General features: G+C 37.3%; 2 protein-coding genes and 3 pseudogenes across 2 annotated transcripts; 2 read left to right on the top strand and 3 right to left on the bottom strand.

Annotated features, from left to right (window-relative positions):
• Or1e29-ps1 (olfactory receptor family 1 subfamily E member 29, pseudogene 1) lies at positions 8,294-9,231 on the bottom strand (annotated as a pseudogene).
• Positions 12,920-13,246, bottom strand: LOC148002956 (large ribosomal subunit protein uL23 pseudogene; annotated as a pseudogene).
• Positions 13,247-40,492: 27,246 nt separating this feature from the next.
• Or1e31 (olfactory receptor family 1 subfamily E member 30) lies at positions 40,493-41,425 on the top strand. The gene is given in 1 exon segment (NM_001000716.1): positions 40,493-41,425. A coding segment is annotated over 1 exon segment (933 nt).
• Positions 41,426-47,460: 6,035 nt separating this feature from the next.
• Positions 47,461-48,097, bottom strand: Or1e30-ps1 (olfactory receptor family 1 subfamily E member 30, pseudogene 1; annotated as a pseudogene).
• Positions 59,938-60,876, top strand: LOC120095328 (olfactory receptor 1500-like). Its single transcript, XM_087575115.1, has one exon. It carries the CDS (start codon positions 59,938-59,940, stop codon positions 60,874-60,876), a length of 939 nt encoding a protein of 312 aa, XP_087431241.1.
• The last annotated feature ends 11,213 nt before the right edge of the window (positions 60,877-72,089 follow it).

The following is a 72,089-nucleotide window of genomic DNA, read 5'->3' as shown; positions in this document are numbered from 1 at the left end:
TGGAAAGATCTCCCATGCTCATGGATTGGCAGGATTAATATAGTAAAAATGGCCATTTTACCAAAAGCAATCTACAGACTCAATGCAATCCCCATCAAAATTCCAATCCAATTCTTCAAAGAGTTAGACAGAACAATTTGCAAATTCATCTGGAATAACAAAAAACCCAGGATAGCTAAAGCTATCCTCAACAATAAAAGGACTTCAGGGGGAATCACTATCCCTGAACTCAAGCAGTATTACAGAGCAATAGTGATAAAAACTGCATGGTATTGGTACAGAGACAGACAGATAGACCAATGGAATAGAATTGAAGACCCAGAAATGAACCCACACACCTATGATCACTTGATTTTTGACAAAGGAGCCAAAACCATCCAATGGAAAAAAGATAGCATTTTCAGCAAATGGTGCTGGTTCAACTGGAGGGCAACATGTAGAAGAATGCAGATCGATCCATGCTTATCACCCTGTACAAAGCTTAAGTCCAAGTGGATTAAGGACCTCCACATCAAACCAGACACACTCAAACTAATAGAAGAAAAACTAGGGAAGCATCTGGAACACATGGGCACTGGAAAAAATTTCCTGAACAAAACACCAATGGCTTATGCTCTAAGATCAAGAATCGACAAATGGGATCTCATAAAACTGCAAAGCTTCTGTAAGGCAAAGGACACGGTGGTTAGGACAAAACGGCAACCAACAGATTGGGAAAAGATCTTTACCAATCCTACAACAGATAGAGGCCTTATATCCAAAATATACAAAGAACTCAAGAAGTTAGACCGCAGGGAAACAAATAACCCTATTAAAAAATGGGGTTCAGAGCTAAACAATGAATTCACAGCTGAGGAATGCCGAATGGCTGAGAAACACCTAAAGAAATGTTCAACATCTTTAGTCATAAGGGAAATGCAAATCAAAACAACCCTGAGATTTCACCTCACACCAGTGAGAATGGCTAAGATCAAAAACTCAGGTGACAGCAGATGCTGGCGAGGATGTGGAGAAAGAGGAACACTCCTCCATTGTTGGTGGGATTGCAGACTGGTAAAACCATTCTGGAAATCAGTCTGGAGGTTCCTCAGAAAATTGGACATTGAACTGCCTGAGGATCCAGCTATACCTCTCTTGGGCATATACCCAAAAGATGCCTCAACATATAAAAGAGACACGTGCTCCACTATGTTCATCGCAGCCTTATTTATAATAGCCAGAAAATGGAAAGAACCCAGATGCCCTTCAACAGAGGAATGGATACAGAAAATGTGGTACATCTACACAATGGAATATTACTCAGCTATCAAAAACAACGAGTCTATGAAATTCGTAGGCAAATGGTTGGAACTGGAAAATATCATCCTGAGTGAGCTAATCCAATCACAGAAAGACATACATGGTATGCACTCATTGATAAGTGGCTATTAGCCCAAATGCTTGAATTACCCTAGATCCCTAGAACAAACGAAACTCAAGACGGATGATCAAAATGTGAATGCTTCACTCCTTCTTTAAATGAGGAAAAAGAATACCCTTGGCAGGGAAGGGAGAGGCAAAGATTAAAACAGAGACTGAAGGAACACCCATTCAGAGCCTGCCCCACAGGTGGCCCATACATATACAGCCACCCAATTGGACAAGATGGATGAAGCAAAGAAGTGCAGACCGACAGGAGCCGGATGTAGATCGCTCCTGAGAGACACAGCCAGAATACAGCAAATACAGAGGCGAATGCCAGCAGCAAACCACTGAACTGAGAATAGGTCCCCCGTTGAAGGAATCAGAGAAAGAACTGGAAGAGCTTGAAGGGGCTCGAGACCCCAAAAGTACAACAATGTCAAGCAACCAGAGCTTCCAGGGACTAAGCCACTACCTAAAGACTATATATGGACTGACCCTGGACTCTGACCCCATAGGTAGCAATGAATATCCTAGTAAGAGCACCAGTGGAAGGGGAAGCCCTGGGTCCTGCTAAGACTGAACCCCCAGTGAACTAGACTATGGGGGGAGGGTGGCAATGGGGGGAGGGTTGGGAGGGGAACACCCATAAGGAAGGGGAGGGGGGAGGGGGATTTGCCCGGAAACCGGGAAAGGGAATAACACTTGAAATGTATATAAGAAATACTCAAGTTAATAAAAAAAAAAAAAACAAACAAAAAAAAAAAGAAAAAAAGAAAAAAAAAGAAAAAGAAAAAGAACTAAGATACAGTACCACCGTCAGGGGGATGAGCCCCATTTTCAGTTTTCCTAATAATTTTTAGCTTTAGGGAGTTATCAGTGGCCTTAATTGTCCAATCTTGACTGCTGCCCTTCTCTTCTGCCTGAGAAGTCATCTTTATGTGGGATGCGTGGATCCAGGCAGCTATTCCATCTACCTTGACAGCTGTTGGGATGGTCAGCAGCACCAGGTATGGTCCTTTCCAGCAAGGCTCAAGTGTCTGGGCTTGGTGTCATTGTAGGTGTACTGAATCTCTGACCTGGACTGGATGGGATGTCTCGGGGTCCCTGGCTCGAAGGCAGTTGCCAGCTGTGACCACACTTCCTTTTGTACCAGCTGTAGTCCTTTCAACCTAGCATATAAGTCATTGTTACTATGACAAGTGGGTTTAAATACGTCTCCCAACACTGTCAGGGGTGCAGGGGTCCCAAACAGAATTTTGAAAGGAGTTAGGTTAAAGTGGAAAGGGGTGTTCCTAACTCAGAAAAGGGCCAAGGGGAGGACCACCACACAGTCTCCATGGTCAACTTGGTCAGGGTTTCTTTTAGAGTTCTATTCATTCTCTCTACCTGTCCTGAGCTCTTGAGTTCTGCAGATGCAATGTAATTTCCAATCATCCTCTAAATACCTGACCTTGGCAACAAAGGCAGGGCCGATGTCTGACCCGTTTACCTTGGGTATCCCAAACCTGGGAAAGATTTCTTCCAGTATCTTCTTGACAACTATTGAGGCCATTTCTTGCTTAGTGGGGAAGGCTTCTACCCATCCTGAAAAGGTATCTACAAACACTAGGACATACTTGTAGTCATATTTTCCTGGTTTTATTTCAGTGATGCCCACTTCCCAGTAGGTCTCAGACCGGTCCCCACAGAGCCTCCTTCCAGAGTCAAGTTTATTCCTGCAAATACTTACCTTTTGCCTTGGTAATATAGTTATGGACAATTTGCTCCACCAGGTGTTTTAGCCCTAGAACGTGGTACTTAGTCTTTAAGATGGTTTGAGTCAATTTGCTCACTCCCAAGTGGGTCCACTGATGCATTTGCTTATCATTGCTTTAGCTGATTCTTGAGTCAAGATGGCTGTGCCTGTTCAAAGAGTCTTTATTCAGCTTCTAGCTTAACAGTCAGGACCTGTAAGGGCTGGCCTCTCCGCCCTTTAACCACAGGCCCTTCGGGGAGGAAATGGATTTGGGCCCAAAATTTGGTGAGAAGGTCCCATCCTAGCAATGGGTAGAGGCATTCTGGTACAACAAAGAATGAGTGGGATACCTGGCCCATGACTAGGTCCACCGTTCTTCAGGTAGTTTATGAATACTGCTTACTCCCTGTAGCCCCTTGAAACCATGATTTCTTGTAAGACAGAGGCCCATTAGTTTGAAGTAAGACCGAATGTTGTGCTCCTGTGTCTACTAAAATATAGGTGAGCTTCTCCTCCATTTGAGAATTACCCTGGGTTTGGGGAGGGGTTCTGAACCCTGACCCCTCTATTCACTATCCTCTTCTTGCATTGCCAGCACTCTGGGGTGTGGGGCTCTCTTCTTCTTGGGCCTATTAGGGCATTCTCTTGCCCAGTGCCCTTTCTCCTTGCAGCACACACACTGGTCCCTATTCTAGGTCTCTCTTCTGTTGCCAGGTACTATCCTCTCAGACCCTCTCGGTCCTCTAGCCTCTTCTACTATGGTGGCCAGGATTCTGTGAAGATTTCTTTCCTGTCTCCTATCTCTCCTTAAGTCTCTAGCCTCCTCTTCTTTCTGTCTTTTGACTTCTCTAGCTTCTTGCTGTTTTTGCTTTCTTTCCTCCTTTTCTTCCTCTGTCTCTCTATTATAAAACACAGAGAGTGTTTTGTTTCATTTTATTTTTGATGTAAGGTGGAATAATATTTGTTGTCGAAGTCAAATGGTAAAGAGTGTTGATCCAATAATTACATGGAAGCTATTGAGTCTGGTAACTTGATAATCTGAAGCCATATGTAAATGTGAATTGTTCCCTATCTGACAATCTCTCTGTTAGTTATTCACCCTCATTGGATGTTTAGATGACAGGTTGATGGGGCTGTTGTCATGGCAATGTTATTAAACTGCAATTTGTCTACCAGGAACTGAACTCACTTTTTTTGGCAGAACACAAAATGTTATTAATTGTTGAACGATTTCTCCAGCCTTCTGATGTAACTTCAAAATTAAGTTAGTATGCCTATATGCTTCTAATTTACTTTGACAAGTTCTTAAATGGTACCTTTTTAACTTGTATAAGTTATTTATCAGTCTATGCTTTATGTTTGATGGTGAACAAGTGGTGATGTGTATATGTGCAAATGAAATAAAAGGTCATTCTGCCTTTGAATATAAAAAAAAAAAAGAATGCACCTGCTTTTTCTATAAGCTTAACTCTGAAATTCCATTGTCACTGTATAACAGATTTATAAGCGACATGACATACAATATATAAATCAAGTCTGTTTCCTTCTTATGTGAAAAATAATGTGTAAAAGACAGAAATAGATTCTATATTCAATATTGATGAAATTACAATCAATAGCTATAGAATGGGAACAAAAACTCTGCTGAACAATACAAAGAAATACCACAGTAAAAATTATAGCCTAGAATATATATATTTAAACATATTTACAAAATTTATCTGACACATAAAATTGTAAAATTGTATCAACATAATACAGTGTGATGAATACTACATGTAATATAGAAGATGGATTGTATGAGAGGATAAAGAGGTAAGGAAAATGAGATATTATCAAAAGAATAGAACAAAAAAGTAAGAAATCAAGCCAGGTGTGATTATAAGCCTGTGATCCCAGCACACATACAGCTTGGGCTGAAGCATCAATGTGAAGTCATCCTGGGCTACACAATGTTGCCCTATCTGATCAGCTTCAACGCAAAATGAGACCCTTGTGAGCTTATTCTAGCTTGCTGCAAAGAGTGATCCTATGAGATCTGCTTAGCAGCATAGTGAGATTCTGTTCTGTTGGCCTGTGGTGTATAGTGAATCCCTTTGGGAAATGGAACTCCCAAACATCTATGTTGGGCCTGTGGAATATTAAACATAAAAGTTTAATATATGAATGAAAAATTATTCAACTAGGCATATTGTTACAAGTTGTGCACGTCAAAAAATGGTTTTGTCTATGTTATGTATGCAAATAAATTTGTAACGGTCACAAGCAGAATGAGGGATTGAATGATGAGCAAATAAATAGTACATTGTATTCATAAAATGAAACTTTATTCAACAAGAAAAATAAATTATTGATGCATGCTCCAACAAGGCCACACTTACTGAATCAAGGCCACACCTCCTAACATTGCCATTCGCAATGGGCCAAGCCAATATGCATGAATATGCATAATATGTGTATATATGGGTATGTATAAGTGCACATGTAGATATACATGTATATGTTAGATATACAGAAAGAATTGACCAGACTCTTCTTCAGACACTACATGGGAGTTGACTAAAAATTAAAGAAACAATTAGCTTATGTGACTATCATATTATGAGTGTATAGTAGTAGTTCAAGTAATAGATTTCATAATCTATTTCATAATTTTATAACCATGAAATGCATTGGCTTTTTGTTCTTTTGTTTAAATTATTTTTCCTTTTTATTTATTTTTCCTTAGATATCACATCCTGACTGATGTTTACCTTCCTCCCTCCTTCCAGACTCTTCCTCCTAAAATCTGCTTTGCCCTGGATATACCCCTGCTTCACTTGCCCTCAGAAATGAGTAGACTTTTCAGGGACATCAATCAAATATGGCATAACAAGGCAATATCTTCATATCAAGGCTGGAGGAGGCAACCCAGTAGGAGGAAAAGGTTCCCAAATCAAGACAAAAAAAAAAAAAAAAAAAAAAAAAAACAGAGATAGGCCTCTCTCCCACTGTTAGTAATCCCACAAAAACACTTGCCTACATCTTTCTGAACAGAACATCAAAGTTCAGGTTCTAAGATCAACAATTGATAAATAGAACCTCATAAAACTAAAAAGCTTTTATAAGGCAGAGGATACTATTAATAGGACAAAATGGCAACCTACAGGTTTTAAAAAAAATCTTCATGAACCTTACATCCCGTAGAGGGCTAATATACAATATATACAAACAACTCAAGAAGTTAGACTCCCAAAAACCAAATAATCCATTAAAATGGAGTATGGAGCTGAAGAGGGGAATATTGAATTACTGAGAAGTATTTAAGGAAATCTTCAACATCTTTAGTCATAAGGGGAATGAACATCAAAACGACCCTGAAATTCCACCTTACATCAATCAGAATGGCTAAGATCAAAATCTCTAGCAATAGCACTGGCCTTCGAGAATGGAAAAATGGGAACAATTTTCTATTTCCAGTAAGATTACAAAATTGTACAATCACTCTGGAAATCTAATTGTATTTTAAATAGTTATGCTCTCACACCTCATTAAATGATACTTTGTCTTTCTTCATTCTTTTATTTTTTCTTTTTTGTGCAACACATAAACAATATTATAAAGATCTACAACTGGCAAAAACAGAGAGAACACACTGATTGTGGCATTTCTAGTCACAGTTGCTACATCTATAGTACAACCACTATGTCTAAAGATAAGATCAGACAGACATTAAAACAGCCAGAGAACCAACACCATGTTGTAGACATATCAGGAAAGCAGAACCAATGAATTCTAGACACCCTTTATCTTTTTGAAATACAACAGAAATTATGTTAACTTAGAAAATGGCAATAAATGGCTGCTGTGAGAGGGAGAATCGAGTTTTCCGGGGTCAAGGCCTCTGCAAGATTATACAATATTAACTGGTCACTCCTAAACACATGTACATATTAGGAACTCTTGATGTACTCCATATAGTTAGAAAGACACAGAGACAGAGAGCTTCTTCAGTCCTACCCTAACTCCTCCATTTGTGTCCCACTGCTCAAATCCAATGGTTTACAGTCCAATTGTTACTGAATCTGTATTGCTCAGGCTACAGCAGCACCTCTCAGGTGACAGCCATACATACTGTATATGTAGGTGAAGGTCCTGATAATTCTGTTACACTGTGCCAATGAGATTTCAGAGTTTAGCTATAAGAAGAGCAGGTACAATTTTAACTGCATAAGAACTACAATACTACATATTTTAAAACAATATTCAATAAAAGTACAAGTCAAAATTCTATGAGTGATTATCCACTTTTATAAGTGTGTGTGTGTGTGTGTGTGTGTGTGTGTGTGTGTGTACGTGGGAGTGATCACATAGATCACTGGATGGGAGACAACATCATACTTCACAAAACAGGATAAAGTATAAAGAGAAGACTGTGGGAAACAGAAAGATAAAGGTCTGCATATTTCTATTGATGATAACACAGAGGCTCAAGTGAGTATGTTCCCCAGGCAGTGAGAAGCCCATTAATGTGGGATTGGCTTCACATGGAGATGATGTGGCAGGGGGTAGTGATGAGCAGATTATGAACAATTGGATTTGTGTGTTATCATCTACCACGGAAAACTGAGGAAATTAATAGATGAAGGTTATTCTATGCTGTAGTTAAGCAAAGAATATGAAAAATTAAGAAAATCTTTCTACAGAAATCATACAAAAAAAGGCGAAGTAGTCTATGGTCTCAAATGTGTCCACACATTGTCCCTTTGTGGGAGATAGAAAATCAGTGAACCTCATATACTTCAGTCTATGAAACAGAACCTTCCCTATTACTCTTAGATTTCAACTGATGTATCCATGAACTCAGAAAACATGGTAACATGATAAATTTTTGCACTAACATAAGGGGAACATGGATTATATTAGACAGCCCCTCATCCACTATTGCATTTACAGGATTGTTTAGGCATGGTAAGGAGAAAGTTATAGGCAGGTATCAAAGACAACTTTTTGTCTTTTTACTATTACACCACACCTCTTCTCTTTCATGTATTGAACAATTATATAGCATGACCCTTCCTTGTAGGTTTTATGTGGAGGGACAATATCAAATTTAAAATGTTAATGTCAATACATGTATTACATGAGATTATGTATCAAGCATAGGAACTGCCATTACAGAGAGATTTTCTTACTGCAGATAAGTTTTATTAGGGCCCTCTTCATGTCTCTGTTCCTCAGGCTGTAGATGAAGGGGTTCAGCATGGGAGTCACTACTGTGTACATCATAGCCATGACAGTCTCCTTCACAGTAGTATTATCAGCTGATGGACATAAGTAGAGACCAATAATTGTCCCATAGAACAGAGACACAACAGACAGATGGGAACCACATGTGGAGAGGACTTTGTGGATGCCCTGAGTAGATGGAACCTTAAGGATGGAGGAGATGATCCTGGCATAGGATATCACAATGAGCAGGAATGGAATATAATGATGAGCCCTCCTATGATAAGTATCATCAACTCATTAACAAAAGTGTCTGAGCAGGACAACTTCAGAAGTGCAGAAATGTCACAGAAAAAGTGGAGAATCATATTCTTCTCACAAAAAGACAATCTAGCCATGAGCAAGGTGTGCATCATGGCATTAGATGTTGTCAGCATCCACAGTAATGCCAATAGAGAGGCACAGAACTGGATGCTCATGATGCTGGTGTAATGCAAAGGAAAGCAGATGGCAACATAGCGGTCATAGGCCATGATCACAAGAAGGAAGCTCTCCATGTCCCCAAAAACCATAAAGAAGTACAGCTGTGTCAGGCAGCCTGCATAGGATATAGACAGTACGTGGCTCTGCATGTTCTCCAACAACTTGGGCATTGTGACAGAGGAAAAGCAGAGGTCAGAGAAAGACAAGTTGCTGAGAAACAAGTACATGGGTGTGTGGAGCTTGGAATCCAGTCGAACAAGGACAATGATTAACAGGTTTCCCAGGATAGTGGTGAGGTACATGGCCAGGAACAGGGCATAGAACAGGAGATGATACTCTGATGGGATAGGCAGACCCAGGAGGAGGAGCTTTGATATCAAACTTTGGTTGTTTCCCGTCATGTTCTTCCTCTAATGACTTTAAGAAAACAATTATATTTTCTTAAAATTTCAGTCATTGTGCCTGCAGGATATCATAGGTCAATTCCACTCTTTTGCTTCATTTGTTTATTTATAAAGAAGTTTCCTTTATTTTTCATAGTCTTTAATTTTTATATTCTTTACCTCATTATGATATGGAATACTCTTGGTCTATTTATTTTCTCTAATGTTCTTGGTAGATGATTATGTACAAACCAATTCCTGTACAATCTGCTGATATCTTCCTCTAATACCCATATCCATATTTCATTGAAAAGGAACTTGACTTCTTACATACAGTGTGTGTTCTATACCCTACAGTAATTAATCTTACTATCATCAAAGTAACACGTAATTCCTGAATCCAAATATCTTCAGTCTTTAGAGCTATGTTGCCTTAGCATGTCATACTTCTCTAGTATTGCCTCATCACATTTAATTGCTTCTGATATGGAAAATGTATTGGCATTTATCTTTCCTTCATTTCTGTTAAACAACGGTGTTAGCTTCAGCCTACAGCATTTATAGTTTATTTCTATGAATTTTCTTGGAGAATTTTTGTATGCCTATTCCTATTAATAGAAAATGAATCCAAAGGAAAACCGATATACTTTAATGCATTAATTACCATTTAAATTCTGATGCAGTTTTCTTTGTAATCTACTGAATTAGCTACCTTGCTGCTGTCTAATCATCTTTAACAGGCATATGTGGTCTAATGCATCCTAAAGGAAATTCACTCTTTTCCCATAACATGTTCTTTCATCCATTTCTTTACTTTTTCATAATATGTAAACATTAATTCAATATCCTGAATGAAAATTCTACTGAATTTTTTTTTATTACCATGACATCCAACCCAGGACCTAATACAGTCCTCATCTTCATTCTCATCCTGTTATTCAAAGTTATCTAATTGCATTTCTAGAAATGGATGCCACCATTTCTTAAGTGAAATATTGGAATCAACATTCAATTCAAACTCCTGTGCAATGTCTCTATACTATTTTATTCAGTAGGTTTAGCCCACAAAGGCATTATGAAATTTAAATACAGTTTTCTATTTCCAAATCCATTCCTTAGATGGCCATCTTCTCCTTTCACAGTTCCTATAACACCCAAACATCAGTTGCTTACCCAACATCTATCAACCACTACAGTCAAATATGGCCTCACATGGCACATATGCACATATGCATTTTACTCCTCAGCAATGCTGTACTCCAAATTGAAGTTTGTGACTCCATCATTTCTAACTTGATATACTCCTTGCCTATCACATCTTCTCCTCTGTGGTATATCTTTTCCCTTTTGTATTTCCACAATATGACATGTTATATTTTAAGCTAAAACTTACTTTTATCGCTACATAGTAAGAACTGCTACCATGGTCTCATAACATCTCGAAGCTGCTCATTCAGTAACAGCTGTTGTTGACAGACTATAAAATTCATGCAGGAAAGACCATGCCTGCCCTCATAGCTACAGCAAGTTAAGGTCTGGCTGTCCAAGACCCATTAGTCATGGAGATTTCCTGGCTGTTCTGTAGCCTGAGACATAGGCTAAAAACTAAATAAGAAGGTTTCATTAAAGTTAAATAATTACATTTCATCCTCCTCAAAATATGAGATCACCAAACTTAATCTTTTAACATTAAATTCTTATATTCTCTGATTAGATTTACAAATATGACTGTATTTATGGAAAGTATTGGGGTGTGCAAAATTCAATGCTCTTTTTATTAATACTAATGACTAATATTATATGCTTCATATCATTCTACCATATTCATATGATATTCATTTCCAAATACATACAATATCACTGCTAATGCTGTAGAAAAGTAAATACAATTACCATTATATAAATTATCAGTTAATTTTAATCCCTCCCTTGAGTTCATGTTCAGACACCCATACCTAACATGAAAATTTTTATAGAAACTTGTGTAGGGCTTAAAAGCCATTTTAGTCAAGTTACACTTCAAGGTACTTCCATGAATGTGTTTTACTGTGTTTTTAACATTAATTTAGTTATTAATATTATATCAGATGGAAGTAATTCTTATCTTTCATAATGTGACAAGCTCCATGTGAACAGTTAAGAGAAATGAAGCAAAAACGTAGAGTAATGTACAGGAAATTATGCACCTGGTTTCCCAGAATTATGTGTATACTGTGGATGAATGCGGCCCATGTTTTATGTCGGCTTACATGAAGAGATTACAATGTAAAGATCAATTGTGATGGCTGCTGCTGCTAATGACCTAATGGACTTTACTTCTTCAGTAATAAAACTCACAATTTTTACCTGAAATTCTCTGAAAATACTGACACTGGTTTTCAAGATACTCAGTTTTATAAATGGAAACTCAGGTGATGTGAATACTCTGGAGCATGGTTTACAGTAATTGGCAAGTACCTGCACTATTTGAAGTTGTACATATCTGTGCCCTTTTGGGTAGAAGAACTCTTCAAAACCTCCTAATATTTAAAATTAAAGACTTACTAAAAGAACAATTAAGCACTGTAGTAATTCCCATACCCTAAAGAGTTGTTATTGTGTTGAAATGGGAAAAAAGCCCAATAAGCAATTGTAATAAATTGAATCATTATCAAAATAATTATTAATGTAACTGTGTTATAAGGTATTTCTAAAATATTCCAAATTGTTGCAAAATATCAAAATGGAAAAAAAATAGTATCATACCTGAAAACTGCCAGTCAGGCTATCTTAAAAATGGAAGTGCAAGACCTGTAGTTCAGAGGAGACTAAGTTTCCTCGTGGTAATTTATCTAGGATGACTGAAGGTGTATTACAGTTCCTGCTCCAGACCCTGTCACCTTTTTTCACTATCAGAACAGGAATGAACATCCTCTATAATCAACAACTTCTTACATGTCCCCTTCTAGCCATCTATGGACACAAGGGACCCAAGGGCCTCTGCATCCCTGAGGAATCCTTATCTTGTGCAATTACCCAGGACCCAAATAGGACCAATTTTTCAAAGCCCTGAGGTGAGAGCAGTTGGTAGTTACTGATCAGTCCTTAATATACTTAGTGATAAGGTATAAATGAAGAGAAAATCAGATGTATACGTATCCTTTGCCTTTTAAAGAAATTCATAGGATTTATGTGTAATCCAACTTAGATCTCAATAGACTAGACTCAAGCAATTTCAAAACCACTGAAGTAAATGTGAATGCTTTTTTGAGCTAGACTATCAATTTGTGGGAATGGAGTTGTTAAGAGAATTCTTTTCTTACTGTCTAAATTTTCTAAGTAGATACAGTATGAATCCTCTTTCTTTTCTTATTCTTATGACTTATACAGACTTTCTTCATTTTTAACATGACTAATGGTATATTACATTAAGTCATTCTTATAATGTTTCGAGTACAATTACCTTTAGATCTTGTTTCTTTTCAAATGTTTGTATTCTGTGACACTAAATTCACTCCTAATTCTGTTTGTAGTTTTCTCAAAATTTCATTAGATGCCATTTTTATGGTGAAAAAATATATATTTAGAATTAGCAATCTGGTCTCAGATCATCCCAATCTGGTTGGCAACATCTAGAGTATGATCGGGAGAGAAGCAAAGATAGCGTCTTCTCTTCATCAAGCATTATCAGGTTATTGACTTTGACCACATCAGTGTCATAGAGTTTTCATGTGGCCTGTTTGATCTGGTGGCTGTTGTCCTTGACATTCACAATGAACAGAAGTGTGTCTCTGTCTTCTATTTTCTTCGTGGCTGACTCAGTATTTGATAATAGCATAGTTGTCACGATCATTTCTAGTGGGTGAAATTTTTTGAGGATATTTGGGATGCCTCTGGAGCTACAGGGTCTTGGGTTCCTTGAAATTGGGTGACATGCAGATCTTCCTTTTGTGGCTGAGGACACTTTCAGCACATCCATCTTAGCTTTTAGTGCCTTTGTTTTGGCTTCAGCTTTAAGAGGGGCAGTAGCTTCCTTCTTCAAATTTGGCACCATCTTGGTTAAAAGAGATTCTCCAGTTGTCTTTTTTATATATCAAGTTCAATGTATTTTTAAACCTGAGAAATTAACATATATATATATATATATATATATATATATATATATATATATATATATATATATATCTCAAAGGGGTAGTAAAGAAGAACAAGAAACAGAACTAAACTATTTATATATTGGGTTCTGAGATTGTGGTGGTTTGAAAAGTTATGCCCCCACCCCCAATAATTCATGTGTTTCAATGCTTGGACCATAGAGAGTGACATTGTTAGGATTTGTTGTCTTGTTGGAGGAAGAATGTCACTGTAGATATAGATGAAAATATGTTAAGCCTCATGCCCCACTGTAGAAACTAGCCTCTTCCTGGTGAACTTCAGAAGGCAATCTTCTCCAGGTTGCCTTTGTATCAATATTAAGAACTGTTGGTTCTTCTAGCGCAAAGTCTTCTTACATAATGGCATGGTTCCCACCATGATGATAATGGACTAATCCTCTGAAACTATAAGCCAACCTAATTAAATTTATGCTTTATAAAGTTTCCTTGAACATGGTATCTCTACATTGGAATAAAACCTTAAGACAGAAATTAAGCCATGCATGAGCAACATAATTATTTTTGCAGAATCCAAGAGATTCTGAAAGGTAAGTTATAGTTATTCATGAGCAACATAACTATTTTTGCAAGAGATTTTGAAATGGGAGTCATAACTTCCAATGTAGAATGTCATAGGAAAAATATATGAAAGCACATATTAAAATATTGCCCAATCACTATGTAGTTTGTTATTAACTTTTCAAAATATATCATATTCTCCCTTATGTAGGTGAATTCATGTCTCAGGAAATACATTAAAACAAAGACAATAACAAAATTCTATAGCATGACATTTTCTTCTACAATTGTCTGTGTATATGTAAGTTTCACTTACAAATTAGGCACAATCAAGACTAATAATGACAGTAATAAATGGATATCATGAATAAAGTCATTTGATTATGCTTTATTTCTAGTTTTCAAAAATATTTCACTACCATACACCCACCTTTCTACTTTTGATCACGAGAACTATTCTAATGTCTAAGTATAAGGAAGTAAAATGAAGGAGACAGAAATGTTATATAGCTTTAGGCTGCTCTGTAAAATTCATTTGAAGATTTTCCTAAAACTCCCTAAATGAGGCATTAGAGAACAAAGTTAAATTTGTTTTCAAGATGTTTGAATTTATATTTTCAAAATTATCTCCAATTGACAACTTCTCACAAAGGAAAATTATTTTTCTCCAGTGGAGTCTCACTAGATATATAAACCACCCTAAGTTTATTCTCCATGTCCAGCCATACATGGTAAACCCAAACCAAATCTAAAGGTATTTTTCAGATATTTAATTTTGACTGGGTATTTTCTTTTACCTTATTAATATTTTGCTCATACCTTGTGTCTTCTGGATTTGTGTTTTCATGTATCTGTATGTACTTCTCATACTAATTCTTTGGTTTTCCTTTTTCTACTTGCCTATTTGTTTTCCAAAGAAAGAAGGTGTACAGTTGAATAGGGAGGGAGGACCTGAGAGTATTAAGTGGGAAATAATAATTCAAATAAATTTTATGAAAATATTTTCAATAAGAAGGTCAAATACAATATGGAAAGCAATAAAAACAATGTTTGTTTTGAGTTTTAGATTTCTTTACAAATGAATTTTAGAGGTACTCAATCAATACATACAAAGTAATTCCTGTTGGAATTGTTTCTGAAAAAATGTTGAATACTGCAGTGTTTTAGAAGATGACATCTTGCCACAATTTAATGTTACAGGCAGGGAAATTTGTATCAGGTAATGGTTAGTTACTCTCAACTTTTCTGCCACTTTTGCATGAGAATATCATGTAGATGGGTCATTATTGTATATCAAAGGCATTACAGATAAGTTAGTTTACCTTTCTCCTACAGGACTGTACAGAATAACTTGTAGTGCCTTGAAACTATTCAGTAGGCATAAAGAATCTAGTTGTGCACCAATCTGATTCTCCATAAGATATTATGGCGTTGTTTTCAACAATAGGCCATTAGCATCAGTTTGTAAAGAAGCTTACAGTGCCCTAAATGTGTTACATGTGATCAACCTATTGGGGAAAGTGGCACAATGGAAACCTGCAAATAATCCAGGCTATTGCCAAATCTATGGATTACAATTTACACATTGATACTCCAGTCCTACAATTATTGTGCAAAAGTATCAATATGAAGAAAAGAACCCCAGTCCACCTCTGTCACTGTCTTAAATAATTCTGTCAAGAAGGACTACATAACTTAATATTTACAAAATGTTAGAGGAATCTCCTATGACATCTTTCTCTGTGATTCCGATAGGTCTCAGTGCAAAAACTGAAAACTTATTCAGAAAGGTGGAGGTGAGGTGCTTTCAAATTCACCTAATATAAGTATATAACTGGTTTTGCTGTTGTAGCTAAAGTATCTTTGGGAAGATATGAAAAACAGCTTTGTACAAATGCTGCCTAGTTTACAAAGTATGTGCTACCAAGCTGGAGAATGTCTGCTTACTTGGTTAGTTCTTCACTTCTGTGACTAAATAGCTGAAGTAAATTACTTTTAAAAAGAGAAGGCTATTCTAATCATGATTTCTGATGTTTGTCCATGGTCACTTGCACATTCACTTCATGGCAACCAGGAAGGAAGCATGCCCTTCAAAAATAAGCTTTTGGTGTACCGCCTTCAAACACGTGCTACATCTTAATTTTCCAGTATCTCGATAGTGCTATCATATTGTGACTCATCACTAGATGTATCTTTTCACTGGGTAAGGTTTGTAAAGATACTGTCATGTCTTCAAAGCCCTCTGAACAATGCATTTGCAACAAAGCTATCCACACATGAGATTGAAGAAACATATCACAACCAAAGCATAATGCTTCTATTAAAATACTGTACAAAGAGCATGATTGTCATTCAATGTAGGATATATGATACAGATCACTAAATAATTCTTGATTTTTATACACAGCTAGACCATCATATTGAATTATACTGCCACATATTATTTCCAAGTACAAAAAATAGATATTAGTGTAATATATAATAATCTAATGATTTTTAAGACCAATAAATGTATAGATTCTTTAGGGATGAAAAATTTGAGCATAAAACTGTACAAAGTATCTCTACAGCATCTGAACCAGATGATGAGAGCCAAGTGCAACAGAGCACTGAATGGAGAAGTTAATGTGTCATCAATGGTTCTGTGGACAATGGTTTGAATATGATGGTGGAATGGGCTGTTAAGTTTCACCTAGAAAGATAAAGAGCCAAACAGCTTTAAAAGATATTCACCTGAAAATCAATTGGACATTTGAAGTGGTTACTTTTTCTTACTTATTGACATAGATAGAACATTGGCTCATATATAGCTGATCTGTGTTATTAGCGTATGTACATATACTAGGGCCTGTTTACAGCAAGTTGTATTGTGAGTGGTAATCTGTTAACATTTCCCAAGCAAGTGCTTCTCATTGTAGTTTAGTCCCACAAAATCTGATGGATTCTAGTTTGAATTAGTATACTTCTGATATATTTTAAATCATGCAGAGTACTGTCCTTATGTACTTTAGGATTCTTCCAATGATACTTCATAAAATATGTTGTAGTCATGAAAGATCTCTGCCAACTCCAAAAGAATTAGTTACTATATATCTATCTAGTACATATCAAACAGAGCCAGATGTCATTGGGGCTGAATCACTCACAGTTTGAGAACTCTTAATTGTTGTAGAAATGTCCTGCCTAATTGATCTGTCTTTAGTGAGTTACTCCTGGGTCTGGACTCCTGAGAGCAGGTTCCCTTAAGTCCAGCTTTGAATACACTGGAACATATGAGCAGGGATAGCACTCACATTATGAACAAAGGGGCATTACTTCACAGTTAATATTGGAATAGGATCTCAGGCTGTAATCTCAAAGTCACTGGAATACATTATAGGTGAGTTGGGAAGGATGGTCTAATTTTCCTGGGTTGTATGATAATTTTCAGTCTGGAGTTTTAGAGGAAAAATTTGTCTCTTCAATATCTCTGTCTTTCCAGTCTTCCTAAACTTCCATAAGCATGTTAACTATTATTTTCTAGATACATTTTAATGATAATATTTATTAATATTACTAAACAATATATTCTTACCAGACTTTATTGCTTGGTTGTAACAACAACACTGTAATCCACACAAGCTGTGTGCTGTAGTTCTTATACCTTTTGTTTTAAAATTATCTCAAGATATTTCAAATATTTAGATTGCTCTCACATCAGTAATGGAATTCCAATTTTTCTGAAGAAATACTGACCCATAAATTAAAAGATTGCTTAGTCCATTTTCCACAATAACTCTCTTTCTCTGGTGGTGAATTACAATTAATTGGAGATAGTATCAACATTTGAGTAAGTATCCTAGTGAGTTTTTACTCACTTTAAATATTAGAGCCACCATCATAAAAGATGCTTAGGTGTACTATGGCCAGGGAACTTGGAATCTCATAGGTGTGGGAAATATCAAGCTTTTTATTTCATGCATCATTTGCATGTGAACTTTCTCATCATCTGTGATTCCTACCTACAACACAACATCAGAGGTGTTATCTTCAAAATTATATGAGAAGCAAACTCCCTACAAACTGTGTGCAAGATTTCAATAGACCTTTTCCCTCCCGTAATGTTGGGAGATAACTTTGAAATATAAAATTTGTTAATGAAGATGAGTTAAGCATTTTAAGAGGAAGATCTAAACAGTTGGTTTTATTGTAAGTCTCTATGTTTCATCTGCCAAATTTAATGTATAGTGAATATTTCAGAAATCCAAAGCAGCCATATTACATACACATATAAGTGTGAATACAGTTAGAAATTGATTATTATAAGAGAGAAAGTGTAAACGAAGGTTAATTTTTAATTAATCAGCTCTCTGGAGTATTAACTGGACAATCTGAAAACTGTATGGGGATTGTTGTCCAGGGCAGACCTGAAGACTACAGGATTGAAACTCAATGCACTCAACAGCCAGTGTCTTTTCTTCCTTGGGTGATTGCAGATTATTCATCATTGCCTTCAGTTGTGTGTATGAAGCCATCACTTTATTCCAGGTAATTTGATTCACTCAAAGGGTACTGAGGTAAATAATAACCCATTTGAAAAGTGTGTACAACACTAATAGAAAGACAAAGCTAAATTGACAAAGTAAATAACCAACCACTTGTTACATGCATACTTGAGAAGGAACCCACGTAAGACCAGATTAGAAATATTTCTACAATCCCACAGTTCCCTTCACACAAATTCCATGGGAAAGAGACAGACATCCTGAGCCTGCAGGACAAACTGCCACCTCTGCACACCTTGGCCCAAATTGCTGGTTCAAGAGGAAACTGCACAGTGCCTCTGGACACAGGGATACAGAAACAGACAGCCACCAGTACCATGGTTCTGTTCTGTGCCCAGGACCAAACTGATCCTGTCAAATAGCTCAATACACCCAATTCCCATGGAGGAGAGAGCTAGAACCTCAGAAGTGGGGATACTCCTGAGAAGTCAGAGGAGAATACGCTCTGCCCACAGTCCAGACCCAAAAGGGAATCGCATAGTGCCAACTGTGCCTGCGGAGCTCAAGGACCTACATGAACAATCAGGGGCAGGACCATTTGTTTCCTGCCTGTGACTAGAGCTGCAAGACAGTCTTCAACTGTGTTGACACACCTGAAATTAGAGCTCCTATTCTCAGGAAAGGCTGAAAGAAAACAGGAAAACAGCTTTACAGGAGTGCTGACACAGAGGCCTAAGGCAGGGTCAAGTCAATCCCAAAATCAGCAATCAAGCACACACCAGAGACAACCCAATAGCTAGAGGAAAGCACAGGAACCTAAGCAACAGAAACCAAGTCTACTTGGCATTATCAGAGCCCAGTATTCCCATGAAAGAAAATACTGAATATCCAAACACACCAGCAAGATTTAGATTTAAATTACATTTTTGATAATGATGGAGGACTTTAAGAAAGACATAAAGAACTCCCTTAGAGAAATGCAAGAAAACAAAAATAAACAAGTAGAAGCCCTTAGAGAAAAAAAACATAAAAAATCTCTCAAAGAATTACAGGAAAACACAACCAAACTGGTGAAGGAATTGAAAATGGAAATAGAAACAATAAAGAAAGCACAAAGGGAGACAACCCTGGATATAGAAAACCAAAGGCACAGACAAGGAAAGTAGATACAAGCATCACCAACAGAATAGAAGAGATAGAAGAGAGAATCTCAGGGGCAGAAGATACCACAGGAAATATTGACACAACTGTCAAAGATAATGTAAAATGCAAAAAGCTCCTAGCCCAAAACATCTAGGAAATCCAGAACACAATGAAAGCAATACTAATAGGAAAACTCTGAGTTCCTGAAGAGTTCCTTGACAGCACACCTAAAAGCTCTAGAACAAAAAGACATAAATAAACCCAAGAGGAGTAGAAGGCAGGAAATAATAAAACTCAGAGCTGAAATCAACCAAGTAGAAATGAAAAGGAATATACAAAGAATCAACAAAACCAGGAGCTGGTTCTTTGAGAAAATCAACAAGATAGATAAACCTTTAGCCAGACTAACCAGAGGTCACAGAGAGTGTATCCAGATTAACAAAATCAGAAATGAAAAGGGAGACGTAACAACAGAATCTGAAGAAATTCAAAAAGTCATAAGATCCTAGTACAAAAGCCTATATTCAACAAAACTGGAAAATCTGGAGGAAATGGACAATTTTCTAGACAGATACCAGGTAACAAAATTAAATCAAGAACAAATAATCAATCTAAACAATCCCATAACTCCTAAAGAAATAGAAGCAGTTATTAAAAGTTTTCCACCCAAAAAGAGCCCAGGTACAGTTGGGTTCAGTGTAGAATTCTATCAGACATTCATAGTACACCTCATACCAATACTATCCAAACTGTTCCACAAAATAGAAATAGACAGAGCACTACCAAATTCCTTCTATGAAGCCACAAATACTCTAATACTGAAAACACAAAGGCCCAACAAAGAAAAAGAACTTCAGACCAATTTCCTTATGAATATTGATGCAAAAATACTCAATAAAATTCTTGCAAACTGAAACCAAGAACATGTCAAAACGATCTTCCATCATGAGCAAGTAAACTTCATCCCAGGGATGCAGGGATGGTTTAATATAAGAAAATCCATCAAAGTAATCCACCATATAAACAAACTCAAAGAACCACATGGTCATTTTATTCGATGCTGAGAAAGCATTTGACAAAATTCAACACCCCATCATGATAAAAGTTCTGGAAAGATCAGGAATTCAAGACCCATACCTAAATGTAGGAAAAGCAATATACAACAAACCAGGAGCTAACCTCAAACTAAATGGAGAGAAACTTGAGGCAATCCCACTAAAATCAGGGGCTAGACAAGGCTGCCCACTCTCCCTATTTAATCAATATAGTACTTGAATTCCTAGCCAGAGCAATAAGACAGCGAAAGGAGAACAAAGGGATACAACTTGGAAGGGAAAAAATCAAATATCACTATTTGCAGACGATATGATAGTATACTTAAGTGACCCCAAAAGTTCCACCAGAGAACTACTTAACCTGACAAACAACTTCTGCTGTGTCGGGGTATAAAATTAACTCAATCAAATCAGTAGCCTTCTACTCAAAGGATAAACAGGCTGAGAAAGAAATTAAGGAATCGGAACACTTCACAATGGTCCCAAATAAAAGAAAATATCTTGGTGTGACTTTAACCAAGCAAGTGAAAGATCTGTATGACAAGAACTTCAAATCTCTGAAGAAATAAATTGAGGAAGATCTCAGAAAATGGAAAGATCTTCCATGCTCACGGATTGGCAGGATTAATATAGTAAAGCCATTTTGCCAAAAGCATTCTACAGATTCAATGCAATCCCCATCAAAATACCAACTCAATTCTTCATAGAGTTAGAAGGAGAAATTTGCAAATTCATTTGGAATAACAAAAGAACCCAGGATAGAGTATACTCAACAATAAAAGAACTTCTGGGGGAATTACCATCCTAGACTTCAAGCAGTGTTACAGAGCAATAGTCATAAAAACTGTATTGTATTGGTACAGAGACAGGCAGATAGATCAGTAGAACAGAATTGAAGACCCAGAAATGAACCCACACTCCTATAGTCACCTGATATTTGACAAAGGAGAAAAAACCATCCAATAAAGAAAGATAGCATTTTCGACGAATGGTGCTGGTTCAACTGGGGATGATCATGTAGAAGAATGCAAATTGATCCATTCTTATCACCATGTACAAAGCTGAAGTCCAAGTGGATCAAGGGTCTCCACTTCAAATCAGATACATTCAAACTAATAGAAGAAAAGGAGGGGAAGAATCTTGAACACATAGGCACTGCAGCTTGTACCCCATTTTTTGTAATAAGCAAAGGTGAGGTTTATTACAGAGATCTATTACGGGGACCTCTGGGTCGACAAGTATCCTGGGCAGGAGACAGAGGTGTCGACCCCAAAATTTAAAAGTCAGGGGTTTATATAGAGAAAACTAGGGGGTTTGGCACAGTTACACACAATTGGCTAATTTTTGGCGTGGCTATAAGTGATTGGCTCATTCAAACAGACAACACAGCAGAAGAGTACGTGCTGACTGGGGCATACAGGATTTTAGAAGCTAGGGGCTCATCAGGGTTTGAAAGACATCTGTTTAAGGTGTGACTCTGAGTAACCTGGGGGAGGTGCCTTTCTGCCAGATGGTTTGGGTCAGTCCTGATAACTCAGGCTGGTTCCTGCATTCCTTTTCTTTATCTTTATGGTCTGTTAGTCCTAGCGGCAGGGTGGGGCTGCCTGGATTGCTTTTCACAGTGTTTAGCCCTGAGTTTGTGAATTTTGAAACTTATTCTTTTAATTTTATATTTTTAAACCTTAAATCTGTATAATTTTCTTTTCATTCCCTTCTTCTTCTACTAAGTAATTCTAATCTTAGAATTTTGATATCAAGTCTCGTATTTGGTCTCACCAGTTGTCCTAACTGACTGGTACTGTTGTCTCAGAACCATCAACCGCACAACAGCCACTCGATTTTTAACAAAAGCAATCAGCCTGTTTGTCATGCAGGGTCCAAAAACTAAAACCAAGAAAATTATTAGTAATGGCCCAGCCATATAGCAGAGAGTAGGGTAGTCATCCAGGGAGACCAAGTGAACCAAGACTCAAACCACCCTTGTTGAGCATCTCTATCTTTTTGTAGGAGTCAAACCTATTAACTAGTTTCTTTAACACACATGGACTTATAATCAGAAGCAGAAGCAAAACTAAGAAGGGTCCCATAAGGGAAGATATCAGAGTAGTCATTGAAGGAGATCTACTAAACCAGCTCTCGAACCATCCCTGATGCGCTTCTCTGTCTGTCTTTTGTCTAACCTTTCTCTAAGTTTATTCATGGAGTCTTTAATTACTCCTGAATGGTCTACATAGAAGCAACATTCTGCTTTCAGTGTAGCACACAGACTCCTTCTTTAAGGAATATCAGGTCTAATCTTTTCCTATTTTGAAGGACTACCTCTGAGAGGGAGGTTAGGTATTCTTGGAGGTCAGCTAAAAAGTCCTTCCCTCTTTTTATATCTGAGTCAATGGCAGTTCTGAATTCTCTATAAGCCTTGCATTGCAGGGCAATAGCAGATGTCCTTGTGCTGCCCTTGCAGCACCTAGATAGTCTTAAGTAATTCTCAACTCTTTTTTTGTCTTACTAAGTCTTTAGCATCAGGATTCCAATCTGGACACTATCTAAACCTACACACCAAGGTCATGACTAGCTTTTAGAACTTCTAAACTTATACAGATTGTGATCCCTGAGGCACAGTCCCAAGAAGTGTTAGGAGTATTAACATATGCAATGTTACATCATTTGTAATAGAAATCAAGCCTATCCCCACACCTATCCTGATGGAACCCAGGGCAAACATGCTGAGTGTCCCTCTAGGTCCCGGCTCTCAGCCCCAACAGCTAGTACACGGCTGGTGAGGGCTGAGAATTGACGGCTGTCAGGGTGGTCAGCAGCACCAGTTCCGGTCCTTTCCTGCGAGGCTCAAGTGTCTGGGCTCCGTGTCGTTATATGTAGCTGTAGTTTCTGACCTGGAACTGATGAGATGTCTCGAGGGTCCCTGGGGTATAGGCTGCTGCCAGCTGTGACCAGACTTCTTTCCGTATCACCTGTAGGTCTTTTAGCCTGGCATATAAATCATTATTACTATGACATGTTGGTTCAGTAACATCATCTAATACAGTCAGGGGAGCTGAGGCCCCATATAAGATATCAAAGGGGGTAAGGCTGAATCTGGAAGGGGTATTTCTTGCTCTGAAGAGAGCAAGAGGGAAGGAGTGCCACCCAGTCTGTGCCAGTCTCCATGGTCAATTTAATTTGGTCAGGGTCTCTTTCAGAGTTTTATTTATTTACTCTACCTGTCCTGAACTTGAGGTCTATAAATACAATGTAATTTCTAATCGACCTCTAAATACTTGGCCACACCCTGGCTTACCTTGGCAACAAAAGTAGGGCCATTGTCTGACCAGATTACCTTGGGCACTCCAGACCTGGGGAAGATTTCTTCCAATATCTTCTTGATGACTACCGAGGCTGTCTCTTGCTTGGCGAGGAAAGCTTCTATCTATTCCTGGAAAGGTATCTACAAGCACTAGGAGATACTTGTGATCATATTTTCCTGGTTTTATCTCAGTGAGGTTCACTTCGACTTTTCACTAAACTCTCTAGGTCTCTTTGTCCTGTTTGCTTGCTAAGCATTTAATTACTGACATACCTTATATTTTTTACTATCTCTCTGGCTAAAATCTTAAAGTCTATTATATATACCTTAACAACTTTGACAAACTTCTTATCTAAGTGAGTACATTTCTGTATTTGGCAAAGTGAGTCTTTTTTTCTCTGGGGAGTATAGCCTTCCCCTCAAGTGTATCATTGTCCTTTTATCTTTTAAGCAATTTGGGCCTTTTCTAAGTGAGGCCATCCCTTAGTTCGATCCTAGTTCTCAGTGACTGTCTCTTGTAGGCCTGTAACCAGGATAGGCTCTTGTATAGCCATTTCCCGAGACACTTTATCTGTTTTGTTACTGCCCCATGTCACTGAATCTCTTCCTTCTTGATGTTTTGGGCAATGAATAATACTCACAGTTGTTGGCTTCATCAGGGCATCCAAGAGATGGTAAAGACATCTGTGGTGCTGATGTGCTGGGGGGTTGAGGTTCAGCCATCCCAGATGACATTGTGTTGTCCACCATGGCAGCACCCATTTATCTCTGACCTTCATGAAGAGAACTGTTCCCGTCTGTAGACAAGGTAGCCTCGGCTTTCAGCAGGGGTCAATCAACCGGTTGCAGAGGTCTTTCCTCCACCCATGGGCTTCTGCCAGTGCTTGACACTCATGTTGCAGTGACTCCAGGTCCGGATTGGGCAGCAAGGTGACCAGATTGCCCCCAACAGGTGGAGAATCTAGTCCATGGCAGCTGACCAGTGGTCCCATCCTCTGGGACATTTTATTTAAAGGCAAAACATCAGCCACTCTACCACAGTTTAAGTCCTGGATTGGGTGATAATTGTCAGAGCCCGGCTGGCAGGAATGGTGTGTTCTAGGCAGAATGGCACTAAGCCACACATCTCCCAGCATCAGGTACTGGTGTACTGAGATAGGTCTTAAGCCCCACATACACAGTCTGCAGATATGCATACACATGGCCTCACCCTTCAGCCCACGCAAGCCATTTTGGAGAGCAAATTTCTCATGAACAAGACATAGGGGCAGTCACGGATGACCATGAACTAGTGGGTTACCCAGCCCATGCCAAGGTACACTGTTCTTCGGGTAGTCCATAAGTATTGTTTGTTGTCAGTAGCCCCCTGTACTCAAGGTCTTTGGATATTGGCCACTATTGGCATAGGAGCACAGAGCATTGGGTCCCTATATCCACAAAACAACTGGGCGGGCTTCCCTTCTATCTCTGTGCATAGCCAGCACTCTAGGACCAAGTGGCTCTCCAGTGGCCCTCTTGTTCTTTCTTGGGCAGTCCCTGACCCAGTGTCCTTTTTCTTTGCATTAGGCACACTGATCTTTAGCCAGGAATTCTCTTCTGTTGCCAGGTACTATCTTCCTAGGTTCCCTAACTACTGTGGCCAGTATATGTTCCTCTCGTGTCTTTTATCTCTCTTTAGCTCTCTAGCTTCCTCTTCTTTTTGTCTCTTTTCTTCCCTAGCTTCCTGCTCTTTTTACCTCTTTCTTTCTTTCTTTTTTCAGTCTCTCTGTCTGCATCTTCTTCTACAGCTATTAGGTGCTGTCCACTTTTGTGCACAGACCCTGAACCACACATCAACTTATTTTCTGTGCAACTTACAATAACTCTCTCAGTGACTTAGCTTAACCCTTCAGATTTCTGTAACTTTCTCTTCATATCTTTTCCTTATCTTAGCCAGATTGGTGGGGCATTTTCAAGCCCCTAGGAGACCCACCCTTGGAGCCTGGTGGCAGACCCGGAGCACTCCCTACCTTCAGGGGTATTGAAGTTAACAGTCAGGAGTGAGGGCCTTCCATCCATGTCTGGAACATTCTTTCTGGCCTCTAGTAGGATTCTGTCTTTCCTCAGTGGTAAAGAAGACCTGTAACAGTTACTAACAAGCATCTCAAGTGGGATGGTGAGAAAACAAGAAGGGAATCTAGAGAATGGAGGTCCACTGAAGAGGACAAATAGCATTTAGTCACACAGCTAAACTAGGAGGCCTGTTTTGGACAAAAATACCATTGTAAATATAAGCACAAACTTTGTCTATGAAACAGAAAGGTGAGCAGAGGGGCAGCCTGAGCAGAGGGGCAGCCTATCTGTTACTGGCTGTCTCTCTGGACTTAGATTTTCCCTTAAGGAGTTTCTCTCTTCAGTGTCAGCTTGGTGGCTTTGCCTCTCAAGAGAACCAGCCTCCAAATGACACTAGGCTTCTAGTAACAACTAATAACAAAAGGATGGAGAGATGGTTAGAACCTGGGTGCTAGATACTAAGCAGCTGACAAAAGAATTGTAACCAGTTCACCTGGGGCTTTCAGGACCTCAGTAGCAGCCCTTTGCCAAACTGTCTTAGTGGGCTAAAGGCCCATGGAAAAGAAAACATTAATCCTGACCTTGGCCACAGCCAAAGCCTGAATTCTAAACTTTGACTGGCAAAACAAAGTTTTTCACAGTTTGTTGTAGATTCTTTTTGAAACTATTTTAGGGGCTTCTCTGCCCCCCAACCTGGGGCATCTCTCCTTGGGGAGGAGGCTCAAGAGAGAAAGATAAAACTCCTAGCAGAAAACAATTTCTCTCAAGCAAATTAGTTTTAACTTTTAACTTAAGCACCAAGAGGACCAAGTAAAACTCTTTGACGAACAAAGCAAACAGTTTCATGATTTCAAACACAGTCATCAGTCCAAGATTTTAAACACAGTCGCCAGTCCAAGATTTCAAACACAGTCGTCAGTCCAAATTCAAAAACGAAACAAAAGCCAAAAAGACACTCGACAATACCACAGAAAACAAACCAGACAAACAAGACCAAGACATGGCATCCTATAACCAATTTCCACAGATGCCTGGTACCTTCAGTACCTTGTCCAAACTGTAGCTTAACTTTAGCTGCTTCTGAGATGAGACGGACCATCTGATTCTACCTCCCAACAAGATTCCAGAGTGTCCTCTTGCCCTTAACGTCTGTCCAATGGCCCACCAAAGACAAAGGGGCTATCACAGTCTGCCCCATGGCAAAGAAAAAGAACACCAAACACAGAAACAGAATACAGACAACAGACACTAACAAGTCCAAGCACACTTGTGCGTGCCTATACTTAAATAGGCAGCTGAACACGACCTCCGACGGAGTGGGATTTTTCGTCCGCTCCCGCCTAGGTAAAAGGAGCACTCCATCTCCTTTGTTCCAGAAAACCACAGTCAGGTCCTCCTGACTGCCCACAGCCGGGCTCTCCTGACTGTTCTCCACCCTGGAAGTGGAACGTCTTCCAGGGGCTGCAGCTTGCGGGCTCTGGGCATCCCCCCTTCCGCAGCCAGAGGATCCTTACGAATCGCAAAGGCAGCTGCACAGAGTGGGATTCCACATCCACTCTCCTCTTCTACAGAGTGGGATTCCACATCCACTCTTAGGAGGCAACACTGAGTAGGCTTCCACATCCACTCTCTTAATACAGACCGGTACTGAGACACACACGAACACACAGCGGAACCAAAACAGAGACAGACACAGACTGACAAATGCGGCGCTGCTCACACAGAAACACTCAGACAAACATCCAATTCACCTCCAAGGGGTCTTCGGAGTCTGGGGTAGTCGCGAAGATCCCGGACGAGCTCCCAAATGAAAGATCCTAACTCGAGTCTCAGGATGGTGCACCCCAGGAAACACCGAATCCAGACGAGCCCCCAAATGAAAGATCCCCGAAGAGAGACCCTTTCTAAAGTCGTGGGAAATTGCAGACCCCAGACACAGAGAGACCATTTTGGATGTAATAAGCAAAGGCGAGGTTTATTACGGAGATCTATTACGGGGATCTCCGGATCGACATGTATCCTGCGAGGAGACAGAGGTGTCGACCTTGTACCCCATTTTTAAGTAGGATTATTTCATTCTTTGGAGTCTACCTTCTTGAGTTCTTTGTATATATTGGATATTAGCTCTCTATCAAATGTAGTATTGTGAAAGATCTTTTCCCAATCTAATGGTTGCCATTTTGCCCTATTGACAGTGTCCTTTGCCCTACAGAAGCCTTGCAATTTTATGACGTTCCATTTGTCTATTATTGATCTTAGCAGTTAAGCCATTGGTGTTTTTTTCAGGAAATTTTTCCATGTGCCCTCACTTTCTCTTCTATTAGTTTCAGTGTATTTGGTTTTATGCAGGGGTCCTCGATCCACTTGGACTTGGCCTTTGTACAAGGACATAAGAATGGATCAATTTGTATTCTTCTATAGGCTGACTGCCAATTGAGCCAGCACCATTTGTTGAAAATGCTGTCTTTTTTCATTAGACTGATTTAGCTACTTTGTCAAAGATCAAATGACCGTAAGTGTGTGGGTTCATTTCTGAGTCTTCAATTCTATTCCATTGTTCTACTTGCTTGTCTCTGTACCAACACCATACAGTTTTTATTACTATTGCTTTGGAATACAGCTTGGGGTTAGGGATGGTGATTCCCACAGTAGTTCTTTAATTCTTGAGAATAGTTTTCACTATCTTCATTTTTTTGTTGTTGTTGTTGTTGTTATTGCTTGTTTGTGTTTTTTTTTTTGTTATTCCAAATGAATTTGCAAACTTCTCTTTCTAACTCTATGAAGATTTGAGTTGGTATTTTGATGGAGATTGCATTGAATCAATAGATTGCTTTTGGCAAGATGGTCATTTTTACTATATTATTTTTCTTAATCCATGAGCATGGGAGGCTTTTACATCTTCTCAGGTACTCTGATTCCTTTCTTCAGAGACTTGATTGGTTAGAGTCACACCAAGGTATTTTATATTATTTGTGAAGATTGTAAAGGGTGTCATTTTCTTAATTCCTTTCTAAGCCTGTTTATCCTTTGAGCAGAGGAAGGCTAATGTTTTGTTTGAGTTCATTTTATATCCAGCCAATTTGCTGAAGTTATTTATCAGGTTTAGGTGTTCTCTGATCGAATTTTTTGGGTCATTTTTACTAAATTTGTATCATAACATCTGCGTATAGTGATATTTTTACCTTGTCCTTCCAGATTTGTATCCCTTTAATCTACTTTTGTTGTCCAATTGCTCTGTCTAGGACTTTGAGTACTATATTTAGTAGGCAAGAAGAGAGTGGGCAGCCTTGTCTAGTCACTGATTTAGTACTCCATTGTGTAAATGTACCACATTTTCTGTATACTTTCCTTTGTTGAAGGACGTTTTGGTTCTTTCCAGCTTCTGGCTATTATAAACAAAGCTGCTGTGAAAATAGTGGAACATGTGTTTTTTGTTATATGTTGGAGAATCTTTTTGGTGTATGCCCAGGAGTGGTATAGCTGAGTCCTCAGATAGTATCATGTCCAATTTTCTGAGGACCTGCCAGACTGATTTCTAGAGCAGTTGTAGCAGCTTGCAATTTCACCAGCAATGGAGGAGTGTTTCTCTTTTTCCACATCCTCGCCAGGATCTGCTTTCTTCTGAGATTTTTATCTTAGCCATTCTGACTGTTGTGAGTTGGAATCTCAGTGTCATTTTGATTCCCATTTCCCTGATGACTAAGAATGTTGAACATTTCTTTAGGTGATTCTCAACCATTTGATATTACTCAGTTTAGAATTTTATGTGCTTCATTTTAAATAAGTTTATTTGGTTCTCTGGAGTCTAATTTATTGAGTTCTTTGTATATATTTAATATTTGCCATATATTGAGTTAGCTAAAGAGCTTTTCCCAATTTGTCCTTTTCATTTCATCCTGTTAACAGTGTCTTTTTTTGCCTTACAGAAAATTTTCAATGTTCTGAAGTCCCATTTGTCAATTTTTGATCTTAGAGCCTGAGCCATTTGTGTTCTGTTCAGAAAAATTTCCCCTGTATTGATATGTTTGAGGGTGTTACCCACTTTCTCTTCTCTTAGTTTCAGTGTGCCTAGTTTTATGTGTAGGTCCTTGTTCAACTTGGTCTTGAGCTTTGTACAAGGAGATATGAATGGATCAATTTGCATTCTACATGCTGACCACCAATTGAGCCAGCACCATTTGTTGAATGGTTTTGCTCTTTTTTCAAAGATTAGGTTACCATATATGTGTGGGTTTTATTCTGCACTTCAATTCTGCTTTACTGATCAACATGTCTGTTTCTGTACCAATACTATTCGACTTTTATCACTATTGCTTTGTATTACAGGTTGAGGTCATGGATGAGTTCCCCTGAAGTTCGCTTATTGCTGAGAATTGTTTTCACTATTGTAGGTTTTTTTTAGTTGAATTTGTGAATTGCTCTTTCTATCTCTGTGAAGTATTGAGTTGGAAATTTTATGGGTATTGTACTGGATCTGTAGATTGCTTTTGGTAATATGGGCATTTTTACTATGTTAATCCTATTGACACATGATCAAGGGAGATCTTTCTTAATAAAATCCAAAATATGATTACTACATTATCTCTTATTTCCCAGGATATACTTCTTCTCCAGCACTACTTGCATACCAATGTTTATTGATGCTCCACTTACTATTGAAAGGAAATTGATTCATCTTAAATGCTTAAATGTCATGACTGAAAAGTGAAAATATGTACCTACATACATAGAATTAATCCAGTTACAAAAGTTGTGTTGTATGTATATTTGTTGAGCCAACTCCCTAGTGGTAGCAAAGATATAGGATTTGGAAAAGAACCTATACCAATTATTTTACTAAACCAGCATAGTTTGAATCATAAATATTAAAGATTTTATTTTCATTCTGAGTGCATAAGGCTTTTTGACTTTATATATGTTAATTCTGCAACATATGGATTGCCAGTGACCACAGAGGCCGAAGGGAGTGTTGGATATCCCAGAATTGGTGTTACAAATTTGTTACAATTGTGAGCTGCAATATTAGTGATGCAAAAGGAGTCTGAACTAGCAAGTACTCTTAAGCACTGTGCCATCTCTCTAACACCATTAACAATCTTTATATATTTGTATTCATGTATGGTTATATATAAAGAAAAGACCACCAAAAATGGCTCATGAGAATGGGAAATGGAGGCGTTTAGTAAGATATGTACAAGGGAAACATAATACATGTGATTTGAAAGTGTAAGTGTAAATATCAAATTCCAGTAGATTTAATGCAAAAATGGGGAGTAAAGCATTTGGGATAAAAAAGGTTTTGAGTAGATGCCTAACAAACTAAGTGTAAATAAAAATGTCCTCATTAAACAAACTATCTTGCAGGACAATATAAATAAAATAATTTTTCATTTATATTAAGTTAAAAATTAAAATGACAAGGAACACTTTTAATTTACAATTACCATATGACTAGATACATACACATATACAATGATTCAAACAAATGCTTGTACATTAATATTCACAGAAATACTACATATCTTTGTCAATAAAGAGAGAGAACCATCAGCAAATTATTATGCAAATAATCATGACCTATCTGTACAATGACATATTATTCACCAAAAAAGTCAACCATTGCCGCATAGAACTATAAAGACATACTCTGACAACATGCTAATAGAAAGAAACAAGCTATGAAATGAAATGGAAATTTTTTTGGAGCCTGAGTTGTGTTAAGTGCTGTTTTTCTGGAAACTGTTTTTGGAGAATTTTTGCTGAAGCAGACACATAGGAGGATATTTTGCTGAGAAGAGGCATATTTCTTTTGGTTTGTTTTGGTTTTTGTTTTTATTGGAAAGAGCCTGGAAAAAGATTTGTGATGCTACAGCTGACACTTGAGAGAACAAAAGATATTTGGAAAGGATATAAATATAACCCAATAGACAGTAGATGCTTCCTTATGGTATTGGAATGCCATATCATTCTTTACTGGTCATCATTAGCCTTTGCTGATTCTGGTCTTCGTTGGTGACACTGTGTGATATTTGCATGTTTTACCATTCTTTGCTGGCCATCATGTGTCATGACTTTATAGAGAGAAATACACCTAGGCACTTCTTTTTTTGTTCTGGATGCTTCTTGTGAGTTCTGTGGACTCAGCCAATTGGCAGAGCCTTGAGGTTTTCTTCTGGATCAACTTGCCATTGCTGATTCATGAATGGTGTTTGTGAGTGGATCGAGTTGTCACTGCTGATTGGTGTGAACTGAACTAATGTCTCACCAAGCCAGATTGAATTTGCTCCCAAGAACTATTTTTAAATAGGTCTTCATCCTCCTTTGTTCTATTAACCTTTCCATTTTACTACCTCTGGTGGGTGGTGTGCTAGGGGGGAGGTTAAAACTTTTGAGAAAGTATGTTTTTAAAAAATATGAGCCTACAATGATGAGCTTATATTCAAATGAAATATCAAGAACAGGAAAATCTTTAAGAGCATAAAGTAGAGTGAAATATCCTGTGTATAGTTGGAGGTGACAGTATGTGTGACTAGGCACAGGAATTCTTTGGGGGCTTATGGGTTTGAAACTACAATGCAAATGCTTTGAATGACATTGAAAATACTAAAGTTATTTAGTTATATGTTATAAATGAAAGCACAGTTCTTTGGAATGACCCAGTTGGAACTTTAGTCTACCATCCAATCACTTTTTTTTCTCATGTCAACCAAAACTCAGAGTAGATGGTATGATTCTTTTTGGATAATTAAAACCAATTGACAGGCAAGCAAAATTTGGTTGTTCTATACAACCTGAGCAGTCAGCACTGTGTCTAAAGATCTATACACATACTTAGATTACACTTTCTATATTCACATTTAAAATCATAATATAGTAAGCAAAAATAATTTAAAAGAAAAGTTAATCATCTTTAAAAACACAAATAAAGGTTAGATCAATAAAGACCAATATTACTTGGGCTTTGAATGTGTTTCAATGTAATATACAGAACTTCATACAGCCAATGACTGACAAATTTAGGAAATTATATTGAAGGAAGGAATTACAAGTGCTATCTATAGACTTGTGACCAATGTTGAACCCATACAGCATAGGGTTATAAAGTAATCTCACATATATGGTAAGGGGTTGGATAATGGTGGCAGGAGGTACAATTAATGTTCCATAAAGAGATAAGAAGACCAAATGTTTAAATAGGCATGGGAACATGGACTGCTTTTCGATTCACTTGAGGAAGTCTTAAACATGCCATCTGTTTGCTATATTCCTGCCTTTTCACACATTGACACAGTTAGACAGTTGAGTGATGTAGTTTAAATTTTCAACAACGTTGTATATCTGTCCCAAGTTCTATTTTAAATAATCAGACATGTAGCATTGAGATGCTGTCCTTGGAAGCTTCCCAGTGTGTAGGGTTTTCTACAGTCTCATTGTACTGTTGGATGGGTTGGAAAGATGTCTCAGTAGTTAAAGGCTAGGCTTACATCCAAATATAAAAATTACTATTACTGTCTTGTGAAAAATGTTGTTGTGTGAAACACTTTGATTCGTTAATAATCAGAAAATTTCCTGCAGAGGTAGCAGTGAATAGACTTGTTGGGGCACCAGTGGAAGGGGAAGCCCTTGTTCCCTCCAAGGCTGAACCCCCAGTATAGGGGATTGTTGGGGGGCGGTAATGTGGGGTGTATGGGAGTGGGAACACCCATATAGAAGGGAAGTTGGAGGGGTTAGGGGGCTGATGGACAGGAAACCAGGAAAGAGAATAACAATTGAAATGTAAATAAGAAATACCCAATTTAATAAAAATGGAAGAAAAAAGATAAAAAAATTGCCAATAATGTGGAGTGTTTCTCAGTTACACTTTTCTCTTTCCCCTTTAAATGGTATCCAGTCAACAGAAGCCATGCAGATTACCTGAACAAGGAATGCATATACATCTTTTCATGCTTTTTGGCTTTCTTGTTGCTGCTATTTATGTATTAGGTTTTTGCTATTGTTATTTAAATTCTACATTCTATTAAATATAGCAAGTAGTGATCAGTAACCAAAATTGGTTGCCACTAGAGATCTCTAGGGTAAATTGGCCTCAGAAAAGTGCTGGGCAGTTATGTCTTTTAATGAGTCATGTAGGTTCTATACTCCTCTGAGATACAGAGCACCTAAGGCATAGAGATGGCAGCAGGGTGATGTGGGTAGAGGTAGAGCAGATAGGTGATAAGTACAGAGGCTGCTAGTTCCTGTTTCTGCAAATAAAATGAAGGTGAGCTGCATCCTTAACCAGAAGCTGACAGTTTAGCAGACCTGCCTGAGTTCAGACAAAACAATATGCTGGTGTCTTGCTGTCAGTTGAAATTCCTGTCTTATTCATAATAGTTTTCCAGGTATGATAACTTTCTTTTTTTCTCTGTAACTCAAGACTTCCACATCCAGTGCTAATATTTGTTTCATGGTCATCATGTATCCCATCCATATTAATGAGTTCATTCCAATTACTCATTATGTCCTTTTTTTCCGTAGCATACCAATTCAACACAGCCCTGTGAGGTAGAGTTCAAAGCTATAGTACTGAATGGTTGTTTACTAGTCTTTCATCTTTACAGTCTTAAACTCTGAACTATGTTTTTCTTAATATGATGATTACCTTTATGTGTTCATGTTTATAAATCTTGTTTTACTGTCAATATATGTGTTCAGTCCTAAGTGCCGTCCATCAAGAATGGCATTGATACCATTTAGGTATTCATTAAATGTACAATGAAATTTATTTAACAAAGCTCAGTGCTTCCACAAATCCCAAACATATATGCGGGTGCCCAAAACATTAGAAATATATCCCTTGTTATTTTCTGTTTCTGCCCTGTGCTGTTTGATTTGAGAACTGTAGAATTAACTTCTAAAGAAGTTTCTGAAGTCCATTGACCCATCAGTGGTAACAGTTGCTGGTGATTGCCCTGGTTCTGATCTTTCAAAACTTGCCTCCATAAAACAGTTACTATTCAAATTCAGGGAAGGAGAAACTTGGACATTTTGCCACCTGCCAATCATCTCAGTGCTTGGGAATTAGAGGCAGGAGTATTACATGCTTAAGGCCAGGCTGGTATGTATATATATATATATATATATATATATATATATATATATATATACACATAGATATATAGATATAGATATAGATATCTTCTCTTAAATTCTGCATGTTTTTTCCTACATTGTTCCCCTTTTGTAATGCTACTCCACAAAATCTAAGTGTGTAAACTTTGAAGTCAGCTGCATTAAGCATGTCTGTTTGTGATGGTGCAAATTACAGAGTAGGATGCAGCTATTAGAAAAAGGTGCTTACAGGACACATGAAACTCAAGAAGGATGACCAAAATGCGAATGCTTCATTCCTTCTTTAAAAGGGAAACAAGAATACCCTTGGGAGGGAATAGGGAGACAAAGTTTAAAACAGAGGCAGAAGGAACACCCATTCAGAGCCTGCCCCACATGTGGCCCATACATATACAGCAACCAAACTAGATAACATGGATGAAGCAAAGAAGTGCAGGCCAACAGGAAAAAGATGTAGATATCTCCTGAGAGACACACCCAGAATACAGCAAATACATAGGCAAATGCCATCATTAAACCACTGAACTGAGAACGGAACCCCCATTGAAGGAATCTTAGAAAGAACAGAAAGAGCTTGAAGGGGCTTGAGACCCCATATGAACAACCATGCCAACCAACTAGAGCTTCCAGGGACTAAGCCACTACCCAAAGTCTATACATGGACTGACCCTGGACTCCAACTGCATAGGTAGCAATGAGTAGCCTAGTAAGAGCACCAGTGGAAGGCCAAGCCTTTGGTCCTGCCAAGACTGAATCCCCAGTGAATGTGATTGTTTGGGGGAGGGCGGTAATGGGGGGAGGATGGGGAGGGGAACACCCATAGATAAGGGGTGGGGGAGGGGCTAGGGAGATCTTGGCCTGGAAACCGGGAAGGGGAATAACAATCGAAATGTAAATAAGAAATACTCAAGTTAATAAAGATGAGAAAAAATAGAAAGAAAGAAAAAGGTGCTTAGATCTCTTGAAGTTTCTCCTGTTCTTTTAGCTTTAAGGGATGCAGTAACATCATTAGCCAGGGTTGTCCGTAATTACAGAATGATGCATGTGTGTGTGTGTGTGTGTGTGTGTGTGTGTGTGTGTGTGTGTGTGTCCAGGCATATCACTAGTAAACAGACTGCCAAGTATTAGAGACTCATAAGGGGAACATTTGTAGAACTGCCTAGAACATTGTACTACCTGTTAAGAGTAGACATTTTCTAATTAGACTTGTATCTAAAGCATAAGATGTAACATTTTTCTACATTTAAATGCCATTTGCTCCTAATTCCTTCATCCGAATGCATAAAGCTCACCATCGGATGAAGTATTAGTTACTTAATCAATGTCTAGAGATTTTAATGACATTTAGAGACTATCTGCATAGCAACCTGGAGTTTTCTAAATTGCCATCGGTGTTTAACCACCTGATGTATAAATTCACCGTCATATACAGTATAAACATCAATGAATAACTCAAGTGAAAATTTCAAAGTAACTTGTTGCTTTCTCTTTTTTACAATTCATAAAATTTCCATTCTATCTGTGTTCTTTACCAATATCTATGATATTTTGTTGATTAAAACATATGGGTTTTATTTGTAGCCACCAGTATCACTGAGAATGCAAATGAGTACCTCTAACACTTTAGATACACAATGTTTGATCACTGACAAAGAGTATAGAGTTTAGAATTTATTGCTAAATATTCAAGAGCTTTGATTTAAATGGGAATGTTTCTACATTTGATAATAAATCTGTATTAGCTTGAGAAGATGGTAAGAAATGTTCCCTGACCAAATTTGTGCATCACGGCTGTCATTGACCTTAGCTGCAGATTAAGAATGATTGGAAAGAACCAAATGGAATAAAGGCTTATGTGACCTTTCCTGCATATAGGTCACAGTTGATGGAAGAAGGATAGCTTAAAGCAGAATCAAAGTATTAATCGTTTGATATAGGTATAGATTGGTAGGGAATATGGCTATATGTCTTAGTATAAAGAGAAAAAATAAATTTAGTTGAATATGTGATAAACAATATGTCTGACATAAGAGAAAGGATCCACCAGTTGAAGAGAGAACACAAGGGAGGAAGTGAGAGGTAAAAGTACGAGGGAGGAGCAACTCCAAAATGTGAGACATGAAGTGATTTACTACAGCACTGAATGGTCAGAGAAGCATGTGTGATATATCAGGGATATATGACTGGTATTTGTGAGATAACGACACATCTTTGTGTATCTGATAGGAGCTTTGTGCTTATCTTCAGAGCAACAGTAGTAATCTGAAAAAATGAATCAAAAAGATATAAATGTACTTGTCTGTTTGAATGCTACAGTGTAAATGAAACATGATAAAGGAGAAAATTCAGGAGGCACGAGTACATGGACATGAAATAAGTCTCCTTCTGTATTGTATGAAGACTATATGAACCTCATTTATTAGTATGATCTCACATAGAGGTATAGATAAAATAGAAGGAGTATGGAGGAGAGTCTCTAGATAATATATGGTGGCAGTTTAATGTAAGAAAAAATGAATGGAATGAAATTCACATAGATGTGACACAAACTTGATTTTCTTTTGTTTACACTATGGTAGACAGGAGAGGGAGGAGAATGAGGAATTCTTTGGGCAACAATACAGTAAAGACATTAATTCCACTTGGAGCTTTCGAGCTTCTGGTGCCTGTCATACAAGTAACAAACAAAGATGATTAGTTAACAAAGAAGCAGAAAGCTGTATGTTACAGGACATGCATGTCTGAGTTTGAAATGATCTTTACTAGTCCTACGTCTGATAGAGGGCTAATATATAATATATGCAAAGAACTCAAGCAGGTAGATTCTAGAGAATCAAATACTCCTATTAAAAATGGGGTACAGAGCTAAACAAAAAGTTCTCAACTGAGGAAGAATGAATGGCTGAGGAGCACCTAAAGAAATGTTCGAAATCCTTATCCATCAGGGAAATGCAAATCAAAGTAGCCTTATTTATAATAGCCAGAATCTGGAAACAACCCAGATGTCCCACAACAGCAGAATGGAAACAAGAAATGTTGTACATTTACACAATGGAGTACTGCTCAGCTATTAAAAGCAATGACTTAAAATTTGTAGGCAAATTGAGGGAACTAGAAAATATCATCCTGAGTGAGGCAACCGAGTCTCTCTCTCTCTCTCTCTCTCTCTCTCTCTCTCTCTCTCTCTCTCTCTCTCTCTCTCTCACACACACACACACACACATATGCATGCACACACATGCACACACACGATATGTACTCATTGATAAGTGGATTTTACGCAAAATGTTCGGGATACTTACAATACAACTCAGAGACCATATGAAGCTCAAGAATAAGGAAGACCAAAGTGTGGATGCTTCAGGCCTACATAGAAGGGGAAGGGGCAAAACAATCTGGTGGAGTGGAGGGAGGACACTGGGAGGGATAGAAGAGGGAGAGGGAAAGAAGGAGCAGGATTAGGTGTGGAATGAAACGGGGAGAAGTACAGAGGGTCACGGAATTGAAAGTAGGTATGTAGCAGTGGGATTAGGAACTGGAGGTAGCTACTAGAAAGTTTCAGAAGCCAGGAAAACAAGAGGCTGCCAGTACTCAATGACATGAGTTAGAATACAAAACAAAGGGGAGAGGGAATCTGTGGAGACCAAATCCATAGGTTAAGCATGGCCCCTGATTGAGGGATGGGGCCATCCATCCATCTCAAAAATATTGACCCAGGATTTCTCCTGTCTAACGAAATGCAGAGACTAAGAGTGGAGCAGAGACTAAAAGAAAGGCCATCCAGAGACTGCCCAAACTGGGGATTCATCCATCAGCAAATACCATACACAGACTCTATTGCTGATGCCAAGAAAAGCTTGTTGACAAGGGCTTGGTATGTCTGTCCACTGAAGGGCTCTGTCAGAGCCTGACAAATACAGATGTGAATGCTCCCAGTCATCCAGTAAGTCCCCAGTGGAGGAGGAAGAGGAAGAACTAGGGTAGATGAGAGGATTTGCAACCCCATAGGAAGAAAAACAATATCAACCAACCAGACCACCCAGAGTTCCCAGGGACTAAACCACCAACTAAACAATAGACATGGAGTTACCCATGACTCCAGCCACGTATGTAGCAGAGGATGGCCTTGTTGGGCATCAATGGGAGGAGAGGCTCTTGGTCCTGTGAATGCTTGGTGACCCAGTATAGGGGAATATCAGGGAAGGAAGATGGGAGGGAGTAGGTGATGTGTGGTGGGCACCCTCATGGAAACAGGGGGTTGGGGATTGGATTGGGAGTTTGTGGAAGGGAAACCAGAAAGGGGGATAATATTTGGAATGTAGATAAAGAAAATATCCAAGAAAAGAAAAAAAAACAATGACCTCATAAAATTCTTAGGCAAAGGGTTGGAACTAGAAAATATCTCGAGCAAGGTAACCAAGTCAAAATTTACTCACTGGTAAATGGTTATTAGGCAAAAACCTTGGTATACCCATGATACAACTCACAGACCACATGATGCTCAAGAAGAAGGAAGACCAAAATGGGGATGCTTCATTCCTTCTTAGAAGGGAGAACAAAATACTCATAGGAGGAAATGTAGGAACAAAGAGTGGAGCAGTGACTGAAGAAAATGTCATCCAGAGACTGACCCACCTTGGAATCCATCCTATATGCAGTTACAAAACTCAGTCTCTTTTGCTGATTCCAAAAAGTGTTTGCTGACAGGAGAGAGATATGGGTGTCTCCTGAGAAGTTCTGCCAGAGCCTTACTGATACAGATGAGGATGGTTGCAGCTGATCATTGGACTGAACAAGGGGACCCCAGTGGAGAAGTTAGATACAAGACTTAAGGAGCTGAAGGGGTTTGCAACCACACAGGAAGAACTACAATATCAACTAACTAGACCCCACCAGGGTTCCCAGGGACTGAACCACCAAGCAATGAGTACACACGGAGGGACCTATGACTCCAGCCACAAATGTAGCAGAGAATGGCATTGCCAAGCATCAATGGGGGGAGGGAAAACAAAAGAACTATAAATACATAAAATATTCAAGAAAAGTAAAATTAAAAAATATTTAAAAAGACATAGTAATGTAACTCACTGGAGCATGTATTATTTTATTGAAATTTAGATAAAACTAAGAATAGAGTTAATACAAGTTGTTTCATAACTTCTACATACAAAATAACATCCAACAAATTACAAATGAACAAACTAGTTACCCAGTATGAGCAGGAAGTGGGAGAGAAAAGCATTAGCATCTTAGAAGAAATAGCATAGAACTTTCTATAAAGCAATGAGTGAAAGCTATTGAAGATAAGTTGAGAAAAATCATTAATCATTTTTATTGTTTACAGACATTAGGATTTTTGAGATTATAATCACTATGATGACTTTTTATTGTTTTTTTTAGAATATATGTCTTATATATTTATTTTAAAATTTAAGAGATACTAATATTTTCTCATCTGGATACCGGAGAAGAATAAAAATAATGAACAATCAAACTTTCATCACCCAATTCCTTCTCCTGGGACTGCCCATCCCTGAAGAACATCAGCACCTGTTCTATGCCTTGTTCCTGGTCATGTACCTCACCACCATCTTGGGAAACTTGCTAATCATTGTACTTGTTCAACTGGACTCCCAGCTCCACACACCTATGTATTTGTTTCTCAGCAATTTGTCTTTCTCTGATCTATGTTTTTCCTCTGTCACAATGCCCAAGCTGCTGCAGAACATGAGGAGCCAGGACACATCCATTCCCTATGGAGGCTGCCTGGCACAAACATACTTCTTTATGGTTTTTGGAGATATGGAGAGTTTCCTTCTTGTGGCCATGGCCTATGACCGCTATGTGGCCATCTGCTTCCCTCTGCATTACACCAGCATCATGAGCCCCAAGCTCTGTACTTGTCTAGTGCTGTTATTGTGGATGCTGACGACATCCCATGCCATGATGCACACACTGCTTGCAGCAAGATTGTCTTTTTGTGAGAACAATGTGGTCCTCAACTTCTTCTGTGACCTATTTGTTCTCCTAAAGCTGGCCTGCTCAGACACTTATATTAATGAGTTGATGATATTTATCATGAGTACACTCCTCATTATTATTCCATTCTTCCTCATTGTTATGTCCTATGCAAGGATCATATCCTCTATTCTTAAGGTTCCATCTACCCAAGGCATCTGCAAGGTCTTCTCTACCTGTGGTTCCCATCTGTCTGTAGTATCACTGTTCTATGGGACAATTATTGGTCTCTACTTATGTCCAGCAGGTAATAATTCCACTGTAAAAGAGATGGTCATGGCCATGATGTACACTGTGGTGACCCCCATGCTGAATCCCTTCATCTACAGCCTAAGGAATAGAGATATGAAGAGGGCCCTAATAAGAGTTATCTGTAGTATGAAAATCACTCTGTAATGGCAGCACTTGGAATTTAACCTAATTATTTTGCAATGAATGTATTGATATTAGCATTTTATATTAGATTTTGTTCCTCACCATAAACCTACAAGGATGAGTATACTAAAAGACTGTAAAATACATAAAAGAGATGAGTTTTGGTGGAGTAGTCAAAGTAAGAAAGATTGTCTTTGATATCTGTCTACTACTTCCTCTTTACTTTGCATAAAGAACCCTGGAAATACACAGTGGGTGAGGTACTGTCTAGTATGATCTCTGTTCCTTTTAAGTTACTGTAAATTATTATCATTTTACCCTGCCTTCCATGTTTATTGATGTTTTAGTTAAAATCATTTAAGTAATGTATTTATTACATTCAATACGAATGAAAAGTCTTCACCTCCCAACTTCTTTCTAATGTTTTCCCATATCTATTTTGAAATATTTTATTCTCTTAGCTCTTTTAATCCTTTTCCAATTCATGTTTCCTTTGCGAGTAGTGTTGACCCTGAACAAATCTGGGATAATTATTTTATATAATAATGTCACTTTTTAATTTTTATCGTAATATTTGAAATTGATTATTAACCAGGCACCTTTCAATTTAATTTGCTTCCCTATGATAATGGAAAGAAAAATATTGAAGCTCATAATGCCTCATGAATATCCATATTTTTCTTTGTAATGGTTCTGCCTCTAAATATTTTATGCTTACAGTCTAAAGCTCTCCTTTGGCTGTTTTACTTACTAAGCTATCTTCAACATATTGGGTACTTGCTAAAATCCAGGTTTCAGTTTCACAACAGTCTCTTGTCCTCTCAGAGACTACATTTCATTTGTTGCCTAACCTTAGTATCTCCCTGAAACTATTGGATTATCTGTGAACTGTTCATACTCAAATCTCCCATGTATTTAATAACAGTGCTGCATAACTGGAACTATCAACTTAAACTTTAAGATTAGGATAGAGCATTGCCTCTTTTTTTCTTTTTAAAGATTTATTTATTTTATGTATATGCATATACTGTAGCTGTCTTCAGACACATCAGAAGAGGGCATCAGATCTCATTACAGATGGTTGTGAGTCACTGTGTGGTTGCTGGGAATCGAACTCAGGACCTCTGGAAGAGTAGTCAGTGCTCTTAACCACTGAGCCATCTTTCCAGCCCCTACTTCTCAGTTTTAACCCACAAGTGGCAACAGGGAAAGGATCTACAGGTTAGCTTATGCAACCTTGTCTTCAAATTTAAAATTCAAAAAGAGGAAGAGACCATGTAATAAATGGAAATTTCCACCACTTAGTAATGCTCTCACCAAGCCAGTTTTTGAAGAAGCAATGATGATAAAAGATCAACTGCTCTCCAGATTATAGGAACTCACCTAATTGAAATAAAAGATATTATACAGTGCCAAGCCTATTTTTCTAAAAATTATCTTGGATATTTTATGTATTTACATTTCAAATGTTATCCCCTTTCCAACCCTCTCCTGTATTCCCTTCCCCCTTCCCCTGCTTCTATGAGGATGCTCCCACTCTCACCCACCCACTCACACCTCAATGCCTTGGCATTCCCTACATTGAGGAAATGGCCACTTGATTCATAACTTCTGTTAGTTTCTCTATGTCTCTGTTTAGTTTCTGTTTCCATGATCTGTTCATTGATTGGAGTAGGGTGTTGGAGTCTCCCACTATTATCGTCTGAGGTACAATATGTGATTTGAGCTTTAGTAAGGTTTCTTTTGTCTATGTAGGTGCCCTTGCATTTGGAGCATAGATATTCAGGATTGAGAGTTTATCTTTGTGTTTTTTTCCCTTTGATGAATATAAAATGTCCTTCCTTATCTCTTTTGATGAGTTTTGGTTGAAAGTCAGTTATTTACTATTAGAATGGCTACTCCAGCTTGTTTCTTGGAACCGTTTGCTTGGAAAATTGTTTTCCAGCCTTTTACTCTGAGGTAGTGTCTGTCTTTGACACTGAGGTGTGTTTCCTGTATGCTGCAAAGTGCTCGGTCTTCTTTCTGTATCCAGCCTGTTAGTCTATATCTTTTTATTGAGGAATTGAGTCCATTGATGTTAAGAGATATTAAGCAATAGTGATTGTTGCCTCCTGTCATTTTTGTTGTTAGAAGGTGGAATTATGTTTATGTGACTCTCTTATTTTGGGTTTGTTGCAAGAAAATAACTTTTTTGCTTTTTATAGGGTGTAGTTTCCCTCCTTGTGTTGGAGTTTTCCATCTATTATTCTTTTTAGGACTGGGTTTGTGTAAATTAGGTTTTGTCATTGAATATCTTGGTTTCTCCATCTATGTTAATTGAGAGTTTTACTGGATACAGTATCCTGGCCTGCCATTAGTGTTCTCTTGGGTCTGTATGACATCTGTGCAGGATCTTATGACTTTCAAAATCTCTGGTGAGAAGTCTGCTGTAATTCTGATAGGTCTGTCTTTATATGTTACTTGACCTTTTTCCCTTACTGCTTTTAATAGTCTTTCTTTGTTTTGCACATTTGGTGTTTTGACTCTTATGTGATGGGAGGAGTTTCCTTTCTGGTCCAATCTATTTGGAGTTCTGTAGGCTTCTTGTATGCCTCTTTAAGTTGCCCTTATGCCCTTTTTTACAAGTTGGAAGGTTAACTGGGCTCAGTCTTGCCATGGTTTTGTCCTGTTCAGACAGGCCTCCTCCTCCTGCTCCTGCTTCTCTTACTCCTCCTCTTCCTACTCCTCCTTATCCTCCTCCCACTTCTCCTTCTCCCCCTCCTCTTCCTTCTCCTTTTCCTCCCTCCTCTTCCTCCTCCTTCTTCTCCTTCTCTTCTTCTTTTTTAGAAAATCACAAACAAAAAGTTTAGTTTCCAAGTTCATCATTTATAAATACACTAAAGTTTATCCCATACAAATTCAGACTGAGCCTATATACAGTATTTCAACAAAACATTTTTTCTAAAAGGCCAGAGGCAAATGGGTGGTTTGTTTCACCCATAATATTTAATTTATTTTAAGTGAGAAAATGAAAAAAACATTTTTAGACATTATAATCAACTCTTTGGAGTCTGGTAAAGAATCTGCTAGCTGATAATTCATTTTGACATTCTTGGGATTCTATAATGTCCAATGATGGTTGAGTCTTTTCTATCATAGGAAAAATATCTAAATGCCTAAGGCTTTTTTCATGACTGCAATAAATGAGTGCTTTCCCTGTTAACAAGCTACCTCCTCAAAGTAAACTCTGAGCTATAGTCTAGTCAAATTTGAGGGGATCAGTGCATACTTCTTATGAGATAGCTTTATTGTACAGAGATGCAAAAATAAATCAGAGTCATGGAGATTTGATCAACAGCTCATCTATTGTAAATGTGTCATATCATTCACTGGTGAAGTCCTAAGCATGACTTTAAAACTTGGATCCAATTTGAAGGAGCTCATGATAAGTGGGATATGTATGAGTTAACTGACCCTGTAATACCTGAATGCAAATGCCGGACATGCAAACATTCTCATGACCAACTAGTCATGCAACTGACACTTCCTGATATGCCCAAGTTTAGTTTTGTTTTCAAGTGAACAGGCCTCTTCTTAATTGTGCTAATAATCTCTTTAACAACCATAGTCTCTTTTCCAGCACACACTTTGGCTATAATATTAAGCTTTGTAAAGCTTCTTCTCACTCCAAGCTGAACATAATGTTTATTTTTGCCCAAATTGCTCTTTTCCATGTAGCCGCTACATAAGTGTTATTGATAGTAATCATTCCACAAATTCAAAATCATGTATTATTGAAATTTTCTCTTTGAGAGTGTCTATCAAATTAAATACTTCCCCTCATCCAGGTTTCTAAAACAAGTGCCAAAGTGAGCCACATTCTCTGCTAAAACACCACAAAATTGGCCCGTGTAACCAATTTTAAAGTTGCTTCCTTCTGAAATTTGTGGTTCATAGTCTGAATTGCTCTCATTGTGATTTTTCTTCCAAGCTCCTACTAAAATGTTCCTTTAAGCTCTAATCATAGCATTTAAACACTTTTCAAGTCTGAAAGTTACAAATTCTTCCACATTTTTAAAAATTAACAAAATCAATCAATCACTCAATCAAAAACAACATGGTCCAGTTCTTCAAACTCACACCTCACTCTGATACAACTCACAAATTAGTTACATTTCTGTTATTGTGCTTATTTCCATGTCTGAGGCAAACTTCCATAAAAAGTTTATCTAGGTACAGATATGGTTGCTCAGACAACTGGATAGGAAGTGACATCATAAATTGAGAAAGTATAAAAGGCAAAGGTCAAACTTGGAAAGCAAAAAAAGAGTTCAAGTTTCCTCACTGAATTTAATTGCTGTAGGACTCTACCTGTAGCTATCTTCTGGGCAGACAAGAAGAGTATCACGGAGCTCTGGAGGAAGCTCAAAGATATTCATGGATATATAGGGCCTAATAGAAAAAAAGAAGCAGCAAAAGAAATGAATCAAACATAAATGGAAGCCTGACCATAACATCCTGATGCTAAGAGTTTAAAGATGATAGTGAATCTCCTCTTTAAGAAGTAGGAAAAAATAAAAAGTAACTGTATAATCATTGTAAATGTACAAATAAACACAAGATTAGCAGCCTTAAAAATTGAACCATTTGCCTCTAGCTCCTCAACTCATTAGTGCAAAAAAATTACAGCCTGTGGGCATAAGATAATTTCTAGGAAAATACTAAATATAATGATGTAATGACAGTATTACAAAAATTGACTTAAGTCAAGGACATCTCAGAAAAGATTATATAGACATGAAAATAAATTATTATGAGGAGAACATTTAGATACCAACTTGAGGGAAGTTTTCTATAGGATAGAAAATTGGGAGTCATCATGTATATGGGAGGATTTGATTTTCATGTTGCTGAATACTAAAATCAGGTTACGAAGCATATTATAAAAGTGATGCCACAGACAAAGCAAACAACTGAAAACAAAGATAAGATCACAGGATGCATTTTAATGATGTATTGAATATAGATAATCATTTAGAAAAATATAGCAAAAGAGTTCTTGTTGCCATATTTTTTGCTACTTTATAGGCTTTTATTTCTATCACTGTTCTCTATCCTTATCCCTTCTAACTCTGCAACACTAAGTAGGAGAGAAATAAGGCAAAAAGATAAATGGGGTATTGTATTTTTTAAACTACTTCCTGCTGTTTAGGGGCATCTAGTTCCAAGTGACCATTTTGATCTTCACTAAAGGTTATGTGCAAGCAGCAAGCAGCAAAACCAATATTAGCAATAAGGAACAACAAAAACAGTAGCCGTAGCAGCAAAAAAAGTAGCAGCAAGAGCAGCAGCAGCTGTATTTCTTCTCAGGGCTCTAATATTTTTATTCCCCCCCAAGAGACCACAGTATTCCATTTGAAGAATTATCTGCAGATAGTAAAAATCATACTTCTGCTAGAGAAGTGAACAATATAAAGCAGGCCTATACACTGCACCTGGGATTAGACTGAAAGTATATCACTATCATATTGCTGTGTTCTTGAAGAAAGAGAAATTCTAACTGTAAATTCTTTGTAAGTAGTTTTCTGGAATGAAATGGACATGAAGGCACAGTGAGGTCCCTAGTTAATGCACATTTTGCATATTAAATAATTATATAGACTGCTCATTTAAAAGAATAGGCTAAAGTGAGGAAAAATCAGGTAAAACTAGTATAATAAATATATTATGATATATAAAATGATTATGGTATAAAAATCTGAAAGCTGGTTATCATCGTTAGAGGAGAGATTTCTTTCGAAGCACTCTTTTTAGGGCTTTCTTCATATCTCTATTCCTCAGACTATAAATGAAAGGATTCAACATGGGAGTCACCACTGTGTACATCATAGACATGATAGTGTCCTTAAGAATAGAGTCATTAGCAGAGGGACCTAAGTAGAGGCCAATAATTGTCCCATAGAACAATGACACTACAGACAGGTGAGAACCACAAGTGGAGAAGAGCTTGTGGATGCCTCGAGTTGAAGGGACCTTGAGGATGGAGGAGATGATGCATGCATAAGACACTATGATGAGTAGAAATGGAAGTATAACAACAATTCCTCCTATGATCACTATCATCAATTCATTAATGCGAATATCAGAACAGGCCAGCTTCAGGAGAGCAGACAGATCACAGAAAAAATGGGGAATCACCCTGTTTTCACAGAAAGACAACCTAGTCAAGAGCAAAGTGTGCAACATAGCATACAATGTTGTCAGCACCCAGGATAGCAACACCAGACTCAGACAGAGCTTGGGGCTCATGATTCTGGTATAATGAAGAGGGAAGCAGATGGCCACATAGCGGTCATAGGCCATTGCAACAAGTAGGAAGTTCTCAAGGGCTGCAAAAAGCAGAAAAAAGTACACTTGTGTCAGGCATCCTGCATAGGGGATGAGTGGTACTTGACTCTGCATGTTCAGCAGCAACTTTGGCATTGTGACAGAGGAAAAGCAGAGGTCAGTGAATGACAAGTTGCTGAGAAACAAATATAGGGGTGTATGGAGATGGGAGTCCAGACAAATTAGGATGATGATGATCAGGTTCCCCAGGACAGTGGTGAGGTACATGGCCAGGAACAGGGCATAGAACAAGTGCTGGTGCTCAGAGGCAATGGGCAGACCCAGGAGGAGGAACTCAGAGATGACAGTCTTGTTGTGTCCTGGCATTATCTTCCTGTAATATCTGTAAGGACAATAGTAGGTCACCTCTAAAAGTAGCATAAAAATAAACATATATGTAAGTCAAGTGCTCTATAATGATTTCACATTCATAACATTATCTCTATTTCAAATAGCTAGAATACCGATACATAAGTAACTTAATTCTTTGGTTTCTCTTTCATGTTTTATTATTCCATCTTTTATGACCTACTCTTCTCTGAGGTACAAAATGCATTTGCTTTTCTTTTACTTGGCAATTGGTTATGTGGTCTCAGTGATTATGAATTTTGTTCAGCTCGGTCAGTTTCTTGTATCTCAACAATCCCTTTGCCTCAGTGAAGGCTGTCTTATATTATGTTTGTCTACAGATCTGAAAATGTCCTGTACTTTAATGGCTTAGATAACAACTTAAGATTCAGTTTGGATTTCTATCTTATCCAAGAGAACTCTACTCTTATCCAAGGATGAATGATTTTTCCATAGAATGTAGAGCAGAACTTATAAAGAGAGCAGATTAAAAAAACTGCCACCTTCAGTCTCTTCCTTCTCTTTCCCATCCTCTTTCACTTTTTCATATCATTCAAACTAATCTGTGTTCAAAGCTGAAGACTGTGTGTTATATTTCATTCATTCATTTTATATACCCCATTAGTAAATGTTATATATTATGAAGTTGATGTTCATCTTTATACAAATTATTACTAAAATAGACAATAGCATTATCTCATTTCAACTCTTTAAACCATCTCTCAAATATTCTCCCTGACTCTGAAACTCCATACTTTTCTCAAGAAGCATCATTTGCTATTTATATGTAAAGTTAAAATCCAGCCATGCTTCCTTGCTAATGATTTTTTATTAGAGTCTCAGTGCTTAGATGATAAATCTAAATTTACTTCAGGGGAACACTTGACTAAGTTTAGCCTACTGCCACGGTCACTTTTGTTCATATAAATACTCTTGTATTCTATTCTCCACCTATTCTAGTCTTTAGTGTATACCTTCCAGTGCTTTGCCTTTCACACCTGGTATTTCATCTGTCTGGCAATTTTTTTCTTGTTGCTTCAACTCACCTGGCTTATCATTTATCCTTTAGGTACAGTACATGTGGCTTTCTATAATAAGTCTCCCAAGTCCATCTAGAGAACACGAGACCTTCTACCATTTTCTCACTCTGTCTGGAACTCACCCCACAGCACTCAATGATTCAATTATCTTCTAATAACTAACTTCAAGCAGATTAGAAACCACATTCTGGAAGGGATGTCTTGAACCTGCATCACAGACATCCTGCTTGTTGAGTGCATATATCCAATATAACATAAATCTAATTAGGTGCCTTTTGCACTAAGAAGTACATTCATGTTGTGTTCAAAGACACAAGTGTTCTATAAATTAGAATATCTACCATTGTTAATTTGAATTTGTCCCTGCCAAAATTTCCAGGATAAGTCCTTTAGTTCTAGTTATAATATTGCACACATGGATAATACCATAGAACTTTATTTTTGATACTTCTTCATGTTACCAAATGAAATGATTCTCTGTACATCTTTATACTTCATTTATTGTGATATCATTGATAGCAGTATTCTAAGAAAAATATTGTAGTAATTTTAGTAAGTGCAGGAATATTTCTATGCTGGTCATATGTGGGCTCCTTCTCCAATAAGAATGTATCAAGTGCTTGCTTATTTACTTTGCCAACTCAGCTTTTTCCTTCTATCAGTTTTGTACACACTTTGCAATTGAGTTATTATTTACCTCAGTACACTTTAAGTGAATCAAATTGCCTGGAATAGTGTGATGATTTCATATACCCAACTGAAGGCAATGATGAATAATCTGCAATCTCCCAAGGAAGAAAAGACTGCTGAGTGCATTGAGTTTCAGGCCTGTAGTTTTCAGGTCTGCCCTGGACAACAATCCCCATACAGTTTTCAGATTGTCCAGTTCATACTCCAGAGAGCTGATTTATTAAAAATTAACCTTATTTTACACTTTCTGTCTTATAATAATCAATTTCTAACTGTATGCACACTTATATGTGTATGTAATATGGCTGCTTTGGATTTCTGAAATATACACTATACATTAAATTAGGCAGATGAAACATAAAGATTTACAATAATACCAACTGTTTAGATCTTCCCCTTAAAATGCTTAACTCATCTTCATTAACAAATTTTATATTTCAAAGTTATCTGCCAACATTAAGGGAGGGAATGTTGTAGGGAGTTTGATTCTCATGTAATTGTGAAGATAATATTTCTGATGTGTGTAACTAGGAATCACACATGATGAAAATGTTCGCATGCAAATGGTACATGAAATAAAAAGCTTCATATTTCCCACACCTATGTGACTCCAAGGTTCCTGGCTAGAGTAAACCTAAGCATCTTTTAAGATGGTGGCTCTAATATTTAATGTGAGTAAAAACTCACTAGGATACTTATTCAAATGTTGATATTATCCTCCAATTAAGATATTACAATTGTAATTCACACCCAGAGAAAGAGTTATTGTGGAAAATGGAATAAACAATCTTTTAATTTATGGGTCAGTAGTTTCTTCAGAAAATTGCAATTCCATTACTGATGTGAGATCAATCGAAATATTTGAAATCTCTTGAGATAATTTTAAAATAAAAAGTCTAAGAACTATAGCACAAAACCTGTGGATTACAGAGTTGTTGTTACAATGAGGTGATAGGGTCTGGTAAGAATATAATGTGTAGTGAAATTAGTGAATATTAACATTAAAATATATCTGGAAAATAGTAGTTAACACGCATATGGAAATTTAGGAAGACTGGAAAGATAGAGATATTGAAGAGATAAATTTCACCTCTAAAACTCCAGACTGAAAATTATCATATGACCCAGGAAAACTAGACCATCCTTTTCAACTCACCTATAATGTATTCCAGTGACTTTGAGACTACAGCCTGAGATATTATTCCAATAATAATTGCAGAACTGTGAAGTAATTCCTCTTTGTTCATAATCTGAGTATGATCCCTGCTCATATGATCCAGTATATTCAAAGCTGGACTTAAGGGAACCTGCTCTCAGGAGTTCAGACCCAGGAGTAACTCACTAAAGACAGATCAATTAGTCATGACATTTCTAGAACAATTAAGAGTTCTGAAACTGTGAGTGATTCAGCCCTGATGATATCTGGCTCTGTTTGATATGGACTCATAGATAGATGTATAGTCACTAATGCCATGTGGAGTTGGCAGGGTTCTTTCATGGCTACAACATATTTATGAAGTGTCATTGGACGAAAACTAAAGTACATAAGCACAGTACTCTGCATGATTTAAAATATATTAGAAGTATACTAATTCAAACTAGAATCTATCAGATTTTGTGGGATTAAACTACAATTAGAAGCACATGAATTAGAATGATTAACAAATTACCACCCGCAATATACTTTAACCTTCTGTACACAGGCCCTAGGACATTATATATATATATGTATGTATGTATATATATGTATATATATGTATGTATGTATGTATATATATATATGTATATATGTATATATATGTGTGTGTGTGTGTGTGTGTTAATAAAGACCAGCTATATATGAGCCAACTCTCTATTTTAATAAGTAAGAAAAAATAACCCCTTCAATTGTTCAATTAATTTTCAGGTGAATATCTCTTACAGCTGTATGGCTCCTTACCTTTCTAGGTGAAACTTAACAGCCCATCCCACCATCATATTCAGACCATTGTCCACAGAACCATAGATGACACATTAACTTCTCCATTCAGTGTCTGTTGCACTTGGCTCTCATCATCTGGTTCAGATGCTGTAGAGGTACTTTGTATAGTTTTATGCTCAAATTTTTCATCCCTTAAGATTTTATACATTTATTGGTCTTACAATCACTAGATTATTATATATTACACTAATATCTATTTTTTGTACTTGGAAATAATATCTGGCAGTATAATTCAATACGATGGTCTAGCAAATGCATTGTTCAGAGGGCTTTGAAGACATGACAGTATCTTTACAAACCTGACCCAGTCAATAGATACATCTAGTGATGTGTCACAATATGATAGCACTATGGAGTTATTGGAAAATTAAGATGTAGCACGTGTTTGGAGGAGGTACACCACAAGCTTACTTTTGAAGGGCATGCTTCCCCTCCTGGTTGCCATGAAGTCAATGTGCAAGTGACCATGGACAAACATCAGAAACTATGATTAAAATAGCCTTCTCTTTTTAAAAATAATTTACTTCAGCTATTTAGTCACAGAAGTGAAGAACTGACTAAGGAAGCAGACATTCTCCAGCATAGTAGCACATACTTTGGGAACTAGGCAGAGTTTGTTTAAAACTGTGTATCTTCTGTTCCCAAACATACTTTAACTACAACAGCAAAACCAGTTATACACTTACATTAGGTGAACTAGAAAGCACCTCACCTCCATCTTTCTGAATAAGTTTTTAGTTTTTGCATTGATACCTATCAGGATTACAGAGAAAGATGTCATAGGAGATTTGTCTAACATTTATGCAAATATTAAGTTCCGTAACCCTTCTTGAGAGAATTATTTCAGATGGCGATAGAGGTGGACTGGGGCTCTTCTCTGCATATTGACACTTTTGCACAATAATTGTAGGACTTTACTTCTGTAGTGTCAATTTGTAATGTGCAACCAATAGATGTGGCAATAGCCTGGATTATTCACAGGTTTCCACTGTGCCCCTTTGGCCAATAGCTTGATCAGATGTAACATATTTAGGGCACTGGAAGCTTCTCACAAACTGGTTGTAGTGCCCTATTGTTGAAAACAACACCATGTTATATTATAGAGAATCAGATGGGTGTGTAAATAGACTCTTTAACCCTACTGAATATTTTCATGGCACTATAAGTCATTCTGTACAGTCCTGTAGGACAAAGGTTAAAAACTAACTTATCTATAAAGTCTTGTATATACAATAGTAACCCATCTACATGATATACGCATGCAAAAGTGGCACAAATGTTGAGAGTAACTAACCATTACCTGATACAATTTTCCCTGCCTGTAACATTAAATTGTGCCAACATGTCATCTTCTAAAACACTGCAGTGTTCAATGATTTTTTCCAGAAACAATTCCAACAGGAATTATTTGTACATATTGATTGAGTACTTCTAAAATTCATATGTAAAAGAAATCTAAAACTAAAAAAATCATTGTCTTGTTTTGCTTTTCATATTGTGCTTAACCTTCTTATTGAAATTATTTTTCATATAATACATTTGAAGTATTATTTTCATTTTAATCCTCTCAGGTCTTCCCACCCTGTTCAACTATATGTCTTCTTTCTCTATTGGAAAACAAATAGGCAAGTAGAAAAAGGAAAAGCAAAGAATTAGTATGAGAAGTACATACTGATACATAAAAACACAAAACCACAAAACTCAAGGTGTGAGCAAAATACTAATAAGGTAAAAAAGAATGCCCAATCAAAATAAAATCTCCAAAATATCTTTAGTTTTGGTTTGAGTTCACTATCTATGGCTAGGCATGGAAATTTTTCCTTTGTGAGATGTCAACTGGAGATAATTTTGAAAATATAAATTCAGCCATCTTGAGAACCAATTTAACTCTGTTCTCTAATGCCTCATTTAGGGAGTTTCAGGAAAAATCTTCAAATGAAGTTTACGAGTAGATTAAAACTATATCACAACTGGGAAAGGGAAAAACACTCGAAATGTATATAAGAAATACTCAAGTTAATAATAAAAAAAATAAAATAAAATAAAAGTGAAAAAAAAGGGAGAGTAAAAATATTCATAGGAGTAGATATGGAGACAAGTTTGGAGCAGAGACTGAAGGAATGGCGGTTCAGAGCCTGCCCTACCTGAAGATCCAGCTCATCTATCTATCTATCTATCTATCTATCTATCTATCTATCTATCTATCTATCTATCGCCACCAAACTAGACAATATTAATAAAGCTAAGAAGTTCATGCTGACAGGAGTCTGATATAGCTGTCTCCTGAGAGGTTCAGCCAGAGCATGACCAATAAAGAGGCAAATGCTAGCAGCAAACCATTGAACTGAGAACAGGGTCCCCATTGAAGGAGTTAGAGAAAGGATTGAAGGAGCTGAAGGGGCTTGCAATCCCATAAGAACAACAATGCCAAACAAGCAGACACTCCCAAGTTCCCAGGTACAAAACCACCAAGTGGTCTCCAGCCGGATATGTAGCAGAGAATGGGCCTTGTTAGGCATCAGTGAGAGGAGAGGACCTTGGTCCTGTGACGGCTCAATGCCCCATTTTAGGGGGATGCCAGGGCAGGGAAACAGGCAGGAGTGGGCAGGTGGGTGTGGGAACATGCTCATGGAGGCAAGGAGGGGATATGATGGGGGAGGGCTTCTGGAGGGGAATCCTTTAAAGGGGAATAATGTTTGAAATGTAAATAAAGAAAATATCCAATAAAAAATGAGAAAGGAATAAATAAAAAAAAACTATATCACATTGCTGTCCTTCATTTTACTTCTTGATACTTAGACAATGGAATAGTTCTCATGATCAAAAGTAGAAAGGTGGGTGTATGGCAGTGAAATATTTTTTGAAAAATAGAAATAAAGCATAATCAGATGACTTTATTCATGGTTCGTATTTATAACTGTCATTATTAGTGGTTAGTCTTGATTTTGCCTAATTTATAAGTGAAACTTACATATACACAGACAATTGCAGAAGAAAATATCATGCTATAGAATTTTGTTACTGTCTTTGTTTTAATGTATTTCTTGAGACATGAATTCACCTACATAAGGGAGAATATGGTATATTTTGAAAAGTTAATAACAAACTATGTAGTGATTGGACAATATTTAATAAGTACTTTCATATTTTTATTCTATGACATTCTACATTGGAAGTTTTAACTCCCTTTTCAAAATCTCTTGCAAAATTAGTTATGTTGCTTACAAATAGCTTAATCACTATCTTGGGGTTTTATTCCATTGTATAGATACCATGATAAAGGAAAATTTTATAAAGCACAAATTTAATTAGGCTGGCTTATAGATTAAGAGGATTAATCTATTATCATCATGGTGGGAAGCATGACATTATGCAAGCAGACTGTGTGCTAGAAGAACCAACAATTCTTCATTTTGGTCCAAAGGCAGCCAGTAGAAGATTGGCTTCTGAATTTCACCAGGAAGAGGCTAGTTTCTACAGTGGGGCATAAGGTTGAACATATATACAAGACCTCGAATCCTGCATCTACAGTGACATACTTCCTCCAACAAGGCAACAAATCCTAACAGTGTCACTCTCTATGGTCCAAGCATTCAAACACGTGAATTAATAGGGAAGTATACCTATTCAAACCACCACAATCACATAACCCAATATATAAATAATTTAATTCTGTTCCTTGTTCATCTTTACTACTCCATGATAAATATGTTAATGATCTAAGACTTAAAAATACATTGAATTGATACATTAAAAAAAAGAAAACTGGAGAAACTCTTTTCACCAAGATGGTGCCAAATTTGAAGAAGGAAGCTACTCTCCCTCCTAAAGCTGAAGCCAAAGCAAAGGGATTAAAAGCTAAGAAGGCTGTGTTGAATGTGTCCTCAGCCACAAAAAAAAAGATCTGCATGTCACCCAACTTCCAGGGACCCAAGACCCTGAAACTCCAGAGGCATCCCAAATATCATCAAAAAATTTCAACCTGGAGAAATGATCATGACCACTATGCTATCATCAAATACTGAGTCAGCCATGAAGAAGATAGAGGACAACAAGATAGTTGTGTTCATTATGGACATCAAGGACAAGAGGCACCAGATCAAACAGGCCATATGAATACTCTATGACATTGATGTGATCAAAGACAATAACCTGACAATGCTTGATGAAGAGAAGAAGCCATTTTTGCTTGACTCCTGATTATTATACTCTAGATGTTGCCAACAAGGTTGGGATCATGTAAACTGAGAACAGATGGCTAATTATAAATGTACAATTTTTAACCATAAAAATGACAACTAATGAAATTTTGAAAACCAAACATAATTAGGAGTGAATTAATGTCACAGAATGCAAACATTGAAAAAGAAACAAGAACTAAAAGGAATTGTATTAGGAACCTAATAAGAATGCATTAAAGTCAAAAGAAGCAGAGAAAAATCAACACACACACACAAACCACACACACACACACACACACACACACACACACACACACAAGCAGGAATGAGTTGAAGTTAAAATCAAGTATTAAAAGAGGTTTAAAAACTGTTTATTTTTAAAATTGTAATAAGCCATTATTCATGCTAAAAATGAAAAAAATCTGTATACACCATAAGAATAAGAAATGAAAGAGGATTCATGCTATTTCTGCTTAGAAAATTTAGAGAATAACAAAAGAATATCTTAACAACCCCATTCCCACAAATTGATAGTCTAGCTCAAAAAAGCATTCACAATTATTTCAGTGCTTTTTAAATTGATTGAGTCCAGTCTATTGAGATCTAAGCTGGATTACACATAAAGACTATGAATTTCATAAACAGGCAAAGGATAAATGTACATCTGATTTCTCTTCATTTATACCTTATCACTAAGTATATTAATGAATGATCAGTGACCACCAACTGTTCTCACCTCAGGGCTTTGAAAAATTGGTCCTATTTGGGTCCTGGGTAATTGCATAAGATAAGGATTCCTCAGGGATGCAGAGGCCCTTGGGTCCCTGGTGTCCATAGATGGCTAGAAGGGGACATGAAGAAGGTGTTGAGTATAGAGGATGTTCATTCCTGTTCTGATAATGAATAAAGGTGACAGGGTCTGGAGCAGGAACTGAAATATACCTTCAGTTATCCAAGATAAATTACCAGGAGGAAACTTACTCTCTTCTAAACTACAGGTCTTGCACTTCCATTTTATGATAGCCTGACTGGAAGTTTTCAGGTATAATATTATTCTTTGCCATTTTAATACTTTGCAACACTTAGGAATATTTTAGAAATACATTATAACACAGTTACATTGATAATCATTTTGATAATGATTCAGCTTATTACAATTACTTATTGGGCATATTTCCCATTTCAACTCAATAACAACTCTTTAGAGTATGGACAATGCTGCAGTGCTTAATCCTTCTTTTAGTAGGTCTTTAGTTTTAAATATTAGAAAGGTTTGAAGAGATCGTCTATCTAAAAGAGCACAGATATGTACAACTTCAAATAGTGCAGGTACTTGCTCATTACTGCAACCCATGGATCAGAGTATTCACATCACCTGAGTTTCCATTTATAAAACTGAGTATCATCTTGAAAACCATAGTCAGTGTTTTCAGAGAATTCCAGGTGAGCTGGAACTATTTCCTTGGACAGTCTTATCTGCTATTGAAGTAAAAACTGTGAGTTTCATAACTGAAGTAGTAAAGTCCATTAGGTCAGCAGCAGCAGCCATTACAAGTGATTTTTGCATTGTAATCTCTTCATGTAAGCCTACATAAAACATGGGCCACAATCATTCACAGTATACAAATAATTCTCAGAAACCAGGTGCACGATTTCCCTTATATTGCTCTAAGTTTTCTGCTTTATTTCTACTAACTGCTTATATGAAGCTTGTCATATTATAAAAGATAAGAATTACTTCCATCTGATATAATTTTAATAACTAAATTAATGTTTAATACACAGTGAGACACATTAATGAAAGTACCTTGAACTGCAACTTGAATAAAATGGCTTTTAAGCCCTAGACAAGTTTCTATAAAAATTGTCATGTTAGGTATGGATATCTGAACATTAACTCAAGGGAGGGATTAAAATTAACTGATGTTTTATATAATGGTAATTGTATTTATTTTTCTACATCATTATAAATGAAATTTATTTACTTGGAAATGAATATCATATGAATATAGTAGAATCTTATGATGTTAGTCATTAGTATTAATAAAAAGAGCATTGCATTTTGCACACCCCAATACTTTCCATATATACACAATCATATTTGTAAATCTAGTCATAGAATATCAGAATTTAATGTTAAAAGTTTAACTTTGTGACTTCAGATTTTGAAGAGAATGAAAGTGTAATTATTTATATTTAATGTAACCTTCTTCGTTAATATTTAACCTATGCATTAGGCTATAGAACAGCTTGGAAATCTTCATGAATATCGGGTCTGGGACAGCCAGACCTTACCTTGCTGTAGCCATGAGGGCAGGCATGGTCGTTCCTGCATGAAATTTATAGTCTGTCAACAACAACTGTTATGGAATGACCAGCTGTGAGATAAGTACAAGATGCTATGAGACCATGGTGGCAGGTCTTAGCATGAAGTTATACAAGGAAGTTTTAACTTAAAATATGACATGTCAAATTGTGGAAACACAAAGGGCAAAAGCTATGCCACAGAGGAGAAGATGTGATAGGCAAAGAGTATATCAAGTTAGAAATGATGGAGTCACCAACTTCAAGTTGGAGTATAGCATTGCTGAGGAGTAAAATGCATATGTGCATATGTGCCATGTGAGGTCATATTTGACTGTAGTGGTTGATAGATGTTGGGTAAGCAACTGATGTTTGGGTGTTATAAGAACTGTGAAAGAAGAAGATGGCCATCTAAGGAATGGATTTGGAAATAGAAAACTATATTTAAATCTCATAATGACTTTGTGGGTTAAACCTACTGAATAAAATAGTGTAGAGACATTGCACAGGAGTTTGAATTGAATGTTGATTCCAGTATTTAACTTAAGAAATGGTGGCATCCATTTCTAGAAATGCAATTAGATAACTTTGAATATCAGGATGAGAATGAAGATGAGAAACTGTATTAGGTCCTGGGTTGGATGTCATGGTAATAAAAAAAAGAAAAAATTCAGTAGAATTCTCATACAGGATATTTTTTTTTGGTTCTCTTTTTTGGAGCTGGGGACCGAACCCAGGGCCTTGCGCTTCCTAGGTAAGCGCTCTACCACTGAGCTAAATCCCCAACCCCTCATACCGGATATTGAATTAATGTTTACATATTATAAAAAAGTAAAGAAATTGATGAAAGAACATGTTATGGGAAAAGAGTGAATTTCCTTTAGGATGCACTAGGCCACATATGCCTGTTAAAGATTATTAGACAGCAGCAAGGTAGATAATTCAGTAGATTACAAAGACAACTGCATCAGAATTTAAATGGTAATTAATGCATTAAATGTATGAGTTTTCCTTTGGATTCATTTTCTATTAATAGGAATAGGTATACAAAAATTCTCCAAGAAACCTCAGAGAAATAAACTATAAATGGTGTAAACTGAGGTTAACACCATTGTTTAACAGAAATGAAGGAAAGATAAATGCCAATACATTTTCCATAGCAAAAGCAATTAGGTGTGATGAGGCAATACTAGAGAAGCAGAACATGCTAAGGCAACATGGCTATAAGACTGAACATATTTGGATATAGGAACTACAGTTACTTTGAAGAGAGTAAGATTAATTATTGTAGGGTATAGAACACACACTCTATGTAACAAGTCATGTCCCTTTTCAATAATATCTGGATATGGATACTAGAGAAGGTATTAGCAGACCGTACAGGGTTTGGTTTGTACATCATCATCTACCAAGGACATTAGAGAAAATAAATAGACCAAGAGTATTCCGTGTCATAATGAGGTAAAGAATATAAAAATTAAAGAATATGAAAAATAAAGGAAAATTCTTTATAAATAAACAAATGAAGCAAAAGAGTGGAATTGATCTATGATATCATATAGGCACAATGACTGGAATTTTAAGAAAATATAATTGTTTTCTTAAAGTCATTAGAGGAAGAACATGACGGGAAACAACCAAAGTTTGATATCAAAGTTTCTCCTCCTGGGTCTGCCCATCCCATCCGAGTATCATCTCCTGTTCTATACTTTGTTCATGGTCATGTACCTCACCACTATCCTGGGAAACCTGTTAATCATTGTCCTTGTTCTACTGGACTCCAAGCTCCACTCACCCATGTACTTGTTTCTCAGCAACTTGTCTTTCTCTGACCTCTGCTTTTCCTCTGTCACAATGCCCAAGTTGCTGCAGAACATGGAGAGCCATGTACCGTCTATATCCTACATAGGCTGCCTGACACAGTTATACTTCTTTATGGTTTTTGGGGACATGGAGAGCTTCCTTCTTGTGATCATGGCCTATGACCGCTATGTGGCCATCTGCTTTCCTTTGCATTACACCAGCATCATGAGCATCCGGTTCTGTGCCTCTCTATTGGTATTACTGTGGATGTTGACAATATCTAATGCCATGATGCATACTATGCTCATGGCTAGATTGTCTTTTTGTGAGAAGAATATGATTCTCCACTTTTTCTGTGACATTTCTGCACTTCTGAAGTTGTCTTGCTCAGACACTTATATTAATGAGTTGATGGTATTTATCATAGGAGGACTCATCATTATTATTCCATTCCTACTCATTGTTATGTCCTATGTAAGGATTTTCCTCTCCATTATTAAGGTTCCATCTACGCAGGGCATCCACAAAGTCTTCTCCACCTGTGGTTCCCATCTGTCTGTTGTGTCTCTGTTCTATGGGACAATTATTGGTCTCTACTTATGTCCATCAGGTAATAATTCAACTGTAAAAGAGAATGCCATGGCTATGATGTACACAGCAGTTACTCCTATGCTAAACCCCTTTATCTACAGCCTGAGAAACAGAGACATGAAGAGAGCCCTAATAAAACTTATCTGCAATAAGAAAATCTCTCTGTAATGGCAGTACTTTGGATTGACACATAATTTCATGTAATACATGTATTTACATTAATTTTGTAACAGAAATTGTCCCTCCTCATAGGACCTACAAGGAAGGAGCATGCTACATAATTGTTCAATACATGAAAGAGAAGAGGTTAAGTCCAGTAGTCAAAGGACAATAAGTTGTCTTTGATATCTGGCTATAACTTTCTCCTTGTCTTGCATAAACAAGCATGCAAATGCAACAGTGGATGAAGGACTCTCTAATGTAATCCTGTTCCCCTTATGTTAGTGCAAAAATTTATTATGTTACCATATTTCTGTGTTCAAGAATACATCAGTTTAAATAGTTAACAGAATGGATTAATGACACTGGACCACAATGAAATCTCTTCATTAGCCTGCATTCTTCTACTCTTTCCTAGATGTTTTCCCATACTGGTTTTGACATTTTTTTCTCTTAACTTCCCATATTCTTTCTACCCATGTTATATTTTCTCACTTGTCTTAAGCCTTAACAAATTTGTTGGAATCATTATGTACAATTGTCATTTGTATAATTTTTGTGTTAATTTGGAATTGATTAATAAATAGGGATCATTCAATTTATTCAATGAGGGAAAGAAGAAAGAAAGCTAGAAGCTGCTAATCCCTCATGCATATTCTTATTTTACTTTGTAAGCCATCATTTTTAGTGAGTATCTTTTCTTAACACTGTGACAATCTGAAAGTGATAGAGAAGGTTCTGTTTCACAGACTGAAGTATATGAGATTCACTGACTTCCCATCTCCCACAAAAGGACAATGTGTGAATGCATATGAGACCATGACTACTTCAACTCTTTTTGTCTGATTTCTGTAGAAAAAAATTACTTTGTTTTTCATATTCTTTGCTTAACTACAGCATAGAATAACCTTCATCTATTTAATTCCCTCAGTTGTCCTTGGTAGGTGATGACACACAAATCCAATTCTTAATACTCTGTTCATCACTACCACTTGCCACATCATCTCCATGTGAAGACAATCCTGTATTAATGGGCTTCTCACTGCCTGAGAACATACTCACTTGAGCCTCTGTGTAATCATCAATAGAAATATGCAGAACTTTATCTCTTCTGTTTCCCACAGTCTTTGTACTTCTCTTTGTACTTTATCGTGTTTCGTGAAGTATGATGTCTCCAATCCAGTGATCTATGTGGTCATTCCTATGCACGCACACACACACACACACACACACACACACACACACACACACACACACACATTTATAAATGTGAATAATCACTTATAGAATTTTGACTTATACTTTTATTGAATATTGTTTTAAAATATATAGTATTGTAGTTCTCATGTAAGTAAGATTGCACCTGATGTTCTTATAGCTAAATTCTGAAATCTCATTGGCACAGTACAACAGAATTACCAGAAACATTACCAAACATATGCAAATTAAGTATGTTACCTCCTCATGTAAAAAATAAAGTTTAAAAGACAGAAATATTCAATGGCAATGACATGTTTAATAGCTATAGAATGAAATAAAGAGCTCTGCTGAACAATGAAAAGAAATACCATTGTGTAAAAATATAGCCTAGAATATGTAGGTCTTTACACATATTTTAAAAATTCAACTGACACATGAAATAATAAAAGTATATTAAGAAAATGTGGTGTGGTGAATACCATATACAATGTAGAAGATGGACTGTGTGAGAATCGTAGTGGCTTAAAGAGAAGAAGAGGTAAAGAACAAGAGAGTTAACAAAAAATTAAACAAGTAAATTAGAAATTAAGTCAGGTGTGATTATATGCCTCTGATCCCAGCACACATGCAGCTAAGGGAGTAGCATCAATATAAATGTAAGGTCAGTCCAGCTGCACAGTGTGACTCTGTAAAATCAGCTTCACTGCACAACGAGATCCTGTGATGTTTTCTTACTCACTGCAAAGTAAGACCCTGTGAAGTCAGCCTGGAATGCACAGTGAGACCCTTCGGAAATGGAACTCTGAAACATCAATTATTGGCCAATGGACTATTAAGCATAAAGTCTCAATATGTATGAGAAAATTTTCTCTTAGGCACATACCTAAAATAAGTTGGGATTAAAATATTGGTTTTGCTTTTATTTTGCAGATAAGTATTATTTATGATTGTTGGAAAGCAGAATGAGCAATCAAATGATGATCAGATAAATAAAATGTATTATACTCATAAAATGAGACATTATCTGAGAGCAAAATTGAATACATTTTTGATGTGTGCAACTGTGTGGAGTTTCTGTAGAGAAAAAGGCAAATGTAAAGAGCAGATATTGAATGAGTGAAATTTCATTTAGATATCTTAAAAAGCCATATACCAATGGTCATGTACAAAGATCATAGACTTCTGTATATTTATGTTGTCACCCATAGTTCTGTATTGTTTGCAGCCTTAGGTAGAGAAGCTCCTTATCCTTATGGGTATTGGTTAATACCGAGTCACATAAATGTACAATGACTGAGAATAAGTGACTATGATATGCAGCCACAGATTGTATCTTATCTGGGCCATCCCTTCTTCAACTCTCAGGAAGCATCATGAAAGAAGAGGTACAAAGATTGGAAGATTGAGAGGATGGAAACAAGGATTGTGACCATCATGCTGACCACATGATGACAGAGCACTTTGCACTTACATTGCAATCATAAGTTTTAGGGACTGTGGTCAAGGGAATGTGATCAAGCCAGTTAAATTTTCCAGGTGGAACAATTCCAACAGGAATTGGTATTCCTCAACTAGATGAAAAGCTATGGGTAATTAACAATTACAAAGATAGGGAGCATTCTTGTTCCCCAGTGTTGAGATCCCTGATGGCTTATCTAGTAAAAAATGGTCAGTCCTAACGCCTATACATGCTATCAATGTTGAATGATCTCAGTGGGAATATGCATATGTGGATTTGTTTATCTGTATGTTATGACCATGAATGTTAAAGAAGAGGAAGCTGTGAATTTGGGAGGGGTATCAGATATAGGATGAGTATGATGTAGGAGAGAAGGAAAAAAGTGATATAATTTATTTTAAATTTTAAAATAATTAAATGTGGAAGTGGGAGTGGATTCCTATTACCTTTCCTGAGGAGCTCTTTGCAGTTTATCATTTCTACAAGGAAGAGTGTCTTTTGTTGTGAGGTGGGGTGGACATCGTCAGGCTGCCCATACACTAGTGAATAACCCAGTCATGTACATCTGGACAGCTCTAACTGGACTCTGTTTTATGTAATAATTGATAATAATGATAATGATAATAATAATAACACCTAAGAAATTTTAAATTAATAGAAATAAATACTTTGAGAGAACATTAAATTTTCACAAAATTTAGAAGCTTTAAATTTTCAGTTCTACAACATATATGTATAATATATATATTACACATTATGTATACACATTTGTATATGTGATATGCATGTGCATGTAATTTATATGAATGTTAATGTATATATCTATATATATATATATATATATATATAATTTATGTACATGTATATGGGACAGAATCCATGTATGAAACATTATGGCAAGCGAAATAACCCATCATTTAGCATGGCTGTGATGGGTGCACTCTGAAGGGGCACAGCCCAAGGGATTTTGTCCCAAGACTGCTATTTGCTGGTGAAATGCATTTCCTGCCATTATTACATAGCCTAATGATACCTGGGCATCAACTCACCATATTGGACAGATTTCTTGCAGATCAGCATGAAGATGAACATTCGTAAATTAATGCTGTTTAGATGAATTAATAACTTTATAGAATTCCTGATTTGATTAAAATAGTTTTAAGAAGGAAGTTTAACCCCAGCTCCGAAAAAAAAAGAAAAGAAAAAAAAAGAAGGAAGTTTAAGAAGACGGTGTTAGCTTTTATTTTTTCAGAAAAAAAAATGTAAGAAAGATAGAATCAAGGAAAGAATGCCCCTCTCCTCAAATAGTAGTAAGTAAAGTCTGAATAATAATGAATACAATGATCTTACATAAATTTCACTAAGAAGGAAAAAAGGCTTGGGCAGATTCTGATCAAGGAATAACATACATTCTAGGTCAGATCCAAGGATGAGGACTCAGGTATGCACTATGGCACTATGACAAGGCATGTGAAACTGTTGCTTTGAACTTATAATAAGCATATAGAATGAAGCATTGCTTTAAACTTACTATCAACATCTTTCTGTAATGCCCATTTTGTGTAACATTTTACCTAAGGAGATTTTTTTTTCTTATAAGAGAACATTTTGTCTAAAAGGTATAAAAAACTGAGAGCAAAAATAAAGGTTTGGTGTAGATCTTTTCTTATTCATCATTTGTGTGTATGTCTCTCTCTTTTTCTCTCTCTCTCTCTCTCCCTCTCTCTCTCTCTCTCTCTCTCTCTCTCTCTCTCTCTCGTCCTTTCTCGCTGGATGAGAAAGAGTTAACAAACTCTGAGCCTTTTCCCTGGCCAGAGAAAACCCAAGTCAAAGAGTAAAGAACCCAAATAACTACTTTTTTCTTAATCCTCTGTTGCTATCAGCAGGTGTCTATTTACAGAATCCACCAGCTTTTGGCCCAACATAGCAAGAGTTAAATTTCCAGAAGCCAGAGGGGGGGAGAGAGTGTGTGTTAGGTCCCCAGAACAGAAAGAAAGACTTAAGGACAGAAATCATTAGACTTTGGACATCACCCAGTGCTGTTTCCACACCAGTACTTGATTGACTTGACTGTGGGTGCAGGACTCTGATATATATAAGTATACACATATATGTATGAGTACATGGATATGTATATTGCCTTAGTTTGGGTTCCATTGCTGTGAAGAGACACCATGACCAAGTCAACTTTTTTTTTATTAACTTGAGTATTTCTTATATACATTTCGAGTGTTATTCCCTTTCCCGGTTTCTGGGCAAACATCCCCCTTCCCCCTCCCCTTCCTTATGGGTGTTCCCCTCCCAACCCTCCCCCCATTGCCGCCCTCCCCCCAACAGTCTAGTTCACTGGGGGTTCAGTCTTAGCAGGACCCAGGGCTTCCCCTTCCACTGGTGCTCTTACTAGGATATTCATTGCTACCTATGAGGTCAGAGTCCAGGGTCAGTCCATGTATAGTCTTTAGGTAGTGGCTTAGTCCCTGGAAGCTCTGGTTGCTTGGCATTGTTGTAATTAAATGTCCTTTATAAAAGTTGACTTGGAGCGATCTACATCTACATCACTCCAAGTCAACTTTTATAAAGGACATTTAATTGGGAATGGTACAGTTTCAGAGTTTCAGTCCATTAACATCATGGCAAGAAACATGACAGCATGCAGGCAGACATGGTGCTCTAGAAGGAGCTGAGAAATCTACAACTTGATCCAAGTCAGTCAGAATGAGACTGTCTTCCCAGGTAGCCAGGATAAGGTTCTTAAATACCACACTGGGTAGAGCTTGAGAATTAGGAGACCTTAGAGATCACTTCCACAAAAACACATTTATTGCAACAAGGCCACACATACTCCAACAAAGGAATACTTCCTCATAGTGCCACTCCCCTTTGGCCAAGACAATATATTTATACATGTATTATATGTATATGAATGTGCACGTGTATGTATAAGTGCACATGTAGGTGAACATATATTATATACATGTATATTTACACACATATATGTCATATATACATATATGTGTATATATGTACTATACATGTGTGTGTGAAACATTGATTAGACTCTTATTTCTGCACTATATGAGAATTAACTAAAATTAAAAACAAAGTTAAGTCATGTGAATGCCATTTTAAGAATATATGTTAGAGGTTCATATAATAGATTTCATCAAATTTTATACAAATATGATGCTTTGATGTTTCTGGTTTGGTTGTATATTTAAATTATTTTTCCACATTATTTCTCTTTCTCTTATATATTACATCCTGACTGCTATTTCCCCTCCTCCCTCACTCCAGAATCACCTTCCCTACATTTCCTTTACCCTGGACCTACCTCACCTTTATATCCCTTCAGAAAAGAGAAAATTTTTCCAGTGACATCATCAAACACAGAATAACAAGCTATAATAAGACCAAGCAGAACTTTTCTTATCAAGGCTGGAGAAGACAACAAAGTAGGAGGAAAGAATCCCAAATCAAGCAAAAGAATAAGAGATAGGCCTCTCTCCCACTATTAGAATTCCAAAAGACCATCCAACTATAAAACCATAACAATATATGCAGAGACCTGGGTCCGGCCATACAGGCTCCCTGATCTTTATAAGCCCACTTGAGTCCCTGGGAGTTGATTATATGGGCCAGGTTTTTTGTGGTGTCCTTGATCCCTCTGGCTCCTCTAATCCTTCCCACTTCTCCTCCATAGGACTATCCAAATTTTCTGCCTAATATTTGGTTGTGGAGATCTGCATCTGTTCTCATCAGTTGTCAGATAAAGACTCCTTACTCTGATGATGGTTATGCTAAGCCCCAGTCCTAGAACTACATGCAGATATGACAAAGTGTAGGTTGGAGGTTTTGTGGCTCAGTTGGTGTTCCATTCCCTCCACTTGAATCCTTGCTTGGTTACAACGCATGGCCAGTACAGGTTCTGTGTTCCCCATTATTAGAAATCTTCACTAGTGCCACTGTTGTAGATTCTCTGAAGTTTCCATTGCCCTGAGTTTCTACCTTGCACCCCAAATAACCCCAATGCAGTCATTTCACTTAGTATTTTTTTCATCCAACACACCCACTGATCCTTCCTATTCTCATATATATTTCCCACCTACCCCAAGCTCACCAGTAAAATATATGCTATCTTTAACAAGCAAGTGAAAGGCCTGGGAGACCTCATAGAAGATGGAAATTGATGAAGATATCAGAAGGTGGAAAGATATCCATGCTCATGGATCAGAGGGAGAAACATAGAATAAATGGCCATCTTACCAAAGCCATCTATATATTCAATGCAATACCCATTAAAATTCCAACACAATACTTTACAGACATTATCATAACAAAGCCCAACTTAATACAGAAAAAAAAGAATAGCTAAAACAATCCTATACAATAAAAGAACATCCAGAGGCATCACCCATCCTTGCTTTCAAGATATATTAAAGAGCAATAGTAATTGAAAAACGCATGGTAGTAGTATAAAAACGGACAGGTTGATCAATGGAAGAGAATCAAGGACACAGACATAAATCCACACATCTACAGGCACCTAATTTTCAATAAAGTACCTGAAACATACAATGACAATAAGAAAGCATTTTCAACAAATGATGCTAACCTAAATAGATGCATTGGTAGTATGCAAGTCACTATTTCCCTTTGCCTTCTCTTCTCTTCTCTTCTCTTCTCTTCTCTTCTCTCTTTCTCTTCTTCCCTCCACCTCTGTGTACTTTTGGTCCTATTCCCTCATGATTAAACTTTCATGTCATGCTTTGTTCTTTTGCCACACACAAAAGAAAACAATGCAAATTTCCTTTATTATAAAAGTCTTAAAAAATAGATGAAAGAAACTTATATTGTCCCCCCTGCCTATATCCAGAGATAGCTTAATTCCCAGGAGGTGTATCATGAGCAAATTCTCAAGATGGTCAGGCTCCATCCAGAAAAAACCAGTTAACACCAGAGATAATCAAATGTCTAGAGGCAAGTACAAGAACATAAGCAAAAGAAACTCAGGTCATTTGGCACCATCAGAATCCAGTCCTTCCACCACAGTAAGCCCTGGATACCTCAACACACATGAAAGCAAAGTTATAACCTAAAATTCATCTCATGAAAATGATACAGTACCTAAAAGAGGATATAAATAACTCCCTTAAATAAATACAGGAAAACACAGGTGAACAAGTAGAAGCCCTAATCAAAAACAAACAGGTGAAGCAATTAAACAAAACTATCCAGTATCTAAAAATGGAAATAGAAACAATAAACAAACCACAAAGGAAGGCATCCCTAGATACGAAAAACTTAGGAGAGAGATCAGGACTTACAGAGGGTAAGAGAGAAAATCATTTGACAAATACAACGAACTTTCATGTTAAAAGGCAAAGCTTCTGCAAGGCAAAGGACATAGTCAATAAGACAAATCAGCAACCACCAACTGGAAAAGAAAATCTTCACTAACCCCATATCTGATAGAAGGCTAATATTACAAAATATATTACAAATTAAAGAAGCTAACCACCAGGACTTACATGTAGAAGAGAGTATCTTAGGCATACAAGATACTGTAGAAGATATTAACATAGCAATCAAATAAAAAACAAAACAAAAACAAACAAATAAAAAAACAAGAACCAACAATCCTTGGTCTTGAATATCTCTCAACATCAATGGACTGAATCCCCCCCAAAAAGATATAGACTTACAGACTGAATAAGTAAACAGGACCCAGTATTTTGCTGCATACGGAAACACACCTCAGTGGCATATACAGACACTACCTCAGAATAAAAGGTTGGAAAAGGGTTTTCAAGAAAATAGTCTGAAGAAACAACCTGAAGTAGCCATTATAATATCAAATAAGATAGACTTTCAATTAAAACTATCAAACTAGATAGGAAGGGAAACATCATACTCATCAAAGGATATATCCACAAAGATAAAGTCTTAATTCTGGACATCTACTCCCCAAATGCAAGGGAACCCACGATTGTAACAGAAATGTTACTAAACTCACACAATAGTAGCAGGAGACTTCAGTACTCCAGTATCACCAATTGACAGATCATAGGAACATATACTAAACTAATAGAAGTTATGAAACAGATGGATTTAACAGATATCTATAGAACATTTCACCTTAAAACAAAAGAATATATCTTCTTCTTTGCACCTCATCATACCCTCTCCAAATCTAACCATATGATTGAAAACAAAACACACCTCAACAGATCCAAGGAGATTATAATAATCCCTTTCATTTTATATGATTACCATAAACTAGTGCTGGTCTTTAATAACAACAAAAGCAACAGAAAGCCCATGTATGCATGGAAGCTGCACAACTTTCTACTCAATGATAACTTGGTTAGGAAAGATCTAAAGAAAGATATTAAAGACTCCTTAGATTGTTTTTCCATCTTTATTAACTTGAGTATTTCTTATTTACATTTCAATTGTTATTCCACTTCCCGGGTTCCTGACAAAAATCCCACTAATCCCTCCACCACCCTTTCTGTATGGGTGTTCCCCTCCCCATCCTCCTTCCATTACCACCCTCCCCCCAACATTCACGTTCACTGGGGGTTCAGTCTTGGCAGGACCAAGGGCTTCCCCTTCCACTGGTGCTCTTACTAGGCTATTCATTGCTACCTATGCAGTTGGAGCCCAGGGTCAGTCCATGTGTAGTCTTTGGATAGTGGCTTAGTCCTGGAAGCTCTGGTTGGTTGGCATTGTTATTCATATGGGGTCTCAAGCCCCTTCAAGCTATTTCAGTCCTTTCTAAGATTCCTTCAATGGGGATCCTGTTTTCAGTCTAGTGGTTTAATGATGGCATTCGCCTATGTATTTGCTGTATTCTGGCTGTGTCTCTCAGGAGAGATCTACATCTGGTTCCTGTTGGCCTGCAATTCTTTCCTTCATCCATCTTACCTAATTGGGTGGTTGTATATGTATGGGCCACATGTGGGGCAGGCTCTGAATGGGTGTTCCTTCTGCCTCTGTTCTAAACTTTGCCTCTCTATACGCCCCTAAGGGTATTCTTGTTCCACTTTTAAAGGAGTGAAGCATTCGCATTTTTATCATGCTTCTTGAGTTTCATGTGTTCTGTGCATCTAGGGTAATTCGAGCATTTGAGCTAATAGCCACTTATCAGTGAGTGCATACCATGTGTGTTTTTCTGTGACTGGGTTACCTCACTCAGAATATTTTCCAGTTCCATTCATTTGCCTATGAATTTCATAAAGTCATTGTTTTTGATAGCTGAGTAATATTCCATTGTGTAGATGTACCACATTTTCTGTATCCATTCCTCTGTGGAAGGGCATCTGGGTTATTTTCAGCTTCTGGCTATTATAAATGTGGCTGCTATGAACATAGTGGAGCATGTGTCTTTGTTATATGTTGGGGCATGTTTTTGGTATATGCCCAAGAGAGGTATAGCTGGGTCCTCAGGTAGTTCAATGTCCAAGTTTCTGAGGAACCTCCAGACTGATTTCCAGAATGGTTGTACAAGTCTGCAATCCCACCAACAATGGAGGAGTGTTCCTCTTTCTCCACATCCTTGCCATCATTTGCTGTCACCTGAGTTTTTGATCTTTGCCATTCTCACTGGTGTGAGGTGAAATCTCAGGGTTGTTTTGATTTGCATTTCCCTTATGACTAAAGATATCGAACATTTCTTTAGGTGTTTCTCAGCCATTCGGCATTCCTTAGCTGTGAATTCTTTGTTTAGCTCTGAACCCCATTTTTAATAGGATTATTTGTCTCCCTGCAGTCTAACTTCTTGAGTTATTTGTAAATTTGGGATATAAGAACTCTATTGGTTGTAGGATTGGTAAATATCTTTTCCCAATCTGTTGGTTGTAATTTTGTCCTAACAACAGTGCCCTTTTCCTTACAGAAGCTTTGCAGTTTTATGAGATCCCATTTGTCAATTCTTGATTTTAGAGATTAAGCCCTTGGTGTTTCGGTCAGGAAATTTTCTCCAGTGCACATGTGTTTGAGATGCTTCCACACTTTTTCTTCTATTAGTTTGAGTGTATCTGGTTTGATGTGAAGGTCCTTGATCCACTTGGACTTAAGCTTTGTACAGGGTGATAAGCATGGATCGATATGCATCCTTCTACATGCTGACCTCCAGTTGAACCAGCACCATTTGCTGAAAATGCTATCTTTTTTCCATTGGATGGTTTTGGCTCCTTTGTCAAAAATCAAGTGACCATAGGTGTGTGGGTTCATTTCTGGGTCTTCAATTCTATTCCATTGGTCCATCTGTCTGTCTCTGTACCAATACCATGCAGTTTTTATCACTATTGCTCTGTAGTACTGCTTGAGTTCAGGGATAGTGATTCCCCCAGAAGTCCTTTTACTATTGAGGATAGTTTTAGCTATCCTGGGTTTTTTGTAATTCCAGATGAATTTGCAAATTGTTCTGTCTAACTCTCTGAAGAATTGGATTGGTATTTTGATGGGGATTGCATTGAATCTGCAGATCGCTTTTGGTAAAATGGCCATTTTACTATATTAATCCTGACAATCCATGAACATGGAAGATCTTTCCATCTTC

This window comes from Rattus norvegicus, chromosome 10, assembly GCF_021556685.1.
Source record: "Rattus norvegicus strain SHRSP/BbbUtx chromosome 10, alternate assembly SHRSP_T2T, whole genome shotgun sequence".
Lineage (NCBI taxonomy): Eukaryota > Metazoa > Chordata > Mammalia > Rodentia > Muridae > Rattus > Rattus norvegicus.
This window is presented reverse-complemented; position numbering and strand designations above follow the sequence as displayed.

What these genes read in the sequence shown, in the direction of transcription:
- LOC120095328 (XM_087575115.1), top strand. Translation starts at nt 59,938, where the DNA reads ATGACGGGAAACAACCAAAGTTTGATATCAAAGTTTCTCCTCCTGGGT.